Raw genomic sequence first — 72,089 nt, forward strand, 5'->3', positions numbered from 1 at the left:
TCGACCGAGCGACCCTTATTAACCCGAGGGGTTAGGGCCGACGGTGACACCGCCCCCAACCCGAAAAAAAGGCTCTCAAAACCCTCTCCCATTCCCTCTAACCCTCATTCTAACTCTTAAAAGCATTGGAGAAGGATTCTTGGTGGTCCAAGCTTTCTATCTCTCAACATAATCTCCATAAGGTAACACTTGAAATCCCTCTTTTTGGTATCCCATTCCCTCTTTTCTTTCCTCTTTCCCTTGCTTATTTTTCACAATTTCATCATCATCTTGTCTAGATAATGGCTCCTAAGAGATCAAAAGGAAAAATGATTGAAGGAGATTCATTTGACCATGATCTTTTTAGATCAAAAGAGGTAGCCCTTAGCTTTCCAAAATTTGAAACACGATATATCCATAAGGAAAAATACGTTGATCTAGATGAACTAGAGGACTTAGAACCCATTAGGTGGTTTGCACACCTAGAAGCTCTACCTCTACTACAAATAGATGAACCAATCTATCCGCGATTAGTTAGATTATTCTATGCCAACCTATATGAGGACAACGATAGCCTAAGCACTTACCTTCTAGGAACACCCATTAGAATATTTGACAGCACTATTTGTGAGCTAATTGGCATAACTGAAAAAGATAGGGGATGCTATTTTAAAGGTAAATGGGACATCAACACAATAGGAGCAACCTATACCGAAGCCGTCGAAACAGTTTTTGCAAATCCAAACCTTGACTTCCTACCTAAGAGCTGTGAACGCTTACTGCCTTTCAACTCTAAAATTCTTCATCACATTATCACAAGCATCATATTCCCCAAACAATTTTATCTTGACGAAATAAGTCAAATAGAGATAGGAACCATGTATTGGATTATGATCGGTCAGCATAATTGTTTTGGGTACTTAATTCGCCAACACATACAGGATATTATGGCTAAAGATACTATATTGCCATATGGGAGGTTAATCACTAGATCTCTTCATGCCTATGACATTTGCATTCCACCCGATGAAGAATCTATTCAATATGATCGATATAACATAATAAATAAAAACCTACTAAAAAGACTTAGGTGCACTTTTAGCAATGGCATATGGGTTAGGCAGCCTAGAAGGACGGATCCAATTCCTCCACCAATAGAACACCCCGAAACACCAATTCTTATGGGAAATGAATCTCCTCCTCCTAGTCCCTTTGGCGCAGCACCTTCAGCTCCTGTTTCCTCCTCTAAAGATCTCATTATGGCGGAACTGTCTCAGATCAAATCACAGCAAGAACAAATTCATAATCAACAAGTTGAAATTTTGAAGACACTACGACAAATGAATGAAAAAATAGATATCATGTATCAGCACTGTGGATTACCTCCTAAGGATTAAATTGATGTATCTTTTTATTCTGTTCTGTTTGCTTTTAACAACAAGGTCAAAGTTTGTCATCGATTGAACGATAACTAATCCTTCCTTTTAGATAACTACTGTTTTGATCTGCATAAATGATGATGTCTTTTGGATAAACTATTTCTGGCAAATTTGAATGATGAACTTTGTTTCCTATTAAATGCTAAACCTTTTTTCTATGATCATCAATTAGCTGGCTTGTCTCTTTTTGTTGATGACAAAGGGGGAGAAGTGATGACTAAGTGATCACTTATATGAATTACAAAAACTTGTTTGATATGAATGTCTTATATGCCTTGCAAAATCCTTGAAAATATCGCAAGATTGATTGATCATATTGAAGGCATGCCTTACATTTACATCATGAAATTCATGTTGAAAATCTTTATCTTCTATTGTAGTAAAAATTGTCTCTTATCATGATTTTCATCGAAGTTTTGTATTTACTATTGCTTAATGAGAATGACGATAAGTTCTACGGTTAGAACTTATCGGTTTATGCTTGAATTCTATGGATGGAATTCAAGTGTTTTCATCTTCTCATAATATGCCATATAGATAGGGGGAGTTATGTTTAACTCCGTCATCAATTGATTGTCATTATCAAATAGGGGGAGATTGTTGAATCTCGGATTTTGATGATGAAATCAATTGATGGGTTAATTGATCTAATCCATATTATTGAGTTAAGTGTGCAGGATTAACTACGATAACCAGAAAACACAAAGCAAGAATAACGGAGTCAAGATCGATGGAAGTTTAAGAGTCCAAAGAATCTTTTTTTTTGGTAAGTAAAAGTAAATTGATTATGTGTAAAGTTTCTACAAATAGCTTTATCTATACAAGTCATAGACAAAGCCAAGTAACTCATAGAGTGCGAATGCGATAGTTATGACTACACATGCTGTAGACTATAACTACCAGTGGGTACATTATTTGGCATCATTCCCAAGATCTTTCGCTAATAGCAAAATTAAATTTGATAAAAATATCTTTTTCTCTTCGGGTGAAGTGCTCGGTTTTGAGATCATGCTCCATACAGGATCTTGAGTCTCTAATAATCTCTTTCAAGAGCTGAGCATTGTTTGTGTGTTGACATTCAAAGATTCTATTACATCTCTCCTTCCACATCTACCAAATAGCGCATCTGAAAGTAACCTTTGCCAGTTGTGTAAGAGGCCCTTTTCTTGAGAAACATTGCATAAGGTCGCCTAGTTCTTGGTGCAAGTTTGGTTGCGGCAGTCTATTGAGTTCAAAATACTGGAGAATCTCCTTCCATATCAATTTTGTATAATCACAAGCAAAATAGAGGTGGTCAACAGTTTCTTCTTATTGCAAACAAAGGGAGCATCGGTTAACATGATAGATACCTCTTCTTTTCATATTGTCTATTGTAGGTAGTTTATTGAGAAGGGCCTGCCATGTACATAAGGAGTGTCTTTGTGATCCCGGTCGATCCCATGTCCAACTGCTTGGGACCCACTTGTTATTTCTTTGCCTAATTTGATTCCATGCGGATGTGGCACTAAATTTACCATTGTCATGAGGCCAAATAAGTATATCTGAAGAGTTGTTCCTGATTGGAATAGCTATGATAGTCGGCCAAAGTGATAACATTTCGGGAGAAATAGGATTAGGGAGACACTAGGTACCGTTAGCAATGAACTCGGAAACCTTCCAATCTTTGGGAGCCTCAAGATCTTTTCGTATTCTGTCGCCATATAATTGAAATATACTCTTCCCATTCACCCAAGGATCGTACCATATATTAGTACTAGTTCCAAAAGAGTTTGCATACGAAATGTGTTTGATTAGCCAATTCCTTACCTTTAAAATTTCTTTCCAAGCTGCAAAGTGCTATGTTCTTGTTGAAATTTCCCAGATTGATTCCTTTGAAAGATACCTAGCAGAAACCCATTGTGACCATAAGGAACATTTGTTTTGCAAAAGATCCCACAATTGTTGTACCAGGCATGCTTGATTCCATTCTCTAGTATTTCTCAAGTTTAGCCCCCCTTCATCTTTCGGTTTGCAAGTGCTATCCCAATTTACCATATGCATTGCCTTATCATTTGTGCCATTCCAGAAGAAGTTCATTAATAACCGTTCAATATCTTGGAGAAGTCTGTTAGGACTCTAGCTTGGAGAGTCCTAATTGAGAGGGACATTCATGTAAAAATGTTAGGACTCTAGCTTGGAGAGTCCTAATTGAGAGAGACATTCTGTTAGGACTCTAGCTAGGAGAGTCCTAATTGTGAGGGGCATTCATGTAGGAGGTTTTTTCTTAGAGAAGAATTAGGAGTTGTAAGGGAATTGGAGTCTTGAGTAGGAGTCCTATTAGGAGTTGGTTAGAAGTAAGAGTCTTAAGTAGGAGTCCTATTAGGAGTTAGGGTTTAGAAGCCCTATAAATAGCCATGTATTCCTTCTCTTTTCTGAAGCAATAGATGAATCTTTTCTGCAGCCTTTGAGCAGCAACTTGGAGGGAGGAACCCCTATAGAGTTCCAAGGAGGCCGATCCTCTAAAGAGATCAACCCCAAGTTTAGAAACTGCAAGGGTTCTAACACCTGGTATCAGAGCAGCATTCTTGGCATCTCGCTGCCCTTCCACAGCCATCCATCAACCCTCTACAACCATCCAAAGCAATTCCCACAATTGCTTAAAAGATCGTCACCGAATTTCGTCATCATCTCCACCACCACGGATCATCCTTTGATCTCCCCGTGAATTGCAACAGGTTCTGGTTTCCTACCTTACTGCTGCTGCAATTTAGTTATCCTTATTCGAAAATCCAAAAAAAAAAAAAAAAAAAAATCGTTCCTATATTGCTGCATAAAATTTTCGTCACAAAGTTTTCATCTCTACGACGAAAGATACATTGCAGAATTCCAACCGCATAGCACCATCTGTTTGATCTTGCTACTGTGCTTTTTCTATCTAACTTTCTACGAAATTTTTATGACATCTTTGACACTTCTTAACAGTGGATTTCCCTTTGGTTTCATCGAAAAATTCTCAATATAAACTACTGATCTTTTATGTCCAATCTGCTGCACTTGAATTGCAGAATTCAAGCCGCATAGCACCATCTGTTTGATCTTGCTACTGTGCTTTTTCTATCCAAATTTCTACGAAATTTTTATGACATCTTTGACACTTCCTAACAGTAGATTTCCCTTTGGTTTCATCGAAAAATTCTCAATATAAACTACTGATCTTTTATGTCCAATATGCTGCACTTGAAAATCTATGCTGCAGAAAATTTCAGCTGCATATCGTTGCCTTAACCCATCTATTTGCAATCTTTTTTGAATGAAATTTCTTATACACTTCATAGATCATCTTGGCTTCCATCTAAGATTGATCTATTAAGAAATTCATCTCTAAAAATGATTTTATGTTGCTGCAAATTTTCATCGTAACCCGCTGAAATTTTTCGACGATAATTCTGCAATTGCAACTTGCACCAATTTCCTTGCTGTTATACTGCCGAAATTTTCTTGATTAAATTAGATATCCTTGCTGTCATATAAACTGCGATTTTGCTATCAATTCCCTCCTCAATTCTCTCAATTTTTTGGTGGAAATTACGTCGAGAAACCGTTATTTCTTCGACGATAATTCTACTCTTACAAGACAGCACATACTTGCTGCAACTTCCACGGATTTCTGTCAAACCTTTGCTACCATCGATCATAGATCCAAAACTTTCATCCACAGCCCTAGAACTCTACCAAACCACACCCTCAAACTGCACCCAAAACAGCCACAAAATAAGCCTAAACCGCAGCCTACATCCACCAATCCACCAACACTTTCGACCATCACTTCTCTCAACCTATACATGCCTTTAACCCAACAGCAAAAGAGAGATCTTAACATCATTGATTTGGGGCCATATACTATGGTATCTAAGGAGGCAATCAATGCTAAATTCGAAGCCTTGGAGGCGCGAATGGAGGATAAGATTCGGACGCTCTTTGCCGAACTCAGGTTGGGCCGACCACTAAGCCCGAATAAATCATATCAAGGAGAGAGCTTTGCCCAATCACACCAAGCCCAAAGATATGACTTCCAAGAGAGGGGAGGCTCTATGACCGACCCCAACTATCCATGCATGAGAGTGGACTTCCCTAGATGGGAAGAAGGAGACCCGATTGGTTGGATCTCACGCGCGGAGCAATATTTTCGGTACCACAAAATCGCAAATGCATCTATGGTGAAAATTGTAGCTATACATCTTGAAGGGGATGCTATACAATGGTTTGACTGGTTTGAACATACTTATGGAGTCCTTTCATGGTGACAATTCAAAGAAGGACTGCTGATCCGCTTCAGACCAACCGATTACGAGAATATTGACGAACAACTGGCAAAGATCCGACAAACCTCCACCATTCAGGAGTACCAAACCAGGTTTGAAAGGTTATCTAATAAAAATCATGATTGGTCTCAAAAATAGCTATTAAGGATATTCATTGAGGGCTTGAAGCCGGAGATCCGAGGAGAAGTTAAAGCGCGACAACCGTACACGCTTATGACAGCTATCTCTTTCGCACGACATCAAGAGGAGCAATTGAACCATGAAGCTCGGAGGAGTAGGGTCGCTCCTCAACCAGTAATATTGAAGCCCTCACCCCCCCTACTATCGACCAAGTCCCTGCACCAAAGAGGTTAACAGGAGAAGAGCTTCGGGAGCGATATGCGAAGGGGTTATGTTGGCATTGTGACGAGCCGTGGAGCCGTGAGCATCGCTGTAGTAAAGGAGGACTTCTTATGATTGAACCGATAGAAGAAGAGGTCATTGAACATTCAGAAGAGAGCCTTGAACATGAAGAAAAAGATGCAGAAGAAGAGCCACAACCGACTGACGTTACAGTACACGCACTAGCCAGCTACTCAAACCCGCAAACGATAAAAGTTGGAGGCCTTCTCAAACAACAACCGATCACTATTCTCATCGACATGGGCAGTACTACTAACTTCCTAAATAGTAAGCTTGTTGTTCGGATAGCATTACCTATCGAGAATCGCTGCAGGTTTGATGTTAAGGTCATCGACGAACGGATTTTGAATTGTGATCGTAGGCGCCCGCAGGAGAAACTATTGCTGAAGGACCAAGAGATAATTACAGATTTCTTCCTTCTCCCTCTTAACAATCATGAGGCCATGCTCATAATTAAATGGTTGACGACATTAGGTGATATTTTCTGGAATTTTATGAAACTAATTATGAAATTTTACAGTAAGGAGAAACAGGTGACATTGCACGGGAAACGTGGGGGCGACATAACAACGATTTGCACACAACAAATGGAGAATGTTTTACATAAAGCATGCAGCGGCTTTTTGGTACAACTTGAGCAGCAAACTAAGGGAGAGCCAACAGAATTTGAAGATCCAAATCTACTTCCTTTGCTTGCTGAATTTTCAAATATATTTGACGAACCGCGCAACCTACCTCTTACCTGTCGGCATGATCATTGTATAATGATTCTTCCAGGCAAATCTTCAGCAAATGCTCAGCCATATCAGTATCCACATCTCCAGAAGGATGAAATAGAAAGGATTATAAAAGAGATGCTCGAAACAGGAGTTATTCGGCCAAGTTGCAACCTCTACTCTTCGCCGGTGCTACTTGTACGCAAGAAGGACGGAACAAGGCGAATATGTGTTGATTACCGAGCTCTCAATGACATAATCATCAAGGACAAATACTTTATTCCAATAGTAGATGAATTGCTAGATGAAAGGGAGCATAAATCTTTACAAAGCTGGACCTTTGATCCGGGTATCATCAAATACGAGCATGCGAAGAAGACATACGGAAAACCACCTTTTCAACACACAACAACCACGAATTTTTGCTTTCTTCAACAAAAGGTGGAATATCTTGGGCATATCATATCAGAGGAAGGTGTGGCAGTGGACCCCTTCATGCAAAACTAGCCGACCTCGAGAAACATAAAATTGCTACATGGCTTTAAACTACAAACTACAAACCCTGCATACAGTTTCAAAATACAAGGCAGAATATACGATTTCAGTTACAAGGCACCAAACTCAAGATGAGCACAGCGTATCATCCACAAACTGACGGCCAAACAGAGGTGGTAAATAGGTGCTTAGAGACGTACCTCTGGTGTTTCGCTAGCGACCGACCAAAAGAGTGGGCAAAATGACTTCCTTGGGCCGAATGGTGGTATAATACTACATATCATTCATCTACAAAATGTGCCCCTTATGAAGCATTGTATGGTCGACCAGTACCTGTGATTCCAAAGTATGTAATTGGCTTGGCCAAGGTAGATCAGGTTGACCAAGAATTGATTGATAGGGACAAACTCTTACAACTGTTAAAAGATAATCTCTCTACCGCTCAAGCTAGAATGAAGCAGCAAGCCGACACACGACGAAGTGAAAGAGAATTTTCAGTGGGAGATTGGGTTTATCTTCGCCTACAACCATACAAGCAACTCTCTATCAACACTCGAGCCTCCATGAAGCTATCCCCACGTTTTTATGGGCCCTATCAGATCACAGAGCGTATTGGAGTCATGGCATACACAAACTTAAATAACCTGAAGATGCCAAAATTCACCCTGTCTTCCACGTATCATGCCTAAAGCCCAAGTTGGGAGAACACGAGTCACCCTAGATCCAACTGCCCAACACAACTGAGGATGGAGTTATTCAAGCCCAACCACAGGCCATCCTCGATCGCAGGATCGCGATGCGTCGCCGACATCCCTCTAGTGCATTGGAATAATCTACCACTTGAAGACACCACATGGGAACCATATGAGGAGCTGAAGACCCGGTTCCCTAAGTTCATGGAATCTCAGCCTTGAGGACAAGGCTGATTTGAAGAGGGCGGGTCTGTTAGGACTCTAGCTAGGAGAGTCCTAATTGAGAGGGACATTCTATTAGGACTCTAGCTAGGAGAGTCCTAATTGAGAGGGACATTCTGTTAGGACTCTAGCTAGGAGAGTCCTAATTGAAAGGGACACTCTGTTAGGACTAACTAGGAGAGTCCTAATTGAAAGGGATATTCTGTTAGGAAGTTTTTTCTTAGAGAAGAATTAGGAGTTGTAAGGGAATAGGGTTCTTGAGTATAAGTCATATTAGGAGTTGGTTAGAAGTAAGAGTCTTAAGTAGGAGTCCTATTAGGAGTTAGGGTTTAGAAGCCCTATAAATAGCCATGTATTCCTTCTCTTTTCATAAGCAATAGATGAATCTTTTCTGCAGCTTTTGAGCAGCAACTTGGAGGGAGGAACCCCTATAGAGTTCCAAGGAGGCCGATCCCCTAAAGAGATCAACCCCAAGTTTAGAATCTGCAAGGGTTCTAACACATCACCGAGGGTTCATCGGATGATCGACGGAAGTTCGCCGGAAACTCGCCAGAAGAAGCGAGTGACGCATCGAAGCAAGCTGCAGAATATGTTTTAGGAAATAATCGTAGTTAGCACTTTAATTAAGTTAGAAATGGGAGGTGATCCCATTAGCTTAATCATGGGACAATTGGGCCCCTGAAGAACTCAAATTGGGTCGAATGGTTCAGCCCATTCGGACCCAGGTTGCGGTGGGAGGTGCAACCACCCAGGCAGGGAGGTAGCACCGCCCAGGCTATTTCTCCCAACGAGACTGGGAGGTGCAACCGCTCCAGCCAAGAGGTGGCACCGCCCCGGGCTCAGTCTCCGAGCGAGACTGGGCAGTGCAACCTCTTCTGTCAAGAGGTAGCACCGCTAGAGCTCAAGTTTCGAGCTCTGCCAGGCGGTGCAACCTCTCTAGTCAGGCGGTGCAACCGCCTGAGCTCGGTCTTCGAGCTCTGGCAGAGAGGTGCAACCGCCCTTGACAGAGGTAGCACCGCCCAGAGGCTTAGTCTTCGAGCTCTGCCAGGTGGTGCAACCGCCCCAGTCAGGAGGTGCAACCGCCTGATCCCGGAATTCTGGGATTTGATCGTTTTGAGCTCCAAATTTGAACTGTGTTGGGGCCTATAAATACCCCACCTATTCAGCACTGAAAAGATACAGACCTACACCGAATTCTTGATCTTTTCTGTGATTCTAAGAGCTCAAATTTGTGTAAAGTCCAAAAGTTCTCCTCTTTCTGTTCTTCAAGTCTTGAGTTGTAAAGAGAGGAGAGAAAGATTCTGTAAGGGTTGTCTCCTGAGCCCGTCAAAAGGAGTGAAACTGTAAAAGGGCAGTTGGCCTTCGCCTATTGAAGGAAGGCCTCTAGTTGACGTCGGTAACCTCGTCGGTGGAGGAAGCCAAAAGTGGAGTAGGTCAAGACTGACCGAACCACTCTAAATCTCTGGTTTGCTTTTATTTTGAGCACTTTATCATTACTGCAAACCTCCTACATAGCTACTGCTCTCTGCACTTTTACGAACAAGTTTCTAAGTTCTGATCTTTCCGAATCTGCATTCAGACGTAAATCGGTGTTTTCGTACGATCTTTACATTGCAGTTTACATTTACGTTTTGATTCTATTTATAACTGCAAACTGTCTTCTGCTCTTTTACGAACGAGTTTCTTTGCAGTTTACGTTTACGTTTTGATTCCGCTTAGACGCAAACTGCGCTTAGACGCAATATGAGCTTAGACGCAAACTGCGCTTAGATGCAAACTGCGCTTAGATGCAATCTGCATTTAGACGCAAACTGCGTAAACTGCGCTTAGACGCAAACTGTGTTTAGACGTAAACTGCACTTAATCATAAGTAATCTTAGAATCGGCTTTTGCATCAAAATAGTTTTTATCGAACGAACGCAGCTTTCGTTTTTAATCGCTGAAAGATTTCCGCTGCACTAATTCACCCCCCCCCCCCTCTTAGTGCACTAATTCTCCCAAGAGAGATGGCTTACGCCGGAAACCAAGAGGGCCATTCCATTACACGTCCACCCATGTTTAATGGGATGGACTACACCTATTGGAAGACCCGAATGAGGATCTTTCTTATTTCTATGGACGTTGAACTCTGGAATCTTGTCGAGAATGGTTTTTCAAAGTCTTCTCTTCCAATGATCGATTGGAACGATTCGGAGAAGAAGGCTTTCGCTCTTAATGCAAAGGCTGTGAATGCCTTATTTTGCGCACTTGATAAAAACGAGTTTAATCGTGTTTCGATTTGTGAAACTGCATTTAATATTTGGCACACACTCGAAGTGACTAATGAAGGCACAAGTAGAGTGAAAGAGTCAAAAATCAATCTTTTGTTACACTCTTTCGAACTTTTTCGGATGAAACCGAGTGAGACTATTGGCGACATGTTTACCCGTTTCACGGATGTTGTCAACGGTCTAAAAGGACTCAGAAAAAGTTTTTCGGATTTTGAGCTCATAAATAAGATTCTAAGATCCCTTCCTAAGAGTTGAGATCCTAAAGTCACTGCTATTCAAGAGGCAAAAGATCTAAACAACTTCCCTCTTGAAGAACTAATTGGGTCATTAATGACCTACGAGATGACTTGCAAAGTTCATGAAGAGCAAGAAGACATCCTTCCAAAGAATAGGAAGGATATGACACTTAGAACTTTGGAAGATCACTTGAAAGAAAACTCAAGTGATGAGGACTGTGATGATGACTTGGCACTTCTAACAAGAAAATTTAAAAAATTCATTGAAAGAAACAAGTTTAAGAATGACACTAAAAGTAAACTTGAACCCAAGAAAGACCAAGTTATTTGCTGTGAGTGCAAAAAGCCGAGACACTACAAGAGTGATTGTCCCCAAGCCAAAAAGAGAATAACAAAAAAGAAGGTGCTCAAAGCAACATGGGATGATTCGAGCGCGTTTGAAGAAGAGGAGTCCAACACCGAGCAAGTTGCTCATTACGCCTTAATGGCCATCGGAGAAGAGGTAACGAATTTATTAGATGCTGATTTATCTTTCGATGAATTATTAAATGCCTTCCATGACTTATTTGATAAATGCAAGATTATCAATAGAAAATACAAATTGCTGAAAAAGGAGCATGATAGTCTTACTTGTGATTTTGATAAGTTAAAAATTGAATATCATGATAGTTTAAATTAATGTATCAAATGTCATGATCTAGAAACTCTCCAAAAATAAAACTTGCTACTTAAGGACACCTTGAAGAAATTCGAGGTTGGTAGCAAGTCATTGAACATGATCCTTGCAAACAAGGGTCACGTTCCAAAAAGAAGTGGAATTGGATTTGTGAGAAGTCCTCACCTAAATCCAACCACCTTTATAAAAGGCCCCATATTACATGTTCAACACCAAGCAAAATGTAAATTTTATTGCAAAATTGGACACAAGACACATTATTGTCCATTCAAGAAAATTGGTCCAAACAAATTGATTTGGGTTCCTAAAGGAACCATGATAAACTCTATGCAACATGATAAACAATGTAGATCTATCTTTGAGGCACCCAAAAGCAAATGGGTACCTAAAAATCATCCTTTCTTGTAGAAACCCACACCATCGCAAGCTAGGAGCAAGAGATAGTACCTTGATAGTGGATGCTCAAGGCATATAACCGGAGATCCATCTCAATTCTCTAAGCTCACTAGCATAGACGAAGGCTATGTCACCTTCGGAGACAACAACAAGGGTAAAATCACAAATGCAACCTAGATACAATCCTGTTTAACTTTTCAAGAATTAGAAACGTATGATTCCCAAATTCACATATCCCTGGATTTTCGAACCCATCAATTTCATCCTTTCATAACCTTCTAATTTAACTCGTATCATGAAATGACTAACTCTGTCATGAACTTGCAAGACTTATCAACTTGAAGAAACTATCACAAACATGTGTACGACATTGAGAATGTGCATATTAAAAATCTACCTTGATCGTGCCAAAGTCCCTGTCTTAAAATGAAAATTCTTACGTAATTACGTAAGTAAAGTTGATTACTGGGAATGAAAACTCTCCTCAAGACAGAAAAATTCTCAGATCAGAACAAGTGTTTACCAGGCGGTGGCACCGCCCCAGCTGGAGGTAGCACCTCCAGCTGTCACGTGTTGCAAGCGGTTGCACCGCTCCAGCCAGAGGTGCAACCGCCCGCAACTCTGCCCCTTTATAACTCAAGCTAGGGCCGGCGGTGAAACTGACCCCAACTCATTTCCTTCCCTCCTCTACTCTCCTAAGCCTCCTCCATCCCCATTTCCCCCATCTTAGCATCCCAAATACTCTTCATTTCGAAGCAAAGCATCAACATTCCTTCCCTCTCTTGAAGATCCCTCTCTTGAAGATCTCATTAAGGTACTCTCTAAGAAGCCCTTAAACTCTGTTTCTTGATTCATTTACTTTTGCTCATCACTATTATTCTAAACAGCAATAGTTATGGGATCTAGAAGATCCTCAAGAGACAAAGGAAAGAGGAGATTAGTAGAAGACTTTGATTCCACCCTTTTCGATTTAAAATACCATGCTGAAAAATTTAAGTGAGCTAAGAGACTTAGAGACAATCCAGTGGTTTGCAAACTTAGATCTACTCCCTATCTTACAAATTAATGAACCCATCTATCCAAGACTAGTAAGATTGTTTTACAACAACATACTAGTAGATGAAGAAGAAAGGATGTCCACCTATCTCTTAGGACAACATATTTCAATTACGGATAGATTCATTTGCGACATGATAGGCATTCCCATGAAAAGTAGAGGACTTTACTTTAGAGGATCATGGGATGATGAAAATGTTGGAACAACATACGTTGAAGTCCTACAAACAATTTTTGCCAATCCAAACTTAGAATTTGTTCCTAAAAGTTGTGAACATTTACTGCCTCTAAACACTAAGGTACTTCATCACATCCTAACTAGCATCATTCTTCCTAAACAATATCATCATGATGAAGTAAGCCAATTAGAATTAGGAACTATGTATATGATCATGAAAGGAAATGACATCTGTCTTGGTTATCTTATCCAACAAAACATGTTGAACTATCTAAGAAAGACATGATGCTCCCATATGGTGGTATAATAACTAGAATAATGAAAGCCTATGATATTCTAATACCACCGGAAGAAGAAGTAATTCAGCATAATTAATAAATATCTACTTCACCGATTAAGATGTTTTTATAGAAACGGCAACTGGGTTAGAATGCCAAGAAGAACTGATCCCCCTCAACCTGAACCAGAACCGGAAACACCAGTCTTTAGGGGTACCCAATCTCCTCCGATCTGTCCCTTTAAGGAAACACATCCGTTTGAGCAAACTCACACATCATCTGTCGAAGATATTGGGATTCGGATGGACCGATTTGAACAAAGACAAGAACGGCTTGAACTTCGACAAGATCAAATCCTAACTGAGCTGCAGCAAATTCATCGACAATTTGACTCTTTATTTAGGCACTTTAACCTTCCACCTCATGAATGAGCTTGTATGAACACAATCATCCGTTGTTGTTATAAACTCCTCATGGACTTTGTCTTTGATATGGCATGTTGAAAACTCCTTATGTTACTCATCATGAAGGACTTTGTCTTTGATATGGTTACCTGATATGTTGTAAACTCCATATGATACTATTTACCTTGATCTGTAAGCATATGCAAAGTTACAAACATCTCTTGTTGTTTATCTCAGATTTTACATTGAAATTAAATGTTTTGAAAACCTTATGCCTTGATAAATATAAAGTGACATACCAATGTAGTTGATAAGTCAGCAATATGACATTGATATGAAACATCAACTAGCTGATATCTTTACAAAACCTCTAAGTGAAGAACAATTTGATTTCATAAGAAGAGAATTAGGAATGTTGATGCGTCCGAATACTTAAACTAGTTAAAATTATTTTTCGGACGTTATTGATTACTATTACATGCCTTGGTATCACTTGATCAAATAACATGTTGGAAATTATGTGACAAATGTTTTTGAAAATCAGTAGCTTACTCATATCCGAATGCATGTAAGAAGTTCATCTTATTTTCAGTTTGAATGCTAAAAATAGGATTTTCCTGTACACTCTTATGAAAACTTTTTGAAAAATGAGTTTCCTCCTTCAAGCAACGAACTATAACATAACAAGGAGAAGAGATATTCAAAGTATTATATGTGTCATGCCTTCCTTTATGTGCTTGATAACCTGTTGGAATCACATCTACCATGCTTTTTGATAATGCTACCATGCTTTTTGTTGATGACAAAGGGGGAGAAAAATATGAATTGATATGGTTGCTATTACTAATGTTATGATTAGGCCATACCTGCTATCACTGATAATGATATGGTTGCTATTACTGATGTTGATATGGTTGCTATCACTGATGCTATGATTAGGCCATACTTGCATCACCAAGAAATATATGATTGCCATATGCCTTGTAAGATATCAAACAAAAATTTGCATCGTACGAACTGATATCTTACCATGTGATGCAATGCTAAACTTGCTAAAATATTTGAAATGTGTACATCATGTAATGATATCAAAATCTTGCTTCACAGCTTTACATGTCGATATCTTATAATATGATGAATTGCTACAATAACCATCATTCAAACTTGTTAAATTTGAAAATGTATGTCAAGCCTTGACATCATCTTCAAAGAGATACATTATGATAGGAATCATGATGGGAATATGTCTCTTGAATTTATAAAGTTTTTAAATTCAAGAAGTATGGCATATAGACAGGGGGAGTTAAGGTTAACTCCATTATCAATTGATTGTCATCATCAAAAAGGGGGAGATTGTTGAATCTCGGATTTTGATGATGAAGTCAATTGTCATTTGTTGTCTAATGTATGTGTCGAGATAAGTGTGCAGGATTAACTACGATGAAAGTAAGACATGCAGCAGGAGTTGCGCCGGAGTTGCGCCGGAGTTATGACAATGATCACGTTGGGAGTTCGAGAGCTCGACGGAAGTTCGGACAGTCGTCGGAGGTTCTGCGGGAACAAATCCGAGAAGTCCAGAAGCTTGCCAAAGGAGCTCGTCGGAACTTGCCAAGTGGATCATCGCAGTCCAGGAGTTTGCCGGAAGTCCGTAGGAGCATCACCGAGGGTTCATCGGAAGATCGACGGAAGTTCGCCGGAAACTCGCCGGAAGAAGCGAGTGACGCACCGAAACAAGCTGCAGAATATGTCTTTGGAAATAATCGTAGTTAGCACTTTGATTAAGTTAGAAATGGGAGGTGATCCCATTAGCTTAATCCTGGGGCAATTGGGCCCCTAAAGAACTCAAATTGGGTCGAATGGTTCAACCCATTCGGACCCAGGTTGCTTGGGGAGGTGCAACCGCCCAGGCAGGGAGGTAGCACCGCCCAGGCTATGTCTCCCAGCGAGACTGGGAGGTGCAACCGCTCTAGCCAAGAGGTGGCACCACCCCGGGCTCAGTCTCCGAGCGAGACAGGGCGGTGCAACCTCTTCTGTCAAGAGGTAGCACCGCCAGAGCTCAAGTTTCGAGCTCTGCCAAGCGGTGCAACCTCTCTAGTCAAGCGGTGCAACCGCCTGTGTCACGCCCCTTAAAATATCGACAATATTTAAAATTTTCATCATAACTAACCCAGGATCCAAACACACATTTGAGGTCACTAAGAAAACATTTAGATCAAAATTTCACCTCTATAGACTACAAATTCATAACCCTGTGCAATTCATAAACATACCACACATTACTCGTTAATTCATACAATCTGAACCCAACTCATCAAAATGACAACCACAACATAAATTCACAAGTGGGGAAGTCTATGCAGTCACCAAACCAACGATTACCATAAGATCATATCATTACATGAATTGAACTTAACATTCAAAAATCCTATACATGAGGGATCCTTTATCTTACACAAAATCCACAGGTTTAGATTCATCGTCACATTTCATAAGATGCAGAGTATCTTATACAACAAATACACATATGCTAACAACGATCTGCCCAAAATCTTCCAAACTTTCCACCGCCTCAGCCCAATCTTAACATTTAAGCAAGCAATACGCTATCCTGAAAAATTTATCAACAAACGGGGTGAGCATAAAGAGCTCAGCAAGTGGCTAACATATCCATATCAAAATAGTACAATTTTCAAAGAGATACAGTTTCAAAATACAAGGCAGAATATACGATTTCGTAGACATAATATCATTAGGAGCAGAAACACAAATTGTCCTTTCAATCTTACATATTTGGTTCCTGACAGATGGGGCATAGAGTGATTGGAGCATATCAGAAACAAAAGAAACATATCGGAGCTTATCAATGGCATATAAAATGTTCCGAAGCATATCAATGACTTATGGAACATTTCGAAGCAAAAACATCAGTGAATGAAGCATTTCAGAGCATATCAAAAACAAATATCATACAGAAGCTCAAACGTCGTCCTTGACGTTGCAATCATATCATTCTTATCCAGAGCATGAACAGAAACAACTCACCAAAACTCTGGATGTCATATCAAACATATAGAAGGTGTAGTGGGATCTTAGTTAGAATGTGATTCATCCATTTCTGAATGACCACCTGACAAAAGTCTCCCACGTCTGGGAGCTCCATCCACCCACGTCTAGGTGAAGTCAAAGGGGGCCGGCAGAGCATCGCAGGCTCTAAGCACATACCCTTTACCATTTCTGGCAAAGGTCCAGAATATCCCACAAAGCGAGACCCCACAGAGCAGGCAATAAGCGCATACCCTTTACCATTTCTGGCAAAGGTCCCGACAATCCCACACACCAGAGTACAAGAGGGCAGTTTTAACAATAGGTAGCATATATCGGAAGCACACGCGGAACAACAAAACGTGCATATGCCTTTTCGAGACAATAAGAAACAAAGAACAAATCTCTCACAAATGTATTCAGACTTGGAATGAAATGAAAACAAGAGTGTACATGGATTCCAAGCAATCATATTTAGCTCAATTCCAATAAGAAGGTTAGACGAATTCAAATATCCAAAGGAATGGAACAGAATACGCAAAATCGACCAAAGCTCGATTTCGGACAGAATTCCAGTGGCACATCAAACAAATATTTCAGAATATCAATTATGCTCCAATACCCATAAGAAAGCTATGGTCGAACCATATATCAATCTATATTCTGATGAAACAAATTTCATATGAAACAGGGTTCCCAACACGGAGTTACCTTTGATTTGGTAACCCAAGGTCAAAAACACAATCACTGTTTTATAGAATTTATAGGGTCGGATTCAACAGATAATAGGGTAGGCAATTGAATTCCAAAATTTTTAAACTATATGTCAAAAGAAAGATTTTCAAGTCTAGTTTCAAATAAAATCTTGGTACAAATCAGAATTATCAACAGGGAGTTATAGGCATTTTAGTATCGACAGGTCAGAAATCTTGAACCCTGTTTTACAACGTCTATAGGCTCATTTGAAACAGATGTTTGGGTAAGTATTCGGTGTCCAAAATCTACAAAATCAGTGTCAAAAGGAAGATATAAGAGTCTAATTTCAAACAAATTAGTTCCTGCCCGAATTCACATTTTGTACTAAAACTTATAGTGGAAACAGTGTATAGGGGTCAGTTTACCAAAAAAACTTCAGAATCCATGCTTCTATGTCCAAAGAGAGACATATCAGTTTCTAAATAGAAATCCTTCAATTTATTTTGAATCAACATAAAAACAGAGACTAAAAATTCTGTAGGATGGAGTTAGAATACTTGCCTTTGAGAATTTTAACCCGAAGTTAAAAGATTAAAGCAAGAACCCTAAAAACCCCAATTTTTTTCTTCTTCTTCTTCTTCTTCTTCTTTCTTTCTTTCCCTGATCACCCACGAGCTGCCTTCTCTGCTTCCTTAAGAACGAAGGCAGAGAGGCTTAAACGGTGGAATTTGTCATTTTGTGCGTTTTGCAGTTTAGTCCTTGTTTTATCATATTCACGATTAGGTCCTTAGGGTTTACATATAGGTCCTCAGATTCTTTCTTTTTTTTTTTTTTAACAGATCTCCCAAATCTTACAAATAAGTTACCTCTGATTCATACTCTATTTCTTTTGTCAATTTAAAATAAATGCTTACATTATCACCAGAAATTTATACGAAAATTCGGAAATGAGGGGTGTTACACTCTCCCCCCCTTAAAAGAAAAATTTAGTCCTCTAAATTTATCGTACCTCTATCGATGAAAAGACTGGGATACACCTTTTTCATTTCCTCCTCTAGCTCCCAAGTTGTCTCCTCTCCAGAATGATGTCTCCAAATTACTTGAACCAGTGGGATGACCCGATTCCTTAGGACTTTTTCTTTCTTATCAACAATCTGAATAGGCTCTTCGACATAAAATAAATCTTTATCGATCTCCACCAGCTCATACTTAATGATGTGAGAAGGGTCATATATATACTTTCTAATCATCGAGACATGAAATATATCATGGACATGGCACAATGCTGGTGGCAAGGCAATCCTGTAAGCGACAGAACCAACCTTCTCAAGAACCTCAAAAGGTCCAATAAATCTTGGGCTTAATTTTCCTTTCTTCCCAAGCCTTATAATGCCTTTGGAAGGGGAGACTTTTAAGAATACAAAATCTCCGATTTCAAACTCAATATCTCGTCTTCTATTGTCGGCATAACTCTTTTGACGACTCTGAGCGGTTTTTAACCTTTTCCTTATAACTTGAATTTTCTCGATAATTTCTTGTACCTTGTCCGGTGCTAACATCTTTCTGTCACCAACTTCCTCCCAACATATAGGTGTTATGCACTTTCGCCCATATAAAGCTTCATAAGGAGCCATCAGAATACTTGAATGATAACTATTATTATACGTGAACTCAACAAGTGAAATATCCTTATCCCATTCACCTTTCCAATCCATAACATAGGCTCTAAGCAAATCCTCAAGTGTTTGAATTGTTCTTTCTGACTGACCATCAGTCTGAGGATGATATGCAGTACTAAACTTAACTTTAGTGCCCATCGACTCCTGCAATCTTCTCCAGAATCTAGAGAGAAATCTGGAGTCTCTATCAGAAATCTGTAAGTTTATCAAGCGAATAAGTCATATTAATCGGTAGGAAGTGTGCAGATTTTGTTAACCTATCAATGATAACCCAAATAGCATCATGCTTCCTCGAGGTTCTGGGTAGTCCCGAAACAAAATCCATAGTAATACATTCCCATTTCCATTCAGGAATAACTAAAGGTTGCAACAACCCTCTCTAGCCAGGCTACTCCAACAAGTACTATCCAGGATATTGTGCTGCAACAATCTTATCGTGCATCAACAAACCCTACCAATCAAGACCACATGATTCAAGGTATTTTAAAGTTTAAAAATCTGCAAGCTGTAGATGAAGTGGATAAATATAGGAATAAAGCCATAAAAGGTAAGGATATTGTGCGGGAGGAAAATACAAAACCGAAGGATAAGAAAAAGGATGGTACAGCCCATCCAAAGTCATAAGATGAATACCTTACCACCTTTTCATTTCTTTATTACTGATGAAGATAACATGTTGGAATGTTCGCGGACTTAATAAGCCGGAGAAATGTCGGGAGCTCAACAGAATAATCAAGTCTGCCGCATGTGATATTGTTATTCTAGTAGAAACGAAAATTAAACAATCGCGCATTCAAGCTCAAAAGAATTTAATATGGCCGGACGCAGAACTGTTTACCAATGACTCAAATGAAAATTTTGGTAGAATATGGGTCTTATGGCATCCTAACTCTATTAATGCTTGGTTTATTTCTGCTACTGATCAATTCATTCATCTTAAGGTAGAGGACAAAAAGAATGGCTGTCAATTCAATTTCACTGGTATATATGCTTCAAATAGTATGCAAGAAAGAAATACTCTTTGGTTTGACCTGACTAATATTGCAAATGGCTGTCTCAATGTACCTTGGATTGTTCTTGGAGACTTTAATACTGTTCGATACACAAATGAAAAAGAGGGGGGTAGACAACTTTCAGAAAGCCAGCTTCAAAGTTTTAATGATTACATTGACACTGCAGCTTTGTTTGATATGAAATCTGTGGGTAATTGGCTCTCCTGGAGTAATCAAGGTGCAGCTAACAGAAAAATAATGGCTCGACTTGATAGGTGTTTGATTAATCATGAATGGTTAACAGTTTACCCAGATTCACTTCTTGAGTATGGTGCTCCTTTGTTTTCTGACCATTCTTTAATGTATATACACGCAGACAAAGCGACACCAAGAGGCAAGAAACCGTTTAGATTCTTTAACATGTGGAGTACTCATCCTCAATTTCTTGATGTTATCAGATCTGCTTGAAATGTTAACGTGCATGGATCCCCCCCTTACATCTTATGTCAAAAGCTCAAAGCCTGTAAAGGAGCACTAAAGGAGTGGAATAGAAATACCATTGGCAATATTACCACCACAGTTCAATTTTGCAGGAAGGAACTAATGTCATTGCAACATGAGCTGCAACTTCAGCCAAATGATGAGAATATTATCTACAAAGAGACAGAAGCTAGAAATAACTTCATGCAAGCCTTAAAACAGGAGGAAAGCTTTGCAAAGCAGAAATCTCGACAGCATTGGCTTACACTAGGAGATTCCAATACTAAATTTTTCTATACTTCAATTGCTACTCGAAGGGCTGTTAACCGTATCAGCAAATGCAGAGACAAAGATGATAATCTTATTGAGAATTTAGATGAGGTTAAAGCACACACAGAGCAATTTTTTTATTCCTTACTCTATCAAGCTGAGAAAACTAATAACATTCATGTGGAGCCGACTAGAAAACTTGATTCGGAAGCTATTTCAATCCTCAATGCCCCAATTATAGACGACGAAATTGTATGTGTTGTCTTTAAGTCACCAAAGCACAAAAGCCCAGGTCCAGATGGATTTCCAGCTGAATTTTACCAAACTGCTTGGTCTATTATTGGAAATGATGTGATCAAGGCTTGCCAACATTTTTTCTCTTCAGGTCAAATTCTTAGAGAGATGAATTGTACTTTTATTTCTTTAATCCCGAAGAATGCAATGACAGATTCACTAGAGAACTATCGACCCATATCATTATGCAACTTTATTTACAAGATCATCTCCAAAGTATTGGCAAATAGAATGCAAAAGGTAATACACAAGATCATTAGCCCAAATCAAGCTGCTTTCATCAAAGGGAGAAGTATACATCATAACATTTTGCTTGCTAATGACTTGGTCAAAGATTTGCATTCAAAAGCAAGAGGGACAAAAATATGTTTTAAAGCTGATTTACGGAAAGCCTTTGATTCAGTTAATAGGAAATTTATCTATAAGATGCTCCTCGATATGAACTTCCCACAGCAATGGGTTAATTGGATTCAATCTTGCCTAGAAACTCCAAAGTTTTTGATACTCTTTAATGGCTCACCTATTGATTTTTTTGGGAGCACGAATGGCATCCGACAAGGTGATCCACTCTCTCCGTATCTCTTTACTATTGCGATGGAAGGACTTAGCTGTATGTTGGAACATGCAGTCTTAAATGGCAGCATTAAGGTACCCAATGCTGGCTCTATTCATATATCACATATAACATTTGCAGATGATTTACTTATCTTTCTCCTAAATGATACAACTTCAGTAAAGAACCTGGCTACTATTATGAATGACTTTGGTATGGTTTTTGGACTTCAGTTAAATCATGCGAAAAGTAAAGTATATATGAGCCCTTACGTTGAGGATAAGGTCTTTAATGCACAAACTTTGGGGGTTAGTGAAGGAAGCCTGCCAGTTCCTTATTTGGGTCTCCCGCTCATATCCACAGGCATTCACAAAACCCACTGTCAGCCTATCCTGCAAAAAATAAAGAATAGAATTTCTTCTTGAAAAAATAGGCTTCTATCAAAAGCAGGACGACTCGAACTCATCCGTTCTGTATTGCACTCCTACTCTATATATTGGTGTAATGCATTTCTTTTGCCTGCTGGACTTCTCCAAGATATTGAACGGTTATTAATGAACTTCTTCTGGAATGGCACAAATGATAAGGCAATGCATATGGTAAATTGGGATAGCATTTGCAAACCGAAAGATGAAGGGGGGCTAAACTTGAGAAATACTAGAGATTGAAATCAAACATGCCTGGTACAAAATTGTAGGATCTTTTGCAAAACAAATGTTCCTTATGGTCACAATGGGTTTCTGCTATGTATCTTTCAAAGGAATCAATCTGGGAAATTTCAACAAGAACATACCACTCTGCAGCTTGGAAAGGAATTTTAAAGGCAAGGAATTAGCTAATCAAACACATTTCGTATGCAATCTCTTCTGGAACTAGTACTAATATGTGGTACGATCCTTGGGTGAATGGGAAGAGTATATTTCAATTATATGGCGACAGAATACGAAAAGATCTTGGGGCTCCCAAAGATTGGAAGGTTTCCGAGTTCATTGCTAACGGTACTTAGTGTCTCCCTAATCATATTTCTCCCGAAATGTTATCACTTTGGCCGACTATCATAGCTATTCCAATCAGGAACAACTCTTCAGATACACTTATTTGGCCTCATGACAATGGCAAATTTAGTGCCACATCCGCATGGAATCAAATTAGGCAAAGAAATAACAAGTGGGTCCCAAGCAGTTGGACATGGGATCGACCGGGATCACAAAGACACTCCTTATGTACATGGCAGGCCCTTCTCAATAAACTACCTACAATAGACAATATGAAAAGAAGAGGTATCTATCATGTTAACCGATGCTCCCTTTATTTGCAACAAGAAGAAACTGTTGACCACCTCTATTTTGCTTGTGATTATACAAAATGGATATGGAAGGAGATTCTCCAACGATTTGAACTCAATAGACTGCCGCAACCAAACTTGCACCAAGAACCAGGCGACCTTATGCAATGTTTCTCAAGAAAAGGGCCTCTTACACAATTGGCAAAGGTTACTTTCAGATGCGCTATTTGGTGGATATGGAAGGAGAGATGTAATAAAATCTTTGAATGTCAACACACAAACAATGCTCAGCTCTTGAAAGAGATTATTAGAGATTCAAGATCCTGTATGGAGCATGATCTCAAAACCTAGCACTTCACCCGAAGAGAAAAAGATATTTTTATCAAATTTAATTTTGCTATTAGCTAAAGATCTTGGGAATGATGCCAAATAATGTACCCACAGGTAGTTATAGTCTACAGCATGTGTAGTCATAACTATCGCATGCGCACTCTATGAGTTACTTGGCTTTGTCTATGACTTGTATAGATAAAGCTAGTTGTAGAAACTGTACACATAATCAATTTACTTTTACTTACAAAAAAAAAAAGGTTGCAACAACCCTCCAGGTCTTTGGTGTTCTACTTTGATTTGCTGATAAGTCAAACATTTTGAAACATACATTGCAATTTCTTTCTTCATGCCTTTCCACCAATAATGACTTTGAAGATCTCTATACATCTTAGTGCTCCCAGGGTGTAGGGTGTACCTTGAAGTATGACTTTCATTTAGGATTTGATTCTTGATATCTGGTTCATTTGGTACACATACTCTCTCCCCAAATCTCAATAGGCCATCCTTTGAAACTTGAAATTGTGGCTTCAATTCCTTTTCTACTTCATTCCTCAAGTAGATTAAATGTGGATCTCGTAATTGTCCTTCCTTAATTTGTTGAATAAGATCGGATTGCACTTGAATGGAGGCCATCAATATCATCGCGTCTTGCTCTTTCCTCAAAGCTTTCAAATCAAAATTTTCTTCTAATAACTTCCATTGCTTCACAACCAGACTAGCCATAAAACTTGTAGATTTCCTACTAAGTGCATCAGCTACAACATTGGCTTTGCCCGGGTGATAACGGATGGCACAATCATAATCCTTCAGAAGTTCTATCCATCTTCGCTGCCTCATGTTTAACTCTTTCTGAGTGAAAATATATTTTAAACTCTTGTGATTAGTGAAGATTTCAAACTGTCGACCATACAAATAATGTCTCCAAATCTTTAGAGCAAAAATAATTGCTGCTAATTCCAAATCATGAGTTGGATAATTCAATTCATAACCTTTAAGTTGCCTAGAAGCATAAGCAATTACTCTCCCTTCCTGCATCAAAACACATCCTAGGCCTTTTCTTGAAGCATCAGTATAAACTACAAATCCCTCACTACCACTTGGAATAGTGAGAATAGGAGCACTAGTCAATCTTCTTTTTAACTCTTGAAAACTTTGCTCACAATCATCAGCCCATACAAATTTCATATTCTTTTTAGTGAGGTTGGTGAGAGGTTGAGCGATTCGAGAAAATCCCTCCACAAATCTCCTGTAATAACCTGCCATGCCCGAAAAGCTTCGAACTTCTGTTACATTTGTTAGTACTTCCCATTCAACTACAACTTCTATTTTCCTTGGATCAACAGATATACCCTTCCCTGAAATCACATGGCCTAAGAAAGCAACTTCATTCAACCAAAATTCACATTTGCTGAACTTCGCATACTTCTTTTCTCTTACTTACCAAAAAAAAAAAAAACTTCTTTTCTCTTAGTATGGACAACACATCTCTCAAGTGTTCCTCAAGCTCCTGATTACTCTTTGAATACACCAATATGTCATCAATAAATACAATTATACAGATATCCAAGAGCGGTTGAAATATCTTATTCATTAGTTCCATAAAAGCTGCAGGGGCATTTGTCAAACCAAAAAGGCATCACCAAGAATTCATAATGACCATATCGAGTTCTGAAAGCTGTTTTTGAAATATCCTCCTCCTTGATCTTCAACTGATAGTAACCTGACCTCAGGTCAATCTTAGAGAATACTTGTGCACCCTGCAGTTGATCAAACAAATCATCAATTCTAGGTATGGGATACTTGTTTTTTATGGTCACCTGATTCAACTGTCTATAATCAATACAAAGCCTCAATGTTCCATCCTTCTTCTTCACTAATAGTACCGGAGCACCCCATGGGGATACACTGGGTCGTATGAAACCCTTATCTAATAATTATTGTATTTGCTTCTTTAATTCCTCTAGCTCGAGTGGTGCCATTCTGTAGGGAGGCTTAGATATTGGGGTTGTACTGGGGACCAGATTAATAGCAAATTCACCCTCTCTATCTAGAGGTAAACCAGGCAAGTCATCTAGGAATACATCAGGGAATTCTTTGACCACTGAAATTTCATCTAGGTGGGTTTCCTGATTTGAATGCTCCTTTACACACACCATATAACAAAAACAACCTTTCTGCATAAGACGATAAGCTTGAAGTGCTGATATCAAGCAAGGAGGCAAATCATGCTTAATGCCCTCAAAGAGAAATATAGGTTGATCTGGTATGCAGAAAGTAATTATTTTTTTGTAACAATCAATACTAGCGTAATAAGAAGATAACCAATCCATGCTAAGTATAATATCAAAACCCTGGATCTCTAGGAGAATCAAATCAGCAAGGAGTTCGTGGTCTCCAATAGAGATCAAACAAGATGGGTAGAACAAGTTTGTTGCCAATGAATCTCCAACAGTAGTTGTTACATATAACATATAATCCAGGGGTTTAGGTAGAATATCCAAGTGACAAGCAAAGTATTGTGAAACCAACGATAAGTTGGAGCCGGGATCAAACAAAACTTTTGCATTTCTTTTAGAAACATGAAAAATACCTTCCACCACTGATTTAGAAGCTTTAGAATCTTGTTCAGTGATAGCGTACACTCTAGCATGGGCTGAGGGTCTAAGAGACAGTGGCTCTTTCTTCCTTTTCAGTGGGCAATCTCTTAATTGATGATCTAGCTTTCCACAACCAAAACATGCTCCAGTCACCCGAAAACACTGACTTGTTTCATGATTTAATCCACATTTTGCACATGATTGAGTCCTCCGCAATGGTTTCCATTTCTCAAATCCAGATGTCTTAAACCTCTTGTTACTAGCTTCATATTCATTTTCTCTCCTACTTTTGCTAGTAAATTTGTCCTTTTTGTTCTTGCCAATGATTTCTTGAATTTCCTCCACGTCTCGTTCAATTTTCAAAGCTCTTTCTATCGTATCTGCATATGTTTGTAGTTTTAAAGCTGATATTCGGCTTCTTATTGCTGGTCGTAATCCCCTTTCAAACCATCTTGCTTTTCTAGATTCATCATCAGTCATATGTGTGGCAAACCTGGAGAGCTCAGTGAATTTAGATTCATACTTTGTAACCGTCATACTTCCCTGGATAAGATTCAAGAACTTCAATTCTTTTTGCTCTCTCATACAATCTGGAAAATATTTATCATTAAACTTTTCTTGGAATAACTTCCATGTCATTGGCTCATGTTTGATTTCAGACATCCTCTTAATCATTCTCCACCAGTGTTCAGCTTCTCCTTCCAGCATAAAGGTGGCAAGAAAAACCTTTCGATCATCAGGGTAATTTAAGGCATCAAATATTTTCTCTATATGCATCATCCATCGTTCTGCCACCATTGGATCAGACTCACCACTAAAACTGGGAGGACTAAGCTTCTTAAACTGTTCAATTCCCAACCCCGTCTGGTTTGATGTTCCTGTTCCATCATTTCTTCCTTGTAGGACAGGTTGTTGTTGTTGTTGCATCACTTGTGCCATAGTCTCCAAAGTCCGCATGATACCACTCAATTGATCAGTAGTAGATGCAACAGGAGAACCAGATGATCTCGTCATCCTTGCTTCCTAAAACATCAAAAGAACATTTTCTTTGATCAATCTCTAAATGATAGTCAATAAACCTCAAAAAAAATAATATTCTTAGTGATTCTCAAATCAGGCTCTGATACCACCTCTGTCACGCCCCTCAAAATATCGACAATATTTAAAATTTTCATCATAACTAACCCAGAATCCAAACACACATTTGAGGTCACTAAGAAAACATTCAGATCAAAATTTCACCTCTATAGACTACAAATTCATAACCCTATGTAATTCATAAACATACCACACATCACTCGATAATTCATACAATCTAAACCCAACTCATCAAAATGATAACCACAACATAAATTCACAAGTGGGGAAGTCTATGCAGTCACCAAACCAACGATTACTATAAGATCATATCATTACATGAATTTGACTTAACATTCAAAAATCCTATACATGAGGGATCCTTTATCTTACACAAAATCCACAGGTTTAGATTCATCGTCATATTTCATAAGATGCAGAGTATCTTATACAACAAATACACATATGCTAACAACGATCTGCCCAAAATCTTCCAAACTTTCCACCGCCTCAGCCCAATCTTAACATTTAAGCAAGCAATACGCTATCCTGAAAAATTTATCAACAAACGGGGTAAGCATAAAGAGCTCAGCAAGTGACTAACATATCCATATCAAAATAGTACAATTTCCAAAGAGATACAGTTTCAAAATACAAGGCAGAATATACGATTTCGTAGACATAATATCATTAGGAGCAGAAACACAATTGTCCTTTCAATCTTACATATTTGGTTCCTGACAGATGGGGCATAGAGTGATTGGAGCATATCAGAAACAAAAGAAACATATCGGAGCTTATCAATGGCATATAAAATGTTCCGAAGCATATCAACGACATATGGAACATTTCGAAGCAAAAACATCAGTGAATGAAGCATTTCAGAGCATATCAAAAACAAATATCGTACAGAAGCTCAAACGTCATCCTTGACGTTGCAATCATATCATTCTTATCCAGAGCATGAACAGAAACAACTCACCAAAACTCTGGATGTCATATCAAACATATAGAAGGTGTAGTGGGATCTCAGTCAAAATGTGATTCATCCATTTCTGAATGACCACCTGACAAAAGTCTCCCACGTCTGGGAGCTCCATCCACCCACGTCTAGGTGAAGTCAGAGGGGGCCGGCAGAGCATCGTAGGCTCTAAGCACATACCCTTTTCCATTTCTGGCAAAGGTCCAGAATATCCCACAGAGCGGGACCCCACAGAGCGGGCAATAAGCGCATACCCTTTACCATTTCTGGCAAAGGTCCGACAATCCCACACACCAGAGTACAAGAGGGCAGTTTTAATAATAGGTAGCATATATCGGAAGCACACGCGGAACAACAAAACGTGCATGTGCCTTTTCGAGACAATACGAAACAAAAAACAAATCTCTCACAAATGTATTCAGACTTGGAATGAAATGAAAACAAGAGTGTACAGGGATTTCAAGCAATCATATTTAGCTCAATTCCAATAAGAAGGTTAGACGAATTCAAATATCCAAAGGAATGGAACAGAATACGCGAAATCGACCAAAGCTCGATTTCGGACAGAATTCCAGTGGCACATCAAACAAATATTTCAGAATATCAATTATGCTCCAATACCCATAAGAAAGCTATAGTCGAACCATATATCAATCTATATTCTGATTAAACAAATTTCATATGAAACAGGGTTCCCAACACGGAGTTACCTTTGATTTGGTAACCCAAGGTCAAAAACACAATCACTGTTTTGCAGAATTTATAGGGTCGGATTTAACAGATAATAGGGTAGGCAATTGAATTCAAAAATTTTCAAACTATATGTCAAAAGAAAGATTTTCAAGTCTAGTTTCAAATAAAATCAGTTTGGTACAAATCAGAATTATCAACAGGAAGTTATAGGTATTTTAGTATCAACAGGTCGGAAATCTTGAACCCTGTTTTACAGTGTCTATAGGCTCATTTGAAACAGATGTTTGGGTAAGTATTCGGTGTCCAAAATCTACAAAATCAGTGTCAAAAGGAAGATATAAGAGTCTAATTTCAAATAAAATATTTCCTGCCCGAATTCACATTTTTTACTAAAACTTATAGCGGAAATAGTATATAGGGGTCAGTTTACCGAAAAAACATCAGAATCCATGGTTCTATGTCCAAAGAGAGACATATCAGTTTCTAAATAGAAATCCTTCAATTTATTTTGAATCAACACAAAAACAGAGACTAAAAATTCTGTAGGATAGGGTTAGAACACTTGCCTTTGAGAATTTTGACATGAAGTGAAAAGATTAAAGCAAGAACCCTAAAAACCCCAATTTTTTTTTCTTCTTCTTCTTCTTCTTCTTCTTTCTTTTTTCCCTGATCACCCACGAGCTGCCTTCTCTGCTTCCTTAAGAACGAAGGCAGAGAGGCTTAAATGGTGGAATTTGTTATTTTGTGCGTTTTGCAGTTTAGTCCTTGTTTTTATGATATTCACGATTAGGTCCTTAGGGTTTACATATAGGTCCTCAGATTCTTTCTTCTTTTTTTTTTTTTGAACAGATCTCCCAAATCTTACAAATAAGTTACCTCTGATTCATACTCTATTTCTTTTGTCAATTTAAAATAAATGCTTACATTATCACTAGAAATTTATACAAAAATTCGGAAATGAGGGGTGTTACAGCCTGAGCTCGGTCTTCGAGCTCTAGCAGAGAGGTGCAACCGCCCCTGACAGAGGTAGCACCGCCCAGAGGCTCAGTCTTCGAGCTCTGCCCGGCGGTGCAACCGCCCCAGTCAGGAGGTGCAACCGCCTGATCCCGGAATTCCGGGATTTAATCATTTTGAGCTCCAAATTTGAACTAGGTTGGGGCCTATAAATACCCCACCCATTCAGCACTGAAAAGATACAGACCTACACCAAATTCTTGATCTTTTCTGTGATTCTAAGAGCTCAAATTTGTGTAAAGTCTAAAAGTTCTCCTCTTTCTGTTCTTCAAGTCTTGAGTTGTAAAGAGAGGAGAGAAAGGTTCTGTAAGGGTTGTCTCCTGAGCCCGTCAAAAGGAGTGAAACTGTAAAAGGGCAGTTGGCCTTCGCCTATTGAAGGAAGGCCTCTAGTTGACGTCGGTGATCTCGTCGATGGAGGAAGCCAAAAGTGGAGTAGGTCAAGACTGACCGAACCACTCTAAATCTCTGGTTTGCTTTTATTTTGAGCACTTTATCATTACTGCAAACCTCCTACATAGCTACTGCTCTCTGCGCTTTTACGAACAAGTTTCTAAGTTCTGATCTTTCCGAATCTGCATTCAGACGTAAATCGGTGTTTTCGTACGATCTTTACATTGTAGTTTACATTTACGTTTTGATTCTATTTATAACTGCAAACTGTCTTCTGCGCTTTTACGAATGAGTTTCTTTGCAGTTTACGTTTACGTTTTGATTCCGCTTAGACGCAAACTGCGCTTAGACGCAATCTGAGCTTAGACGCAAACTGCGCTTAGATGCAAACTGCGCTTAGACGCAATCTGCATTTAGACGTAAACTGCATTTAGATGCAAACTGCATTTAGACGCAAACTGCGTAAACTGCGCTTAGACGCAAACTGTGTTTAGACGTAAACTGCACTTAATCATAAGTAATCTTAGAATCGGCTTTTGCATCAAAATAGTTTTTATCGAACGAACGCAGCTTTCGTTTTTAATCGCTGAAAGATTTCCGCTGCACTAATTCACCCCCCCCTCTTAGTGCTCTCGATCCTAACACTTTCATGGCGACAATTCAAAGAAGGACTGCTAATCCGCTTCAGACCAACCGATTATGAGAATATTGACGGACAACTGGCAAAGATCCGACAAACCTCCACCATTCAGGAGTACCAAACTAGGTTTGAAAGGTTATCTAATCAAACTCGTGATTGATCTCAAAAATAGCTATTGAGGACCTTCATTGAGGGCTTGAAGCTGGAGATCCGAGGAGAAGTTAAAGCGCGACAACCGTATACGTTGATGGCAGCCATCTCTTTCGCACGACATCAAGAGGAGCAATTGAACTATGAAGCTCGAAGGACTAGGGTCGCTCCTCAACTAGTAATATTGAAGCCCTTAGCCCGCCCTACTATCGACCAAGTTCCTACACCAAAGAGGTTAACAAGAGAAGAACTTCGAGAGCGATATGCGAAGGGGTTATGTTGGCATTGTGACGAGCCGTGGAGCCGTGAGCATCACTGTAGTAAAGGGAAACTTCTTATGATTGAACCAATAGAAGAAAAGGTCATTGAACATCCAGAAGAGAGCCTTGAACATAAAGAAGAAGATGCAGAAGAAGAGCCACAATCGACTGAAGTTACGGTACATGCACTAGCCGGCTACTCAAACCCGCAAACGATGAAAGTTGGAGGCCTTCTCAAACAACAACCGATCACTGTTCTCATCGACACGGGCAGTTCTAGTAACTTTCTAAATAGTAAGGTTACTATCCAGATGGCCTTACCTATTGAGAATTACAGCAGGTTTGACGTTAAGGTCGTCGATGGACGGATTTTGAATTGTGATCGTAGGCACCCGCAAGAGAAACTATTGCTCAGGACCAAGAGATAATTGCATATTTCTTCCTTCTCCCTCTTGATGATCATGAGGCCATGCTCATAATTAAATAGTTGACGACATTAGGCGATATTTCTTGGAATTTTATGCAACTAATTATAAAATTTTATAGTAAGGATTCAGATACACTTATTTGGCCTCATGACAATGGCAAATTTAGTGCCACATCCGCATGGAATCAAATTAGGCAAAGAAATAACAAGTGGGTCCCAAGCAGTTGGACATGGGATCGACCGGGATCACAAAGACACTCCTTATGTACATGGCAGGCCCTTCTCAATAAACTACCTACAATAGACAATATGAAAAGAAGAGGTATCTATCATGTTAACTGATGCTCCCTTTGTTTGCAACAAGAAGAAACTGTTGACCACCTCTATTTTGCTTGTGATTATACAAAATGGATATGGAAGGAGATTCTCCAGTGATTTGAACTCAATAGACTGCCGCAACCAAACTTGCACCAAGAACTAGGCGACCTTATGCAATGTTTCTCAAGAAAATGGCCTCTTACACAACCGGCAAAGGTTACTTTCAGATGCGCTATTTGGTGGATGTGGAAGGAGAGATGTAATAGAATCTTTGAATGTCAACACACAAACAATGCTCAGCTCTTGAAAGAGATTATTAGAGACTCAAGATCCTGTATGGAGCATGATCTCAAAACCGAGCACTTCACCCGAAGAGAAAAAGATATTTTTATCAAATTTAATTTTGCTATTAACTAAAGATCTTGGGAATGATGCCAAATAATGTACCCACAGGTAGTTATAGTCTACAGCATATGTAGTCATAACTATCGCATTCGCACTCTATGAGTTACTTGGCTTTGTCTATGACTTGTATAGATAAAGCTATTTGTAGAAACTTTACACATAATCAATTTACTTTTACTTACCAAAAAAAAAAATTTTACAGTAAGGAGAAACAGGTGATACTGAATGGGAAACGTGAGGGCGACATAACGACGATTTGCACACAACAAATGAAGAAGGTTTTGCATAAAGCATGCAGCGGCCTTTTGGTACAACTTGAGCAGCAAACTAAGGGAGAGCCAATAGAATTTGAAGATCCAAACCTACTTCCTTTGCTTGCTGAATTTTCAGATATATTTGACGAACCGCACAACCTATCTCTTACTAGTCGGCATGATTATTATATAACGATTCTTTCAGGCAAACCTCCAGCAAATACTCGGCCATATTAGTATCTACATCTCCAGAAGGATAAAATAGAAAGGATTGTAAAAGAGATGCTCGAAATAGGAGTTATTCGGCCAAGTTGCAACATCTACTCTTCACCGGTGCTACTTGTACGCAAGAAGGACGGAACATGGCGAATATGCATTGATTATCGAGCTCTCAATGGCATAACCATCAAGAACAAATACCTTATTCCAATAGCAGATGAATTGCTAGATGAAAGGGAGCACAAATCTTCGCAAAGCCGGACCTTCGATCCGGGTATTATCAAATACGAGTGTATGAAGAAGTCAAACCGAAAACCGCCTTTCGAACACACAACGGCCACTACGAATTTTTACTTTCTTCAACAAAAGGTGAAATATCTTGGGCATATCATATCAGAGGAAGGTGTGATAGTGGACCCCTTCAAAATTGAAGCACTGCAAAACTGGCCTACCCCGAGGAACATAAAATTGCTACATGGCTTTTTGGGTTTAATAGGCTACTACCGTAAGTTCGTGAAAAACTATGGAAAGATCAGTGCACCACTTACTTCCTTACTGGAAAAAGATGTCTTCCAATGATCGGACAGAGCCTCCACTGCCTTCGACAAACTTAAGGCAGCCATAACGACGACGTCGGCGCTAACACTACCAGATTTCAACCAACCCTTCATTATTGAGGCCGATTTTATGATTGTACAAACTCCCACACTTGTGAATTTATGTTATGGTTATTATTTTGGTGAGTTGGGTTCAGATTTTATGAATCATCGAGCGATGTGTTGTATGTTTATGAACTGCACAGGGTTTATAAATTTATAGATTATAGAGGTGAAATTTTGATTTGAATGTTTTCTTAGTGACCTCAAATGTTAGTTTGGATCTTGGATTGATTTGTTTTGTTGAATTTTAATATCATGGATATTTTGAGGGGCGTGACAGAGGTGGTATCAGAGCATGGTTTGAGGATCACTGTAATATTTGATATGTTGATATGCTCCCTTTGTTTGCAACAAGAAGAAACTGTTGACCACCTCTATTTTGCTTGTGATTATACAAAATGGATATGGAAGGAGATTCTCCAGCGATTTGAACTCAATAGACTACCGCAACCAAACTTGCACCAAGAACTAGGCGACCTTATGCAATGTTTCTCAAGAAAAGGGCCTCTTACACAATTGGCAAAGGTTACTTTCAAATGCGCTATTTGGTGTATGTGGAAGGAGAGATGTAATAGAATCTTTAAATGTCAACACACAAACAATGCTCAGCTCTTAAAAGAGATTATTAGAGACTCAAGATCCTGTATGGAGCATTATCTCAAAACCGAGCACTTCACCCGAAGAGAAAAAGATATTTTTATCAAATTTAATTTTGCTATTAGCTAAAGATCTTGGGAATGATGCCAAATAATGTACCCACAGGTAGTTATAGTCTACAGCATGTGTAGTTATAACTATCGCATTCGCACTCTATGAGTTACTTGGCTTTGTCTATGACTTGTATAGATAAAGCTATTTGTAGAAAGTTTACACATAATCAATTTACTTTTACTTACCAAAAAAAAAAGAAATTTTCTTTGATGCGTTTTAGGAATCTGGGAAGATGAGGACATTTGGTCCTCCTATTTCAGTTGTTTCTGATTAATTAAGGTGGATGAAAGGGTTGATCGAAGATATTAAATCAGAGTGGCGCAATAAAAGCATGGTGCACCTAATTTCATTGGTGATTTGTTTGATCAACTACAGGGTGCACAAGTATTCTCTAAGATTGACCTGAGGTAAGGTTACTATCAATTGAAGATCAAGGAGGAGGATATTCCAAAAATAGTTTTCAAAACTTGATATGGTCACTATGAATTCTTGGTGATACCTTTTGGTTTGACTAATGCCCCTACAGCTTTTATGGAACTAATGAATAGGATATTTCAACCGCTCTTGGATGGCTATGTAATTGTATTTATTGATGACATATTGGTGTATTCAAGGAGTAATCAGGAGCATGAGGAACACTTGAGAAATGTATTGTCCATACTAAGAGAAAAGAAGTTGTATGCAAAGTTCAGCAAATGTGAATTGTGGTTGAATGAAGTTGCTTTCTTAGGCCATGTGATTTCAGGGAAGGGTATATTTGTTGATCCAAAGAAAATAGAAGCTGTAGTTGAATGGGAAGTACCAACAAATGTAATAGAAATTAGAAGCTTCTTGGGCATGGCAGGTTATTACAAGAGATTTATGGAGGGATTTTCTTGAATCGCTCAACCTCTCACCAAACTTACTAAAAAGAATGTGAAATTTGTATGGGGTGATGATTGTGAGCAAAGTTTTCAAGAGTTAAAAAGAAGATTAACTAGTACTCCTATTCTCACTATTCCAAGTGGTAGTGAGGGATTTGTAGTTTATACTGATGCTTCAAGAAAGGGCCTTAGATGTGTTTTGATGCAGGAAGGGAGAGTGATTGCTTATGCTTCTAGGCAACTAAAAGGTTATGAATTGAATTATCCAACTCATGATTTGGAATTGGCAGCAATTATTTTTGCTCTAAAGATTTGGAGACATTATTTGTATGGTCGACAATTTGAAATCTTTACTGATCACAAGAGTTTAAAATATATTTTCACTCAGAAAGAGTTAAACATGAGGCAACAAAGATGGATAGAACTTCTGAAGGATTATGATTGTGCCATCCATTATCACCTGGGCAAAGTCAATGTTGTAGCTGATGCACTTAGTAGAAAATCTACAAGTTTTATGGCTAGTCTAGTCGTGAAGCAATGGAAGTTATTAGAAGAAAATTTTGATTTGAAAGCTTTGTGGAAAGAGCAAGACCCGATGATATTGATGGCCTCCATTCAAGTGCAATATGATCTTATTCAACAAATTAAGGAAGGATAATTACGAGATCCACATTTAATCTACTTTGAGGAATGAAGTAGAAAAGGAATTGAAGCCAAAATTTCAAGTTTCAAAGGATGGCCTATTGAGATTTGGGAAGAGAGTATATGTATCAAACGAACCATATATCAAGAACCAAATCCTAAAGGAAAGTTAAGCCCAAGATTGGGTTGGTTCTATCGCTTACAGGATTGCCTTACCACCATCGTTGTGCCTTATCCATAATATATTTCATATTTCGATGATTAGAGAGTATATATCTGATCCTTCTCATATCACTAAGTATGAACTGATGGAGATCGATAAAGATTTATCTTATGAGGAAGAGCCCATTCAGATTGTTGATAAGAAAGAAAAAATCCTAAGGAATCGGGTCATCCCTCTGGTTCAAGTAATTTGGAAACATCATTCTGGAGAGGAAACAACCTAGGAGCTAGAGGTATGATAAATTTAGAGGACTAAATTTTTCTTTTAAGGGGGGGAGAGTGTAACATCCCTCATTTCTGAATTTTCATATAAGTTTCTAATTGTAATATAAGTATCTATTTTAAATTTAATAAAAAGTCAAAGTATGAATCTGAGAACTTATTCATAAGATTTGGAGGATTTGTTAAACAAAAAAATCTGAGGACCTAGATGTAAACCCTGAGGACCTAATCGTAAATATAATAAATACAAGGACTAAACTGCAAAATGTACAAAAATACAAATCCCACCGTTTAAGCCTCTCTGCCTTCGTTCATAAGGAACCAGAGAAGACAGCTACGTGGAAGCACAGGAGAAAGAGGGGGAAGAAGAAGAAGAAAAAAAAATTTGGGGCTTTGAGGTTTCTTGCTCAAATCTTCTCATTTAGGGTCAAAATTCTCAAAGGCAAGTATTCTAATCCCATCTTACAGAAGTATTAGTCTATGTTCCTATATTGATTCTGAAAGATTTATGCTTAGAATCTGATATTTCTCTCTTTGGACATAAAACTAAGGATTTGAAATTTTTTCGGTAAACTGACCCCTATACACTTTTTCAGCTATAATTTTTAGCACCAAATATGGATTCAGGCAAGACCTAGCTCGTTTAAAATTAGACTCTTATATCTTTCTTTTGACACTAATTTTGTAAATTTTGGACACCAAATACTTACCCAAACGTCTGTTTCAAATGAGCCTATAGATGCTGCAGAACAGGGATCAAAATTTCTGACCTTTTGATACTAAAATACCTATAAGTCCCTGTTGGAAATTCTGATTTGTACCAAGATAATTTCGTTCGAAATTAGACTTGTAGACCATTCTTTTGACATATATATTGAAAATTTTGGAATTCAAATGCCTACCCTATTATCTGTTGAATCCGACCCTATGAATTCTGCAAAACAGTGATTTTGTTTTTGACCTTGTGTTACCAAATCAATGGTACCTTGTTGGAAGCCTAGATTCGTATGAAACTTATTTCATCGGAAAATAGATTGATTTATCTTTCGATAGTACCTTTCTTAAGGGTATTGGAGCATAATTGATAATCTAAAGTATTTGTTCAATGTGCCTCTTGAATCCTGACAGAAATCGAGCTTTGATCGATTTCGCGTATTCTGTTTCGTTCATTTGGAAATAGATTCCATTCAGTCCCCTTCGCTCAATTGAGGCTTATGCTAGTGCTTGAATTCTGGTTTGCTCTTGCCTATAAATTATTTACATTCTTGAAACATTTTTGTGTAACGTTTATGCTATTTCGCATTGACACATATAGGCACATGTATATCCCATTGTTCCGTATTTGCTTTCGATATGTGCCTATTCTATTTTCATTCCTTTGGATATTGAATTCATCTAACCTTCTATTTGAATTGAGCTACATATGATTGCTTGGAATCATGGTATACTCTTGCTTTCATTTCATTCCAAATCTGAATACATTTGTGAGAGATTGTTGTTTGCATCGTATTGACTCGTAAAGGCACATGTACGTTTTGTTGTTCCGCGTGTGCTTCCGATATATGCTATTCATTGCTCATACTGCCCTTTTGTACTCTGGTGTTGTGGGATAATGTGAACCTTTGCCAGAAATGGTAAAGGGAGTTATGCATAGAGCCTGCAATGCTCTGCCGGCCCCCTCTGATTTCACCTAGACGTGGGTGGATGGAGCTCCCAGACGTGGGAGACTTCTGTCTGGTGGTAATTTAGAAATGGATGAATCACATTCTGTCTGTGGTCCCACTACACCTTCTGTATGTTTGATATGATATCTAGAGCTTTGGTTATGTGTTTCTGTACATGCTTTGGATAAGAATGATATGAATGCAACGTCAAAGACGACATTTGAGCTTCTGTTTGGTATTTGTTATTGATATGCTTCGAAATGTTCCATATGCCGTTGATATACTCCGAAACATTTCATACGCCATTGATAAGCTCCGAAATGTTTCATTCATTGTTGATATGCTCCGGAACATTTCATACGCCATTGATAAGCTTTGAAATGTTTCATTCATTGTTGATATGCTTCGAAATGTTCCATATGCCGTTGATATGCTCCAGAACATTTCATACGCAATTGATAAGCTCTGAAATGTTTCATTCATTGTTGATATGCTTCGAAATGTTCCATATGCCATTGATATGCTCCGGAACATTTCATACGCCATTGATAAGCTCCGAAATGTTTCATTCATTGTTGATATGCTTCGAAATGTTCCATACGCCGTTGATATGCTCCGAAACATTTCATACATCATTGATAAGCTCCGAAATGTTTCATTTGTTTTTTATATGCTCCGAAACATTTCATACGTCATTGATAAGCTCCGAAATGTTTTATTTGTTATTGATATGCTCCGAAACGTTTCATTCGTTGTTGATATGCTCCAATTACTCTATGCCCCATCTGTTATGAACCAAATATGTTTGATTGAAATGACAATTGTGATTCTGCACCTAATGATATTATATCTATGAATTCTTATATTCTGCCTTGTATTTTGAAACTTTATCTCTTTGGAAATTGTCCTCTTTTGATATGGATATGTTAGTCACTTGCTGAGCTTTATATGCTCACCCCGTTGTTGTATAAATTTTTCAGGATAGCTTGTCACTTGCTTAAATGTTAAGATTGGGCTAAGGCGGTGGAAAGCTAAAAGATTTTGGGCAGATCTTTATTAGTATATATGTTCTTGTTGTATAAGCACACGCTGCATCTAATGAAATGTTGACGATGAATCTAAACTTGTGGATTTTGTCAAAGTTTAAACGACCTCTCATGTTCAAGATTCTGGAATGTTAAGTTTAATTCGTGTAACGATATGAACTTATGGTAAACGTTGGTTTTATGATTGTACAAACTCCCACACTTGTGAATTTATGTTGTGGTTATTATTTTGGTGAGTTGGGTTCAGATTTTATGAATCATCGAGCGATGTGTTGTATGTTTATGAACTGCATAGGGTTTATAAATTTATAGATTATAAAGGTGAAATTTTGATCTGAATGTTTTCTTAGTGACCTCAAATGTTAGTTTGGATCCTAGATTGATTTGTTTTTTTGAATTTTAATATCATGGATATTTTGAGGGGCGTGACAAGAATCTCCTTCCATATCCATTTTGTATAATCACAAGCAAAATAGAGGTGGTCAACAGTTTCTTCTTGTTGCATACAAAGGGAGCATCGGTTAACATGATAGATACCTCTTCTTTTCATATTGTCTATTGTAGGTAGTTTATTGAGAAGGGCCTGCCATGTACATAAGGAATGTCTTTGTGATCCCAGTTGATCCCATGTCCAACTGCTTGGGACCCACTTGTTATTTCTTTGCCTAATTTGATCCCGGTCGATCCCATGTCCAACTACCTGATAGGAATAGATATAATAGTCGGCCAAAGTGATAACATTTCGGGAGAAATAGGATTAGGGAGACGCTAAGTACCGTTAGCAATGAACTTGAAAACCTTCCAATCTTTGGGAGCCCCAAGATCTTTTCATATTCTGTCGCCATATAATTGAAATATTCTTTTCCCATTCACCCAAGGATCGTACCACATATTAGTACTAGTTCCAAAAGAGATTGCATAAGAAATATGCTTCAATTGCTACTCGAAGGGCTGTTAACCGTATCAGCAAATGCAGAGACGAAGATGATAATCTTATTGAGAATTTAGATGAGGTTAAAGCACACACAGAGCAATTTTTTTATTCCTTACTCAATCAAGTTGGGAAAACTAATAACATTCATGTGGAGCCGACTAGAAAACTTGATTCAGAAGCTATTTCAATCCTCAATGCCCCAATTACAGACGACGAAATTGTATGTGTTGTCTTTAAGTCACCAAAGCACAAAAGCCCAGGTCCAGATGGATTTCCAGCTGAATTTTACCAAACTGCTTGGTCTATTATTGGAAATGATGTGATCAAGGCTTGCCAACATTTTTTTTCTCTTCAGGACATATTCTTAGAGAGATGAATTGTACTTTTATTTCTTTAATTCCGAAGAATGCAGGGGTTGATTCACTAGAGAACTATCGACCCATATCATTATGTAACTTTATTTACAAGATCATCTCCAAAGTATTGGCAAATAGAATGCAAAAGATAATACACAAGATCATTAGCCCAAATCAAGCTGCTTTCATCAAAGGGAGAAGTATACATCATAACATTTTGCGTGCTAATGACTTGGTCAAAGATTTGCATTCAAAAGCAAGAGGGGCAAAAATATGTTTTAAAGCTGATTTACGAAAAGCCTTTGATTCAGTTAATAGGAAATTTATCTATAAGATGCTCCTCGATATGAACTTCCCACAGCAATGGGTTAATTGGATTCAATCTTGCCTGGAAACTCCAAAGTTTTCGATACTCTTTAATGGCTCACCTATTGGTTTTTTTGGGAGCACGAATGGCATCCGACAAGGTGATCCACTCTCTCCGTATCTCTTTACTATTGCGATGGAAGGACTTAGCTGTATGTTGGAACATGCAGTCTTAAATGGCAGCATTAAGGTACCCAATGCTGGCTCTATTCATATATCACATATAACATTTGCAGATGATTTACTTATCTTTCTCCAAAATGATCCAACTTCAGTAAAAAACCTGGCTACTATTATGAATGACTTTGGTATGGTTTCTGGACTTCAGTTAAATCATGCGAAAAGTAAAGTATATATGAGCCCTTACGTTGAGGATAAGGTCTTTATTGCACAAACTTTGGGGGTTAGTGAGGGAAGCCTGCCAGTTCCTTATTTGGGTCTCCTGCTCATATCCACAGGCATTCACAAAACCCACTGTCAGCCTATCCTACAAAAAATAAAGAATAGAATTTCTTCTTGGAAAAATAGGCGTCTATCAAAAGTAGGACGACTCGAACTCATCCGTTCTGTAATGCACTCCTACTCTATATATTGGTGTAATGCATTTCTTCTGCCTGCTGGATGTTAGAACCCTTGCAGATTCTAAACTTGGGGTTGATCTCTTTAGGGGATCGGCCTCCTTGGAACTCTATAGGGGTTCCTCCCTCCAAGTTGCTGCTCAAAGGCTGCAGAAAAGATTCATCTATTGCTTATTAAAAGAGAAGGAATACATGGCTATTTATTGGGCTTCTAAACCCTAACTCCTAATAGGACTCCTACTTAAGACTCTTACTTCTAACCAACTCCTAATAGGACTCCTGGTCAAGACTCCTATTCCCTTACAACTCCTAATTCTTCTCTATGAAAACACCTCTTACATGAATGCCCCTCTCAATTAGGACTCTCCTAGCTAGAATCCTAACAGAATGTCCCTCTCAATTAGGACTCTCCTAGCTGGAGTCCTAACAGTTTTACATGAATGTCCCTCTCAATTAGGACTCTCCAAGCTAGAGTACTAACAGACCCTCCCTCTTCAAATCAGCCTTGTCCTCGAGGTTGATGATTCATGAATTCTGAGAATTTGATCTTCAAGTCGTCATAGTTCTCCCAAGTGGCATCTTCTATTGGTAGGTTCGCCCACTGTATTAGAACTTCATTAGTGGGTCGTCGTCGTCGAGTCACGATCCGTCAATCAATAATGGCACTTCGCTGGGTCTGGAGTTCTCTTTGGGTAGTCATATTTGGTGGGTGGCCTTAGGTTGTCTCCAAGCACCTATTTACAACTGTCTCGCCGTCGATTTGTGGGTGATATGCCATACTCCTTTTCAATTTAGTACCCAGCATATAGAATAACTTGGTCCAAAATCTACTCATGAAGATGCAAGTAGAATTTATCATAAGCACAATGCGTCCCTTATAGTATAATTCTTTTGAGTCCCAATTGTAATGAGCCACGGAGCTTGGTGCTTCCTCCAATTTTTTTATAATCTTACTAGTCTCTGAATCTTCCTGCCATTCCATCTTAATATCCTTAAGAAAGTTGCTGGTCGGAAGTGAAATGGCCGAAACTTCAGCTTGCTCGGGTAGCTGCGAAAGCGCATCTGCAAGAACATTCTCTTTCCCTTTTTTGTAAGTTATTTCATAATCAAATCTACGAAGTTTTGTTACCCATTTTTGCTACTCAGGGGATGATATCTTTCGCTCCAAAAAGTACTCGAGGCTTTTATGGTCGGTTTTAATTTGAAATCGTCGACCAATCAAGTAGGGTCTTCACCTCGTTGCTGCGCGCACAATGGCAAGCATCTCCTTATCATATGTTGACTTATTTTGATGGGAGGGAGATAATGCCTTGCTAGTGTATGTGAGTGGTTGACCATCTTGCATGAGAATGGCTCCAATTCCGACTCCAGATGCGTCGGCCTCAATAATGAAGGGTCGGTTGAAATCTGGTAGTGTTAGCACCGACGTCGTCGTCATGGCTGTCTTAAGTTTGTCGAAGGCAGCGGAGGCTCTGTCCGACCATTGGAAGACATCTTTTTTCAGTAAGGAAGTAACTGGTGTACTAATCTCTCCATAGTTTTTCACGAACTTGCAGTAGTAGCCTGTTAAACCCAGAAAGCCATGTAGCAATTTTATATTCCTCGGGGTCAGCCAGTTTTGCATTGCTCCAATTTTGAAGGGGTCTACTGCCACACCTTCCTCTGATATGATATGCCCAAATATTCCACCTTCTTTTGAAGAAAGCAAAAATTCATAGTGGTTGTTGTGTGTTCAAAAGATGGTTTTCGGTATGTCTTCTTCGCATACTCGTATTTGATGATACTCGGATCGAAGGTCCAGCTTTGTGAAGATTTTTGCTCCCTTAGCAACTCATCTACTACTAGAATAGGGTATTTATCCTTGATGGTTATGCCATTGAGAGCTCGGTAATCAACACATAATAGCCATATTCCATCCTTCTTTCGTATGAGGAGCACCGGTGAAGAGTAGGGGCTGCAACATGGCCGAATAACTCCTATTTTGAGCATCTCATTTACAATCCTTTCTATTTCATCCTTCTGGAGATGTGAATACTGATATGGCTGAGCATTTGCTGGAGATTTGCCTGGAAGAATCGTTATACAATGATCATGCAGACGGGTAAGAGGTAGGTTGCTCGGTTCGTCAAATATATCTGAAAATTCAGCAAGCAAAGGAAGTAGATTTGGATCTTCAAATTTTGTTGGCTCTCCCTTAGTTTGCTGCTCAAGTTGTACTAAAAAGCCACTGCATGCTTTATGCAAAACCTTCTCCATTTGTTGTGTGCAAATCGTCGTTACGTCGCCCTCACGTTTCCCATGCAGTATCACCTGTTTCTCCTTACCGTAAAATTTTATAAATAGTTGCATAAAATTCTAAGAAATATCACCTAATGTCATCAACCATTTAATTCTGAGTATGGCCTCATGATCATCAAGAGGGAGGAGGAAGAAATCTGCAATTATCTCTTGGTCCTGCAGCAATAGTTTCACCTGCGGGCACCTATGATCACACTTCAAAATTCGTCCGTTGGCGATCGTAATGACAAACCTACAGCAATTCTCAATAGGTAAGTTCATATGGACAGCAACCTTACTGTTTAGGAAGTTATTAGTGCTGCTCGTCTCGATGAGAACAGTGATCGGTTGTTGTTTGAGAAGGCCTCCAACTTTCATCGTTTGCGGGTTTGAGTAGCCAGCTAGTGTTTGTACCGTAACTTCGGTCGGTTGTGGCTCTTCTTTTGCATCTTTTTCTTCATGTTCAAGGCTCTCTTCTGAATGTTCAATGACCTCTTCTTCTATCGGTTCAATCATAAGAAGTCCTCCTTTACTACAGCGATGCTCACGGCTCCACGGCTCGTCACAATGCCAACATAACCCCTTATCGCTCCCAAACCTCTTCTCCTGTTAACCTCTTTGGTGCAGGGACTTGGTCGACAGTAGGGGGGGCTGAGGGCTTTAATATTACTGGTTGAGGAGCGACCCTAGTCCTCCGAGCTTCATGGTTCAATTGCTCCTCTTGATGTCGTGCGAAAGAGATGGCTGCCGTAAGCGTGTACGGTTGTCGCGCTTTAACTTCTCCTCGGATCTCCGGCTTCAAGCCCTCAATGAAGGTCCTCAATAGCTGTTTTTGAGACCAATCATGATTTTGATTAGATAACCTTTCAAACCTGGTTTGGTACTCCTGAATGGTGGAGGTTTGTCGGACCTTTGCTAGTTGTTCGTCAATATTCTCATAATCGGTTGGTCTGAAGCGGATCAGTAGTCCTTCTTTGAATTGTTGCCATGAAAGGACTCCATAAGTATGTTCAAACTGTTTAAACCACTGTATAGCATCCCCTTCAAGATGTATAGCTGTAAGTTTTACCATAGATGCATCTGCGATTTTGTGGTACCGAAAATATCGCTCCGCGCGTGAGATCCAACCAATCGGGTCTCCTTCTTCCCATCTAGGGAAGTCCACTCTCATGCATGGATAGTTGGGGTCGGTCATAGAGCCTCTCCTCCCTTGGAAGTCATCTCTTCGGGCTTGGTGTGATTGGGCAAAGCTCTCTCCTTGATATGATTTCTTCGTGCTTAGTGGTCGGCCCAATCTGAGTTCGGTAAAGAGCGTCCGACTCTTATCCTCCATTCGCGCCTCCAAGGCTTCGAATTTAGCATTGATTGCCTCCTTAGATGTCATAGTATATGGCCCCAAATCAATGATATTAAGATCTCTCTTTTGCTGTTGGGTTAAAGGCATGTATAGGTTGAGAGAAGTGATGGTCGAAAGTGTTGGTGGATTGGTGGATGTAGGCTGCGGTTTAGGCTTGTTTTGTGGCTGTTTTGGGTGCAGTTTGAGGGTGTGGTTTAGTAGAGTTTTAGGGCTGTCGATGAAAGTTTTGGATCTATGGTAGATGGTAGCAAAGGTTTGACAGAAATCCGTGGAAGTTGCAGCAAGTATGTGCTGTCTTGTAAGAGTAGAATTGTCGTCGAAGAAACAACGGTTTCTCGACATAATTTCCACCAAAAACTTGGGAGAATTGAGGAGGGAATTGATAGCAAAATCACAGTTTATATGACAGAAAGGATATCTAATTTAATCAAGAAAATTTCGGCAGTATAATAGCAAGGAAATTGGTGCAAGTTGCAATTGCAGAATTACCGTCGAAAAATTTCAGCGGGTTACGATGAAAATTTGCAGCAACATAAAATCATTTTTAGAGATGAATTTCTTAATAGATCAATCTTAGATGGAAGCCAAGATGATCTATGAAGTGTATAAGAAATTTCATTCAAAAAGGATTGCAAATAGATGGGTTAAGGCAACGATATGCAGCTGAAATTTTCTGCAGCATAGATTTTCAAGTGCAGCAGATTGGACATAAAAGATCAGTAGTTTATATTGAGAATTTTTCGATGAAACTAAAGGGAAATCTACTGTTAGGAAGTGTCAAAGATGTCATAAAAATTTCGTAGAAATTTGGATAGAAAAAGCACAGTAGCAAGATCAAACAGATGGTGCTATGCGGCTTGAATTCTGCAATTCAAGTGCAGCAGATTGGACATAAAAGATCAGTAGTTTATATTGAGAATTTTTTGATGAAACCAAAGGGAAATCCACTGTTAAGAAGTGTCAAAGATGTCATAAAAATTTCGTAGAAATTTGGATAGAAATAGCACAGTAGCAAGATAAAAAAGATGGTGCTATGCGGCTGGAATTCTGCAATGTATCTTTCGTCGTAGAGATGATAAATTTGTGACAAAAAGTTTATGCAGCAATATAGGAACAATTTTTTTTTTTTTTTTGATTTCAAATAAGGATAACTAAATTGCAGCAGCAGTAAGGTAGGAAACCAGAACCTGTTGCAATTCACGGGGAGATCAAAGGATGATCCGTGGTGGTGGAGATGATGACGAAATTCGGTGACGATCTTTTAAGCAATTGTGGGAATTGCTTTGGATGGTTGTAGAGGGTTGATGGATAGCTGTGGAAGGGCAGCGAGACGCCAAGAACGCTGCTCTGATACCAGGTGTTAGAACCCTTGCAGATTCTAAACTTGGGGTTGATCTCTCTAGGGGATCGGCCTCCTTGGAACTATATAGGGGTTCCTCCCTTTAAGTTGCTGCTCAAAGGCTACAGAAAAGATTCATCTATTGCTTATGAAAAGAGAAGGAATACATGGCTATTTATAGGGCTTCTAAATCCTAACTCATAATAGGACTCCTACTTAAGACTCTTACTTCTTACCAACTCCTAATAGGACTCCTAGTCAAGACTCCTATTCTTTTACAACTCCTAATTCTTCTCTAAGAAAACACCTCTTACATGAATGCCCCTCTCAATTAGGACTCTCCTAGCTAGAATCCTAACAGAATGTCTCTCTCAATTAGGACTCTCCTAGCTAGAGTCCTAACAGTTTTACATGAATGTCCCTCTCAATTAGGACTCTCCAAGCTAGAGTCCTAACATTGGACTTCTCCAAGATATTGAACGGTTATTAATGAACTTCTTCTGGAATGGCACAAATGATAAGGCAATGCATATGGTAAATTGGGATAGCATTTGCAAACCGAAAGATGAAGGGGGGCTAAACTTGAGAAATACTAGAGATTGAAATCAAGCATGCCTGGTACAATAATTGTGGGATCTTTTGCAAAACAAATGTTCCTTATGGTCACAATAGGTTTCTGCTAGGTATCTTTCAAAGGAATCAATCTGGGAAAATTGATCCTTGGGTGAATGGGAAGAGTATATTTCAATTATATGGCGACAGAATACGAAAAGATCTTGGGGCTCTCAAAGATTGGAAGGTTTCCGAGTTCATTGCTAACGGTACTTGGTGTCTCCCTAATCCTATTTCTCCCGAACTGTTATCACTTTGGCCGACTATCATAGCTATTCCAATCAGGAACAACTCTTCAGATATACTTATTTGGCCTCATGACAATGGCAAATTTAGTGCCAAATCCGCATGGAATCAAATTAGGCAAAGAAATAACAAGTGGGTCCCAAGCAGTTGGACATGGAATCGACCGGGATCACAAAGACACTCCTTATGTACATGGCAGGCCCTTCTTAATAAACTACCTACAATAGACAATATGAAAAGAAGAGGTATCTATCATGTTAACCGATGCTCCCTTTGTTTGAACAAGAAGAAACTGTTGACCACCTCTATTTTGCTTGTGATTATACAAAATGGATATGGAAGGAGATTCTCCAGCGTTTTGAACTCAATAGACTGCCGCAACCAAACTTGCACCAAGAACTAGACGACCTTATGCAATGTTTCTCATGAAAAGGGCCTCTTACACAACTGGCAAAGGTTACTTTCAGATGCGCTATTTGGTGGATATGGAAGGAGAGATGTAATAGAATCTTTGAATGTCAACACACAAACAATGTTCAGCTCTTGAAAGAGATTATTAGAGACTCAAGATCCTGTATGGAGCATGATCTCAAAACCGAGCACTTCACCTGAAGAGAAAAAGATATTTTTTTCAAATTTAATTTTGCTATTAGCTAAAGATCTTGGGAATGATGCAAAATAATGTACTCACAGGTAGTTATAGTCTACAGCATGTGTAGTCATAACTATCGCATTCGCACTCTATGAGTTACTTGGCTTTGTCTATGACTTATATAGATAAAGCTATTTGTAGAAACTTTACACATAATCAATTTACTTTTACTTACCAAAAAAAAAAGAAGTGATTGCATAAGAAATGTGTTTGATTAGCCAATTCCTTGCCTTTAAAATTCCTTTCCAAGCTGCAGAGTGGTATGTTCTTGTTGAAATTTCGCAGATTGATTCCTTTGAAAGATACCTAGTAGAAACCCAATGTGACTATAAGGAACATTTGTTTTGCAAAAGATCCCACAATTGCAGTACCAGACATGCTTGATTCCAATTTCTAGTATTTCTCAAGTTTAGCCCCCCTTCATCTTTTGGTTTGCAAATGCTATCCCAATTTACCATATGCATTGCCTTATCATTTGTGCCATTCCAGAAGAAGTTCATTAATAACTGTTTAATATCTTGGAGAAGTCCAACAGGTAGAAGAAATGCATTACACCAATATATAGAATATGATTGCAATACCGAACGGATGAGTTCGAGTCATCCTGCTTTTGATAGAAACCTATTTTTCCAAGAAGAAATTCTATTCTTTATTTTTTGCAAGATAGGCTGACAGTGGGTTTTGTGAATGCCTGTGGATATGAGCGGGAGACCCAAATAAGGAACTAGCAAGCTTCCCTCACTAACCCCCAAAGTTTGTGCAATAAAGATCTTATCCTCAACGTAAGGGCTCATATATACTTTAATTTTCGCATGATTTAACTGAAGTCCAGAAACCATACCAAAGTCATTCATAATAGTAGCCAGGTTCTTTACTGAAGTTGGTTCATTTTGGAGAAAGATAAGTAAATCATCTGCAAATGTTATATGTGATATATGAATAGAACCAGCAATGGGTACCTTAATGCTGCCATTTAAGACTGCGCGTTCCAACATATAGCTAAGTCCTTCCATCACAATAGTAAAGATATACGGAGAGAGTGGATCACCTTGTCGGATGCCATTCGTGCTCCCAAAAAAACCAATAGGTGAGCCATTAAAGAGTATCGAAAACTTTGGAGTTTCTAGGCAAGATTGAATCCAATTAACCCATTGCTGTAGGAAGTTCATATCGAGGAGCATCTTATAGATAAATTTCCTATTAACTGAATCAAAGGCTTTCCGTAAATCAGCTTTAAAACATATTTTTGTCCCTCTTGCTTTTGAGTGCAAATCTTTGACCAAGTCATTAGGAAGCAAAATATTATGATGTATACTTCTCCCTTTGATGAAAGCAGCTTGATTTGGGCTAATGATCTTGTGTATTACCTTTTGTATTCTATTTGCCAATACTTTGGAGATGATCTTGTAAATAAAGTTGCATAATGATATGGGTCGATAGTTCTCTAGTGAGTCAGCCCCTGCATTCTTCGGAATTAAAGAAATAAAAGTGTAATTCATCTCTCTAAGAATATGACCTGAAGAGAAAAAATGTTGGCAAGCCTTGATCACATCATTTCCAATAATAGACCAAGCAGTTTGGTAAAATTCAGTTGGAAATCCATCTGGACCTGGGCTTTTGTGCTTTGGTGACTTAAAGACAACACATACAATTTCGTCATCTGTAATTGGGGCATTGAGGATTGAAATAGCTTTTGAATCAAGTTTTCTAGTCGGCTCCACATGAATGTTATTAGGTTTCCCAGCTTGATTGAGTAAGGAATAAAAAAATTGCTTTGTGTGTGCTTTAACCTCATCTAAATTCTTAATAAGATTATCATCTTTGTCTCTGCATTTGCTGATACGGTTAACAGCCTTTCGAGTAGCAATTGAAGCATAGAAAAATTTAGTATTGGAATCCCCTAGTGTAAGCCAATGCTGTCGAGACTTCTGCTTTGCAAAACTTTCCTCCTGTTTTAAGGCTTGCATGAATTTATTTCTAGCTTTTGTCTCTTTGTAGATAATATTCTCATCATTTGGCTGAAGTTGCAGCTCATGTTGCAATGACATTAGTTCCTTTCTGCAAAATTGAACTCTGGTGGTAATATTGCCAAAGATATTTGTATTCCACTCCTTTAGTGCTGCTTTACAGGCTTTGAGCTTTTGACATAAGATGTAAGGGGGCGATCCATGCACATTAACATTCCAAGCAGATCTGATAACATCAAGAAATTGAGGATGAGTACTCCACATGTTAAAGAATCTAAACAGTTTCTTGCCTCTTGGTGTCGCTTTGTCAGTGTGTATATACATTAAAGAATGGTCAGAAAACAAAGGAGCACCATACTCAAGAAGTGAATCTGGGTAAACTGTTAACCATTCATGATTAATCAAACACCTATCAAGTCGAGCCATTATTTTTCTGTTAGCAGCACCTTGATTACTCCAGGAGAGCCAATTACCCACAGATTTCATATCAAATAATGCTGCAGTGTCAATGTAATCATTAAAACTTTGAAGCTGGCTTTCTGAAAGTTGTCTACCCCCCTCTTTTTCATTTGTGTATCGAACAGTATTAAAGTCTCCAAGAACAATCCAAGGTATATTGAGACAGTCATTTACAATATTAGTCAGGTCAGACCAAAGAGTATTTCTTTCTTGCATACTGTTTGAAGCATATATACCAGTGAAATTGAATTGACAGCCATTCTTTTTGTCCTCTACCTTAAGATGAATGAATTGATCAGTAGTAGAAATAAACCAAGCATTAATAGAGTTAGGATGCCATAAGACCCATATTCTACCAAAAGTTTCATTTGAGTCATTGGTAAACAGTTCTGCGTCCGGCCATATTAAATTCTTTTGAGCTTGAACGCGCGATTGTTTAATTTTCGTTTCCACTAGAATAACAATATCACATACGGCAGACTTGATTATTCTGTTGAGCTCCCGATATTTCTCCGGCTTATTAAGTCCGCGAACATTCCAGCATGTTATTCCATTTTGAGAATCTATAAATAGTGATGTAAACCTTTCTTTTGAGAATCAATTAATCAATGAAATGTTATTCCATTTTGTGGACAAACCCTAGGAGGTCGATCCCTTCGAAGTGATCAAGGAAGGTCGATCCCCTCGAAGTGATCAAGGAGGGCCGATCCCCTCGAAGCGATCAAGGAGGCCAATCCCCTCGAAGTGATCATTAATATTCCCTTTTCTCCCCTTTCTTCCACGATAAGACTTTAGGGTCTTATCATTTGGTATCAGAGTGACGATAAGACTTTAGGGTCTTATCATTTGGTATCAAAGCGACGATAAGACTTTAGGGTCTTATCATTTGGTATCAAAGCATCCCCTTTTCTTCCATTTCTTTTACGATAAGATCTTAGGGTCTTATCATTTGGTATCAGAGCGGCGATCCTTGGCGTTCTCGCTACAGTATTGTCGTAGCTATCTTCAAATAAAAATAAAAAAATTTAATAACGCCCGTAGTCACTCCCCTACTTCCTAAGCCGCAGCCTTCCCCTGCTTCCGGCCAGCCCACCCGCCGCTGCTGCTATCCGGCCAAAGACCACCATCACCCCGCTTCCTAGCCAGAGGCCAACGCCGCCCGTCGCCTCCCACACGAGCCACCATGCCTCCTCCACCGTCGTGTTAGGACTCTAGCTTGGAGAGTCCTAATTGAGAGGGACATTCATGTAAAACTGTTAAGACTCTAGCTAGGAGAGTCCTAATTGAGAGGGACATTCTGTTAGGACTCTAGCTATGAGAGTCCTAATTGAGAGGGGCATTCATGTAGGAGGTATTTTCTTAGAGAAGAATTAAGAGTTGTAAGGGAATAGGAGTCTTGAGTATGAGTCATATTAGGAGTTGGTTAGAAGTAAGAGTCTTAAGTAGGAGTCCTATTAGGAGTTAGGGTTTAGAAGCCCTATAAATAGCCATGTATTCCTTCTCCTTTCATAAGCAATAGATGAATCTTTTATGCAGCCTTTGAGCAGCAACTTGGAGGGAGGAACCCCTATAGAGTTCCAAGGAGGCCGATCCCCTAAAGAGATCAACCCCAAGTTTAGAATCTGCAAGGGTTCTATCACCTGGTATTAGAGCAGCGTTCCTGGCATCTCGCTGCCTTCCAAAGCCATCCATCAACCCTCCACAACCATCCAAAGCAATTCCCACAATTGCTGAAAAGATCGTCAACGAATTCCGCCATCATCTCCACCACAGCGGATCATCCTTTGATCTCCCCGTGAATTGCAACAGGTTCTGGTTTCCTACCTTACTACTGCTGCAATTTAGTTATACTTATTAGAAAAAAAAAAAAAAATCGTTCTTATATTGCTGCATAAACTTTTCGTCACAAAGTTTTCATCTCTACGACGAAAGATACATTGCAGAATTCCAGCCGCATAACACCATCTGTTTGATCTTGCTACTATGCTTTTTCTATCCAAATTTCTACGAAATTTTTATGACATCTTTGACACTTCCTGACAGTGGATTACCCTTTGGTTTCATCAAAAAATTCTTAGTATAAACTACTGATCTTTTATGTCCAATCTGCTGCACTTGAATTGCAGAATTCAAGCCGCATAGCACCATCTGTTTGATCTTGGTACTGTGCTTTTTCTATCCAAATTTCTACGAAATTTTTATGAAATCTTTGACACTTCCTAACAGTAGATTTCCCTTTGGTTTCATCGAAAAATTCTCAATATAAACTACTGATCTTTTTTGTCCAATCTGCTGCACTTGAAAATCTATGCTGCATAAAATTTCAGCTGCATATCGTTGCCTTAACCCATCTATTTGTAATCTTTTTTGAATAAAATTTCTTATAGACTTCATATATCATCTTGGCTTCCATCTAAGATTGATCTATTAAGAAATTCATCTCTAAAAACGATTTTATGTTGCTGCAAATTTTTATCGTATCCCGTTGAAATTTTTCGACGATAATTCTGCAATTACAACTTGCACCAATTTCTTTGCTGTTATACTGCCAAAATTTTCTTGATTAAATTAGATATCCTTGCTGTCATATAAACTGTGATTTTTCTATCAATTCCCTCCTCAATTCTCTCAAGTTTTTGGTGGAAATTACGTCGAGAAACCGTTGTTTCTTCGACGACAATTCTACTCTTACAAGACAGCACATACTTGCTGCAACTTCCACGGATTTCTATCAAACCTTTGCTACCATCTACCATAGATCCAAAACTTTCATCCACAGCCCTAAAACTCTACCAAACCACACCCTCAAACTGCACCCAAAACAGCCACAAAACAAGCCTAAACCGCAGCCTACATCCACCAATCCACTAACACTTTCGACCATCACTTCTCTCAACCTATACATGCCTTTAACCCAACAGCAAAAGAGAGATCTTAACATCATTGATTTGGGGCCATATACTATGGCATCTAAGGAGGCAATCAATGCTACATTCGAAGCCTTGGAGGCGCGAATGGAGGATAAGATTCGGACGCTCTTTACCGAACTCAGATTGGGCCGACCACTAAGCCCGAAGAAATCATATCAAGGAGAGAGCTTTGCCCAATCACACCAAGCCCAAAGAGATGACTTCCAAGGGAGGGTAGGCTCTATGACCAACCCCAACTATCCATGCATGAGAGTGGACTTCCCTAGATGGGAAGAAGGAGACCCGATTGGTTGGATCTCGCGCGCGGAGCGATATTTTCGGTACCACAAATCCGCGGATGTATCTATGGTGAAAATTATAGCTATACATCTTGAAGGGGATGCTATACAGTGGTTTGATTGGTTTGAACATACTTATGGAGTCCTTTCATGGCGTCAATTCAAAGAAGGACTGCTGATTCGCTTTAGACTAACCGATTACGAGAATATTGACGAACAACTAGCAAAGATCCAACAAACATCCACCATTCAGGAGTACCAAACCAGGTTTGAAAGGTTATCTAATCAAACTCGTGATTGGTCTCAAAAACAGCTATTGAGGACCTTCATTGAGGGCTTGAAGCCGGAGATCCGAGGAGAAGTTAAAGCGCGACAACCGTATACGCTTATGGCAGCCATCTCTTTCGCACGACATCAAGAGGAGCAATTAAACCATGAAGCTCGGAGGACTAGGGTCACTCCTCAACCAGTAATATTGAAGCCCTCAGCCCCCCCTACTCTCGACCAAGTCCCTGCACCAAAGAGGATAACAGGAGAAGAGCTTCGGGAGCGATATGCGAAGGGGTTATGTTGCCATTATGATGAGCCGTGGAGCCGTGAGCATCACTGTAATAAAGGAGGACTTCTTATGATTGAATCGATAGAAGAAGAGGTTATTGAACATCCAAAAGAGAGCCTTGAACATGAAGAAGAAGATGCGGAAGAAGAGCCACAACCGACTGACGTTACAGTACACGCACTAGCCAGCTACTCAAACCCGCAAACGATAAAAGTTGGAGGCCTTCTCAAACAACAACCGATCACTGTTCTCATCGACACGGGCAGTACTACTAACTTCCTATATAGTAAGCTTGTTGTTCAGATAGCACTACCTATCGAGAATTGCTGCAGGTTTGATGTTAAGGTCATCAACGGACGGATATTGAATTGTGATCGTAGGCGCCCGCAGGAGAAACTATTGCTGAAGGGCCAAGAGATAATTGCAGATTTCTTCCTTCTCCCTCTTAACAATCATGAGGCCATGCTCAGAATTAAATGGTTGACGACATTAGGTGATATTTTCTGGAATTTTATGAAACTAATTATGAAATTTTACAGTAAGGAGAAACAGGTGACATTGCACGGGAAACGTGGGGGCGACATAACAATGATTTGCACACAACAAATGGAGAATGTTTTGCATAAAGCATGCAGTGGCTTTTTGGTACAACTTGAGCAGCAAACTAAGGGAGAGCCAATAGAATTTGAAGATCCAAATCTACTTCCTTTGCTTGCTGAATTTTCAAATATATTTGACGAACCGTGCAACCTACCTCTTACCTGTCGGCATGATCATTGTATAACGATTCTTCCAGGCAAATCTTCAGTAAATACTTAGCCATATCAGTATCTACATCTCCAGAAGGATGAAATAGAAAGGATTATAAAAGAGATGCTCGAAACAGGAGTTATTCGGTCGAGTTGCAACCTTTACTCTTCACCGGTGCTACTTGTACACAAGAAGGACGGAACATGGTGAATATGCGTTGATTACCGAGCTCTCAATGGCATAACCATCAAGGATAAATACCCTATTCCAGTACTAGATGAATTGCTATATGAAAGGGAGCACAAATCTTCATAAAGATGGACCTTTGATCCGGGTATTATCAAATACGAGTGTACAAAGAAGTCATACCGAAAACCGCCTTTCGAACACACAACGGCCACTAGAAATTTTTACTTTCTTCAACAAAAGTTGGGATATCTTGGGCATATCGTATCAGAGGAAGGTGTGACGGTGGACCCCTTCAAAATTGGAGCAATGCAAAACTGGCTGACCCCGAGAAAAATAAAATTGCTATATGGCTTTCTAGGTTTAATAGGCTACTACCGCAAGTTCGTGAAAAACTATGGAAAGATCAGTGCGCCACTTACTTCCTTACTGAAAAAAGATGTCCTCCAATGGTTAGACAGAGCCTCCACAGCCTTCGACAAACTTAAAGCGGCCATGACGACAACGCCGGTGCTAACACTACCAGATTTCAACCGACCCTTCATTATTGAGGCCGACACATCTGGAGTCAGAATTAGAGTCATTTTCATGCAAGATGGTCGACCACTCGCATACACTAGCAAGGTATTATCTCTCTCCTATCAAAATAAGTCAATATATGATAAGGAGATGCTCGCCATTGTGCGCGCAGCAACGCGGTGGAGACCCTACTTGATTGGTTGACGATTTCAAATTAAAACCAACCAAAAAAGCCTTAAGTGCTTTTTGGAGCGAAAGATATCATCCCCTGAGCAGCAAAAATGGGTAACAAAACTTCTTAGATTTGATTATGAAAAAACTTACAAAAAGGAGAAAGAGAATGTTCTTGTAGATGCACTTTCGCAGCTACCCGAGCAAGCTGAAGTTTCGGCCGTTTCACTTCCGACCTGTGACTTCCTTGAGGATATTAAGATAGAATGACAGGAAGATTCAGAGACTAGTAAGATTAAAAAAAAAAAAAATTGGAGGAAGCACCAAGCTCCGTGGCTCATTACAATCGGGACTCAAAAGAATTATGCCATAAGGGACACATTGTGCTTGTGACAAATTATACTTGCATCTTCAAGAGCAGATTTTGGACAAAGTTTTTCCATATGCAGGGTACTAAATTGAAAAGGAGTACGACATATCACTCACAAACCAACAGCCAGACGGAAGTTTTAAATAGGTGCTTGGAGACAGCTGTTAGGACTCTAGCTTGGAGAGTCCTAACTGAGAGGGACATTCATGTAAAACTATTAGGACTCTAGCTAGGAGAGTCCTAATTGAGAGGGACATTCTGTTAGGACTATAGCTTGGAGAGTCCTAATTGAGAGGGGCATTCATGTAGGAGGTTTTTTCTTAGAGAAGAATTAGGAGTTGTAAGGGAATAGGAGTCTTGAGTAGGAGTCCTATTAGGAGTTGGTTAGAAGTAAGAGTCTTAAGTAGGAGTCCTATTAGGAGTTAGGGTTTAGAAGCCCTATAAATAGCCATGTATTTGTTCTCTTGTCATAAAGAATAGATGAATCTTTTCTGCAGCCGTTGAGCAGCAACTTGGAGGGAGGAACCCCTATAGAGTTCCAAGGAGGCCGATCCACTAAAGAGATCAACCCCAAGTTTAGAATCTGTAAGGGTTCTAACACCTGGTATCAGAGCAGCGTTCTTGGCGTCTCGCTGCCCTTCCACAGCCATCCATCAACCCTCCACAACCATCCAAAGCAATTCCCACAATTGCTTAAAAGATCGTCACCGAATTCCGCCATAATCTCCACCACCACGGATCATCCTTTGATCTCCCCGTGAATTGCAACAGGTTCTGGTTTCCTACCTTACTGCTGCTGCAATTTAGTTATCCTTATTCGAAAATCAAAAAAAAAATAAAAAAATCGTTCCTATATTGCTGCATAAACTTTTCATCTCTACGACGAAAGATACATTGCAGAATTCCAACCGCATAGCACCATCTGTTTGATCTTGCTACTGTGCTTTTTCTATCCAAATTTCTACGAAATTTTTATGACATATTTGACACTTCTTAACAGTGGATTTCCCTTTGGTTTCATCGAAAAATTCTTAATATAAACTACGGATCTTTTATGTCCAATCTGCTGCACTTGAAAATCTATGCTGCAGAAAATTTCAGCTGCATATCGTTGCCTTAACCCATCTATTTGCAATCTTTTTTGAATGAAATTTCTTATACACTTCATAGATCATCTTGGCTTCCATCTAAGATTGATCTATTATGAAATTCATCTCTAAAAACGATTTCATGTTGCTGCAAATTTTCATCGTAGTCCGCTGAAATTTTTCGACGATAATTCTGCAATTGCAACTTGCACCAATTTCCTTGCAGTTATACTGCCGAAATTTTCTTGATTAAATTAGATATCCTTGCTATCATATAAACTGTGATTTTGCTATCAATTCCCTCCTCAATTCTCTCAAGTTTTTGGTGAAAATTACGTCGAGAAACCGTTGTTTCTTCGACGACAATTCTACTCTTACAAGACAGCACATACTTGCTGAAACTTCCACAGATTTCTGTCACACCTTTGCTACCATCTACCACAGATCCAAAACTTTCATCCACAGCCCTAAAACTCTACCAAACTACACCCTCAAACTGCACGCAAAACAGCCACAAAATAAGCCTAAACCGCAGCCTACATCCACCAATCCACCAACACTTTTCGACCATCACTTCTCTCAACCTATACATGCCTTTAACCCAATAGCAAAAGAGAGATCTTAACATCATTGATTTGGGGCCATATACTATGGCATCTAAGGAGGCAATCAATGCTAAATTCGAAGCCTTGGAGGCGCGAATGGAGGATAAGATTCGGACACTCTTTGCCGAACTCAAATTGGGCCGATCACTAAGCCCGAAGAAATCATATCAAGGAGAGAGCTTTGCCCAATCACACCAAGCCCAAAGAGATGACTTCCAAGGGAGGGTAGGCTCTATGACCAACCCCAACTATCCATGCATGAGAGTGGAGTTCCCTAGATGGGAAGAAGGAGACCCGATTGGTTAGATCTCGCGCGCGGAGCGATATTTTCGGTACCACAAAACCGCGGATGTATCTATGGTGAAAATTGCAGCTATACATCTTGAAGGGGATGCTATACAGTGGTTTGACTGGTTTGAACATACTTATGGAGTCCTTTCATGGCGACAATTCAAAGAAGGACTACTGATTCGCTTCAGACCAACCGATTACGAGAATATTAACGAATAACTAGCAAAGATCCAACAAACCTCCACCATTCAGGAGTACCAAACCAGGTTTGAAAGGTTATCTAATCAAACTCATGATTGGTCTCAAAAACAGCTATTGAGGACCTTCATTGAGGGCTTGAAGCCGGAGATCCGAGGAGAAGTTAAAGCGCGACAATCGTATACTCTTATGGCAGCCATCTCTTTCGCACGACATCAAGAGGAGCAATTGAACCATGAAGCTCGGAGGACTAGGGTCACTTCTCAACCAGTAATATTGAAGCCCTCAGCCCCCCTTACTATCGACCAAGTCCCTATACCAAAGAGGTTAACAAGAGAAGAGCATCGGGAGCGATATGCGAAGGGGTTATGTTGGCATTGTGACGAGCCGTGGAGCCGTGAGCATCGCTGTAGTAAAGGGAGACTTCTTATGATTGATGAAAGTTGGAGCTTTGAACATGAAGAAAAAGATGCAGAAGAAAAGCCACAACCGACTGAAGTTACGGTACATGCACTAGCCGGCTACTCAAACCCGCAAACGATAAAAGTTGGAGGCCTTCTCAAACAACAACCGATCACTGTTCTCATCGACACGGGCAGTTCTAATAACTTTCTAAATAGTAAGGTTACTATCCAGATGGCCTTACCTATTGAGAATTGCAGCAGGTTTGACGTTAAGGTCGTCGACGGACGGATTTTGAATTGTGATCGTAGGCGCCCGTAGGAGAAACTATTGCTGCAGGACCAAGAGATAATTGCATATTTCTTCTTTCTCCCTCTTAACAATCATGAGGCCATGCTCAGAATTAAATGGTTGACGACATTAGGTGATATTTCTTGGAATTTTATGAAACTAATTATGAAATTTTACAGTAAGGAGAAACAGGTGACATTGCACGGGAAACGTGGGGGCGACATAACAACGATTTGCACACAACAAATGGAGAATGTTTTGCATAAAGCATGCAGCGGCTTTTTGGTACAACTTGAGCAGCAAACTAAGGGAGAGCCAACAGAATTTGAAGATCCAAATCTACTTCCTTTGCTTGCTGAATTTTCAAATATATTTGACGAACCACGCAACCTACCTCTTACCCGTCGGCATGATCATTGTATAATGATTCTTCCAGGCAAATCTTCAGCAAATGCTCAGCCATATCAGTATCCACATCTCCAGAAGGATGAAATAGAAAGGATTATAAAAGAGATGCTCGAAACAGGAGTTATTCGGCCATGTTGCAACCTCTACTCTTCGCCGGTGCTACTTGTACCCAAGAAGGACGGAACAAGGCGAATATGTGTTGATTACCGAGCTCTCAATGGCATAATCATCAAGGACAAATACTTTATTCCAATAGTAGATGAATTGCTAGATGAAAGGGAGCACAAATCTTTACAAAGCTGGACTTTTGATCCGGGTATCATCAAATACGAGCATGCGAAGAAGACATATGGAAAACCACCTTTTGAACAGAGCCTCCGCTGCCTTCGACAAACTTAAGGCAGCCATGACGACGACGCCGGTGCTAACACTACCAGATTTCAACCGACCCTTCATTATTGAGGCTGACACATCTGGAGTCAGAATTGGAGCCATTCTCATGCAAGATGGTCGACCACTCGCATACACTAGCAAGGCATTATCTCCCTCCCATCAAAATAAGTCAACATATGATAAGGAGATGCTCGCCATTGTGCGCGCAGCAACGAGGTGGAGACCCTACTTAATTGGTCGACGATTTCAAAAGAAAACCGACCATAAATGCCTCAAGTACTTTTTGGAGCGAAAGATACCATCCCCTGAGCAGCAAAAATGGTTAACAAAACTTCTTCGATTTAATTTTGAAATAACTTACAAAAAGGGGAAAGAGAATGTTCTTGCAGATGTGCTTTCGCAGCTACCCGAGCAAGTTGAAGTTTCGATCGTTTCAGTTCCGACCAGCGACTTCCTTGAGGATATTAAGATGGAATGGCAGGAAGATTCAGATACTAGTAAGATTATAAAAAAATGGGAGGAAGCACCAAGCCCCATGGCTCATTACAATTGGGACTCAAAAGAATTACACTATAAGGGACGCATTGTGCTTGTGACAAATTCTACTTGCATCTTCAAAAGCAGATTTTGGACAAAGTTATTCCATATGCTGGGTACTAAATTGAAAAGGAGTATGACATATCACCCACAAACCAACAGCCAGACGGAAGTTTTAAATAGGTGCTTGGAGACAGCCCAAAGCCACCCACCAAATATGACTACCCAAAGAGTACTCCAGACCCAACCAAGTGCTATTATTGATCGACGGATTGTGACTCAATGATGACGACCCACTATTATCAGAAGATGCCACTTGGGAGAACTATGACGACTTGAAGATCAAATTTCCAGAATTCATGAATCGTCAACCTCGAGGACAAGGCTGATTTGAAGAGGACGGGTCTGTTAGGACTCTAGCTTGGAGAGCCCTAACTGAGAGGGACATTCATGTAAAACTATTAGGACTCTAGCTAGGAGAGTCCTAAATGAGAGGGACATTCTGTTAGGACTATAGCTAGGAGAGTCCTAATTGAGAGGGGCATTCATGTAGGAGGTTTTTTCTTAGAGAAGAATTAGGAGTTGTAAGGGAATAGGAGTTTTGAGTAGGAGTCCTATTATGAGTTGGTTAGAAGTAAGAGTCTTAAGTAGGAGTCCTATTAGGAGTTAGGGTTTAGAAGCCCTATAAATAGCCATGTATTCCTTCCCTTTTCATAAGGAATAGATGAATCTTTTCTGCAGCCTTTGAGCAGCAACTTGGAGGGAGGAACCCCTATAGAGTTCCAAGGAGGCCGATCCCCTAAAGAGATCAACCCCAAGTTTAGAATCTGCAAGGGTTCTAACAACAGCCCAAAGCCACCCACCAAATATGACTACCCAAAGAGAACTCCAGACCCAGCCAAGTGCCATTATTGATCGACGGATCGTGACTCGACGACGACGACCCACTAATGAAGTGCTAATACAGTGGGCGAACCTACCAATAGAAGATGCCACTTGGGAGAACTATGACGACTTGAATATCAAATTCTCAGAATTCACGAATCATCAGCCTCGAGGACAAGGCTGATTTGAAGAGGGCGAGTCTGTTAGGACTCTAGCTTGGAGAGTCCTAATTGAGAGGGACATTCATGTAAAACTGTTAGGACTCTAGCTAGGAGAGTCCTAATTGAGAGGGACATTCTGTTAGGACTCTAGCTAGGAGAGTCCTAATTGAGAGGGGCATTCATGTAGGAGGTGTTTTCTTATAGAAGAATTACGAGTTGTAAGGGAATAGGAGTCTTGAGTATGAGTCATATTAGGAGTTGGTTAGAAGTAAGAGTCTTAAGTAGGAGTCCTATTAGGAGTTAGGGTTTAGAAGCCCTATAAATAGCCATGTATTCCTTGTCTTTTCATAAGCAATAGATGAATCTTTTATGCAACCTTTGAGCAGCAACTTGGAGGGAGGAATCCCTATAGAGTTCCAAGGAGGCTGATCCCCTAAAGAGATCAACCCCAAGTTTAGAATCTGCAAGGGTTCTAACACGTCGCCCACCTCCCCTTGCTTCACAGTGCAGCCGCTTGACCTCTCCTCCTCGGTGATCATTGGTGACGCTGCTCCCAGCCACGCCACCACCGCTGCCCGCCTCCCCTTGGGTCGCAGCCGCAGCCGCCGGTTGTCGCCCTCCTCGCGGTGATCAAAACACGGCAACTCACGGATTGCCCTTATTCCCAGCCGCGTCACCACCACTTTTCCCAACTGCCTTGATGCCGCTCGATCACCGCTGCCCGCCCCCCAACCGTAACCCTAGCTGCCTCCGCTTGGGTCGTAGCCGTGGACGCCGATTCCTCTCCTCCACCGGCATCAACAAAGAGCATCCTCTGCAGCCGCTGCCGCCGGACCCTCCGCTGCCTCTCGACCTTGACAAACGTCGTCGCAGCCACCTAGCCTTCAACCTACATGCAGCCTCCTAGCCCTCAACCAGCAACCTCCCCTCCTCGTCGCGCCGTAACCGCCACAACCATATCTTCTCCCATTCGAAGCCCATCTGGTCGAAAGGGGCCCCTGCTTCCCCTGCTTTCGGTGAGCCCCACTATCAACGCTGCTTTCCGATCGGTGACCACCATCGTCACTACTCCCCGGCCAGCAGTTTTCCCTCCTTGCTACTCCACCCTTCTCGAGCGAGAAGGACCGCGACCATTGCTTCCCAGCCAGTGGACCAACCCCCTCGTCACTTCTACCGTTGGCGACGCTGCCCCTGTTAGAACTCTTGCAGATTCTAAACTTGGGGTTAATCTCTTTAGGGGATCGGCCTCCTTGGAACTCTATAGGGGTTCCTCCCTCCAAGTTGCTGCTCAAAGGCTGCAGAAAAGATTCATCTATTGCTTATGAAAAGAGAAGGAATACATGGCTATTTATAGGGCTTCTAAACCCTAACTCCTAATAGGACTCCTACTTAAGACTCTTACTTCTAACCAACTCCTAATAGGATGTTAGTACTCTAGCTTGGAGAGTCCTAATTGAGAGGGACATCCATGTAAAACTGTTAGGACTCTAGCTAGGAGAGTCCTAATTGAGAGGGACATTCTGCTAGGACTCTAGCTATGAGAGTCCTAATTGAGAGGGGCATTCATGTAGGAGGTGTTTTCTTAGAGAAGAATTAAGAGTTGTAAGGGAATAGGAGTCTTGACTAGGAGTCCTATTAGGAGTTGGTTAGAAGTAGGAGTCTTAAGTAGGAGTCCTATTCGGAGTTAGGGTTTAGAAGCCCTATAAATAGCCATGTATTCCTTCTCTTTTGATAAGCAACAGATGAATCTTTTCTGCAGCCTTTGAGCAGCAACTTGGAGGGAGGAACCCCTATAGAGTTCCAAGGAGGCCGATCCCCTAAAGAGATCAACCCCAAGTTTAGAATCTGCAAGGATTCTAACACCTGGTATCAGAGCAGTGTTCTTGGCGTCTCGTGGCCCTTCCACAGCCATCCATCAACCCTCTACAACCATCCAAAGCAATTCCCACAATTGCTTAAAAGATCGTCACCGAATTCCGTCATCATCTCCACCACCACGGATCATCCTTTGATCTCCCCGTGAATTGCAACAGGTTCTGGTTTCCTACCTTACTACTGCAGCAATTTAGTTATCCTTATTCGAAAATCCAAAAAAAAAAAAAATTCGTTCCTATATTGCTGCATAAACTTTTCGTCACAAAGTTTTCATCTCTACGACGAAAAATACATTGCAGAATTCCAACCGCATAGCACCATCTGTTTGATCTTGCTACTGTGCTTTTTCTATCCAAATTTCTACGAAATTTTTATAACATCTTTGACACTTCTTAACAGTGGATTTCCCTTTGGTTTCATCGAAAAATTCTCAATATAAACTACTGATCTTTTATGTCCAATCTGGTGCACTTGAATTGCAGAATTCAAGCCGCATAGCACCATCTGTTTGATCTTGCTACTGTGCTTTTTCTATCCAAATTTCTACGAAATTTTTATGACATCTTTGACACTTCCTAACAGTAGATTTCCCTTTGGTTTCATCGAAAAATTCTCAATATAAACTACTGATCTTTTATGTCCAATCTGCTGCACTTGAAAATCTATGCTACAGAAAATTTCAGCTGCATATCGTTGCCTTAACCCATCTATTTGCAATCTTTTTTGAATGAAATTTCTTATACACTTCATAGATCATCTTGGCTTCCATCTAAGATTGATCTATTAAGAAATACATCTCTAAAAATGATTTTATGTTGCTGCAAATTTTCATCGTAGCCCGCTGAAATTTTTCGACGATAATTCAGCAATTGCAACTTGCACCAATTTCCTTGCTGTTATACTGTCGAAATTTTCTTGATTAAATTAGATATCCTTGCTGTCATATAAACTGTGATTTTGCTATCAATTCCCTCCTCAATTATCTCAAGTTTTTGGTGGAAATTACGTCGAGAAACCGTTATTTCTTCGACGACAATTCTACTCTTACAAGACAGCACATACTTGCTGCAACTTCCACGGATTTCTGTCAAACCTTTGCTACCATCTATCATAGATCCAAAACTTTCATCCACAGCCCTAAAACTCTACCAAATCACACCCTCAAACTGCACCCAAAACAGCCACAAAATAAGCCTAAACCGCAGCCTACATCCACCAATCCACTAACACTTTCGACCATCACTTCTCTCAACCTATACATGCCTTTAACCCAACAGCAAAAGAGAGATCTTAACATCATTGATTTGGGGCCATATACTATGTTATCTAAGGAGGCATCCAATGCTAAATTCGAAGCCTTGGAGGCGCGAATGGAGGATAAGATTCGGACGCTCTTTGCCAAACTCAGATTGGGCCGACCACTAAGCCCGAAGAAATCATATCAAGGAGAGAGCTTTGCCCAATCACACCAAGCCCGAAGAGATGACTTCTAGGGGAGGGTAGGCTCTATGACCAACCCCAATTATCCATGCATGAGAGTGGACTTCCCTAGATGGGAAGAAGGAGACCCGATTAGTTGGATCTCGCGCGCGGAGCGATATTTTCGGTACCACAAAACCGCGGATGTATCTATGGTGAAAATTGCAGCTATACATCTTGAAGGGGATGCTATACAGTGGTTTGATTGGTTTGAACATACTTATGGAGTCCTTTCATGGCGACAATTCAAAGAAGGACTACTGATTCGCTTCAGACTAACCGATTACGAGAATATTGACGAACAACTAGCAAAGATCCAACAAACCTCCACCATTCAGGAGTACCAAACCAGGTTTGAAAGGTTATCTGATCAAACTCATGATTTGTCTCAAAAACAGCTATTGAGAACCTTCATTGAGGGCTTGAAGCCGGAGATCCGAGGAGAAGTTAAAGTGCGACAACCGTATACGCTTATGGCAGCCATCTCTTTCGCACAACATCAAGAGGAGCAATTGAACCATGAAGCTCGGAGGACTAGGGTCTCTCCTCAACCAGTAATATTGAAGCCCTTAGCCTCCCCTACTGTCAACCAAGTCCCTACACCAAATAGGTTAACAAGAGAAGAGCTTCGGGAGCGATATGCGAAGGGGTTATGTTGGCATTGTGACGAGCCGTGGAGCCGTGAGCATCGCTGTCGTAAAGGGGGACTTCTTATGATTAAACCGATAGAAGAAGAGGTCATTGAACATCCAAAAGAGAGCCTTGAACATGAAGAAGAAGATGCAGACGAAGAGCCACAACCGACCGAAGTTACGGTACATACACTAGCTGACTACTCAAACCCGCAAACGATGAAAATTGGAGGCCTTCTCAAACAACAACCAATCACTGTTCTCATCGACACGGGCAGTACTACTAACTTCCTAAATAGTAAGCTTGCTGTTCGGATATCATTACCTATCGAGAATCGCTGCAGGTTTGATGTTAAGGTCATCGACGGACGGATTTTGAATTGTGATCATAGGCGCTTGCAGGAGAAACTATTGCTGCAGGACCAAGAGATAATTGCAGATTTCTTCCTTCTCCCTCTTAACAATCATGAGGCCATACTCAGAATTAAATGGTTGACGACATTAGGTGATATTTCTTGGAATTTTATGAAACTAATTATGAAATTTTACAGTAAGGAGAAACAGGTGACATTGCACGGGAAACGTGGGGGCGACATAACAACGATTTGCACACAACAAATGGAGAATGTTTTGCATAAAGCATGCAGCGGCTTTTTGGTACAACTTGAGCAGCAAACTAAGGGAGAGCCAATAGAATTTGAAGATCCAAATCTACTTCCTTTGCTTGCTGAATTTTCAAATATATTTGACGAACCGCGCAACCTACCTCTTACCCGTCGGCATGATCATTGTATAATGATTCTTTCAGGCAAATCTTCAGCAAATGCTCAGCCATATCAGTATCCACATCTCCAGAAGGATGAGATAGAAAGGATTATAAAAGAGGTGCTCGAAACAGAAGTTATTCGGCCATGTTGCAACCTCTACTCTTCGCCGGTGCTACTTGTACCCAAGAAGGACGGAACAAGGCGAATATGTGTTGATTACCGAGCTCTCAATGGCATAATCATCAAGGACAAATACTTTATTCCAATAGTAGATGAATTGCTAGATGAAAGGGAGCACAAATCTTTACAAAGCTGGACTTTTGATCCGGGTATCATCAAATACGAGCATGCGAAGAAGACATATGGAAAACCACCTTTTGAACACACAACAACCACGAATTTTTGCTTTCTTCAACAAAAGGTGGAATATCTTGGGCATATCATATCAGAGGAAGGTGTGGCAGTGGACCCCTTCAAAATTGGAGCAATGCAAAACTGGCCGACCTCGAGAAACATAAAATTGCTACATGGCTTTCTGGGTTTAACAGGCTACTACCGCAAGTTCGTGAAAAACTATGGAAAGATCAGTGCACCACTTACTTCCTTACTAGAAAAAGATGTCTTCCAATGGTTGGACAGAGCCTCTGCTGCCTTCGACAAACTTAAGGCAGCCATGACGACGACGCCGGTGCTAACACTACCAGATTTCAACCGACCCTTCATTATTGAGGCCGACACATCTGGAGTCAGCATTGGAGCCATTCTCATGCAAGATGGTCAACCACTCACATACACTAGCAAGACATTATCTCCCTCCCATCAAAATAAGTCAACATATGATAAGGAGATGCTTGCCATTGTGCGCGCAGCAACGAGGTGGAGACCCTACTTGATTGGTCGACGATTTCAAATTAAAACCGACCATAAAAGCCTCGAGTACTTTTTGGAGCGAAAGATATCATCCCCTGAGCAGCAAAAATTGGTAACAAAACTTCTTAGATTTGATTATGAAATAACTTACAAAAAGGGGAAAGAGAATGTTCTTGCAGATGCGCTTTCGCAGCTACCCGAGCAAGCTGAAGTTTCGGCCATTTCACTTCCGACCAGCAACTTTCTTAAGGATATTAAGATGGAATGGCAGGAAGATTCAGAGACTAGTAAGATTATAAAAAAATTGGAGGAAGCACCAAGCTCCGTGGCTCATTACAATTGGGACTCAAAAGAATTACACTATAAGGGACGCATTGTGCTTATGATAAATTCTACTTGCATCTTCACGAGTAGATTTTGGACCAAGTTATTCTATATGCAGGGTAGTAAATTGAAAAGGAGTATGGTATATCACCCACGAATCGATGGCGAGACAGTTGTAAATAGGTGCTTGGAGACAGCCCAAAGCCACCCACCAAATATGACTACCCAAAGAGAACTCCAGACCCAGCGAAGTGCTATTATTGATCAACGGATCGTGACTCGACGACGACGACCCACTAATGAAGTTCTAATACAGTGGGCGAACCTACCAATAGAAGATGCCACTTGGGAGAACTATAATGACTTGAAGATCAAATTCCTAGAATTCATGAATCATCAGCCTCGAGGACAAGGCTGATTTGAAGAGGTCTGTTAGGACTCTAGCTTGGAGAGTCCTAATTGAGAGGGACATCCATTTAAAACTGTTAGGACTCTAGCTAGGAGAGTCCTAATTGAGAGGGACATTCTGCTAGGACTCTAGCTAGGAGAGTCCTAATTGAGAGGGGCATTCATGTAGGAGGTGTTTTCTTAGCGAAGAATTAAGAGTTGTAAGGGAATAGGAGTCTTGACTAGGAGTCCTATTAGGAGTTGGTTAGAAGTAGGAGTCTTAAGTAGGAGTCCTATTAGGAGTTAGGGTTTAGAAGCCCTATAAATAGCCATGTATTCCTTCTCTTTTGATAAGCAATAGATGAATCTTTTCGGCAGCCTTTGAGCAGCAACTTGGAGGGAGGAACCCCTATAGAGTTCCAAGGAGGCCGATCCCCTAAAGAGATCAACCCCAAGTTTAGAATCTGCAAGGATTCTAACATAGGACTCCTAGTCAAGACTCCTATTCCCTTACAACTCCTAATTCTTCTCTAAGAAAACACCTCCTACATGAATGCCTCTCTCAATTAGGACTCTCCTAGCTAGAGTCCTAACAGTTTTACATGAATGTCCCTCTCAATTAGGACTCTCCTAGCTAGAGTCCTAAGAGACCCGCCGCCCTCTTCAAATCAGCCTTGTCCTCGAGGTTGACGATTCATGAATTCTGGAAATTTGATCTTCAAGTCGTCATAGTTCTCCCAAGTGGCATCTTCTGATAATAGTGGGTCGTCATCATTGAGTCACAATCCGTCGATCAATAATAGCACTTGGTTGGGTCTGGAGTACTCTTTGGGTAGTCATATTTGGTGGGTGGCTTTGGGCTGTCTCCAAGCACCTATTTAAAACTTCCGTCTGGCTGTTGGCTTGTGGGTGATATGTCGTACTCCTTTTCAATTTAGTATCCTGCATATGGAATAACTTTGTCCAAAATCTGCTCTTGAAGATGCAAGTAGAATTTGTCACAAGCACAATGCGTCCCTTATAGCATTGGAGTCCCGATTGTAATGAGCCACGGAGCTTGGTGCTTCCTCTAATTTTTTTTTTTATCTTACTAGTCTCCGAATCTTCCTGTCATTCCATCTTAATATCCTCAAGGAAGTAGTTGGTTGGAAGTAAAACGACCGAAAATTCATCTTGCTCAAGTAGCTGCGAAAGCGCATCTGCAACAACATTCTCTTTCCACCTTTTGTAAGTTATTTCATAATCAAATCCAAGAAGTTTTGTTACCTATTTTTGCTGCTCAGGTGATAATATCTTTCGCTCCAAAAAGTACATGAGGCTTTTATGGTCGGTTTTAATTTGAAATCATCGACCAATCAAGTAGGGTCTCCACCTCGTTGCTGCGCGCACAATGGCGAGCATCTCCTTATCATATGTTGACTTATTTTGATGGGAGGGAGATAATGCCTTGCTAGTGTATGCGAGTGGTCGACCATCTTGCATGAGAATGACTCCAATTCTGACTCCAGATGCGTCAGCCTCAATAACGAAGGGTAGGTTGAAATCTGGTAGTGTTAGCGCCAGCGTCGTCGTTATGGCTGCCTTAAGTTTGTCGAAGGTAGTGGAGGCTCTGTCCAACCATTGGAAGACATCTTTTTCCAGTAAGGAAGTAAGTGGTGCACTGATCTTTCCACAGTTTTTCACGAACTTACGGTAGTAGCCTGTTAAACCCAAAAAGCCATGTAGCAATTTTATGTTCCTCGGGGTAGGCCAGTTTTGCATTGCTTCAATTTTGAAGGTGTCCACCGTAACACCTTCCTCTGATATGATATGCCCAAGATATTTCACCTTTTGTTGAAGAAAGTAAAAATTCGTAGTGGCCGTTGTGTGTTCGAAAGGCGGTTTTCGGTATGACTTCTTCAAACACTCGTATTTGATAATACCCGGATCGAAGGTCTGGCTTTGTGAAGATTTGTGCTCCCTTTCATCTAGAAATTCATCTGCTATTGGAATAAGGTATTTGTTCTTGATGGTTATGCCATTGAGAGCTCGATAATCAATGCATATTCGCCATATTCCGTCCTTCTTGCGTACAAGTAGCACCGGTGAAGAGTAGAGGTTGCAACTTGGCCGAATAACTCTTGTTTCAAGCATCTCTTTTATAATCTTTTCTATTTTATCCTTCTGGAGATGTAGATACTGATATGGCCGAGTATTTGCTGGAGGTTTGCCTGAAAGAATCGTTATATAATGATCATACGACTGGTAAGAGATAGGTTGTGCGGTTCGTCAAATATATTTGAAAATTCAGCAAGCAAAGGAAGTAGGTTTGGATCTTCAAATTCTATTGGCTCTCCCTTAGTTTGCTGCTCAAGTTGTACCAAAAGGCCCCTGCATGTTTTATGCAAAACCTTCTTCATTTGTTGTGTGCAAATCGTCGTTATGTCGCCCTCACGTTTCCCGTTCAGTATCACCTGTTTCTTCTTACTGTAAAATTTCATAATTAGTTGCATAAAATTCTAAGAAATATCACCTAATGTCGTCAACCATTTAATTATGAGCATGGCCTCATGATCATTAAGAGGGAGAAGGAAGAAATCTGCAATTATCTCTTGGTCCTGCAGCAATAGTTTCTCCTACGGGCGCCTACGATCACAATTCAAAATCCGTCCGTCGACGACCTTAACGTCAAACCTGCTACAATTCTCAATAGGTAAGGCCATCTGGATAGTAACCTTACTATTTAGAAAGTTATTAGAACCTCCCGTGTCGATGAGAACAGTGATCTGCTGTTGTTTGAGAAGGCCTCCAACTTTTATCGTTTGCGGGTTTGAGTAGCCGGCTAGTGTATGTACCATAATTTCAGTCGGTTATGGCTCTTCTTCTGCATCTTCTTCTTCATGTTCAAGACTCTCTTCTGGATGTTCAATGACTTCTTCTTCTATTGGTTCAATCATAAGAAGTCTCCCTTTACTACAGCGATGCTCACGGCTCCACGGCTCGTCACAATGTCAACATAACCCCTTCGCATATCGCTCCCGAAGCTCTTCTCTTGTTAACCTCTTTGGTATAGGAACTTGGTCAAAAGTAGGGGGGGCTCAGGGCTTCAATATTACTGGTTGAGGAGTGACCCTAGTCCTCCGAGCTTCATGGTTCAATTGCTCCTCTTGATGTCGTGCGAAAGAGATGGCTGCCATAAGCGTATACGGTTGTCGCGCTTTAACTTCTCCTCGGATCTCCGGCTTCAAGCCCTCAATGAAGGTCCTTAATAGCTATTTTTGAGACCAATCATGAGTTTGATTAGATAACCTTTCAAACCTAGTTTGGTACTCCTGAATGGTGGAAGTTTGTCAGATCTTTGCTAGTTGTCCATCAATATTCTCGTAATTGATTGGTTTGAAGTGGATCAGCAGTCCTTCTTTAAATTGTTGCCATGAAAGTACTCCATAAGTATGTTCAAACCAGTCAAACCACTATATAGCATCCCCTTCAAGATGTATAGCTGCAATTTTCACCATAGATACATCCGCGGTTTTATGGTACCGAAAATATCGCTCCGCGCGCGAGATCCAACCAATCGGGTCTCCTTCTTCCCATCTAGGGAAGTCCACTCTCATGCATGGATAGTTGGGGTTGGTCATAGAGCCTACCCTCCCTTGGAAGTCATCTCTTCGGGCTTGGTGTGATTGGGCAAAGCTCTCTCCTTGATATGATTTCTTCGGGCTTAGTGGTCGGCCCAATCTGAGTTCGATAAAGAGCGTCCGAATCTTATCCTCCATTCGTGCCTCCAAGGCTTCGAATTTAGCATTGATTGCCTCCTTAGATGCCATAGTATATGGCCCCAAATTAATGATGTTAAGATCCCTCTTTTGCTGTTGGGTTAAAGGCATGTATAGGTTGAGAGAAGTGATGGTCGAAAGTGTTGGTGGATTGGTGGATGTAGGCTGCGGTTTAGGCTTGTTTTGTGGCTGTTTTGGGTGCAGTTTGAGGGTGTGGTTTGGTAGAGTTTTAGGGCTGTGGATGAAAGTTTTGGATCTGTGGTAGATGGTAGCAAATGTTTGACAGAAATCCATGGAAGTTGCAGCAAGTATGTGCTGTCTTGTAAGAGTATAATTGTCGTCGAAGAAACAACAGTTTCTCGACGTAATTTCCACCAAAAACTTGAGAGAATTGAGGAGGGAATTGATAGCAAAATCACAGTTTATATGACAGCAACGATATCTAATTTAATCAAGAAAATTTCGGCAGTATAACAGCAAGGAAATTGGTGCAAGTTGCAATTGCAGAATTATCGTCGAAAAATTTCAGCGGGTTACGATGAAAATTTGCAGCAACATAAAATCATTTTTAGAGATGAATTTCTTAATAGATCAATCTTAGATGGAAGCCAAGATGATATATGAAGTGTATAAGAAATTTCATTCAAAAAAGATTGCAAATAGATGGGTTAAGGCAACGATATGCAGCTGAAATTTTCTGCAGCATAGATTTTCAAGTGCAGCAGATTGGACATAAAAGATCAGTAGTTTATATTGAGAATTTTTTGATAAAACCAAAGGGAAATCTACTGTTAGGAAGTGTCAAAGATGTCATAAAAATTTCGTAGAAATTTGGTTAGAAAAAGCACAGTAGCAAGATCAAACAGATGGTGTTATGCGGCTTGAATTCTGCAATTCAAGTGCAGCAGATTGGACATAAAAGATCAGTAGTTTATATTGAGAATTTTTTGATGAAACCAAAGGGAAATCTACTGTTAGGAAGTGACAAAGATGTCATAAAAATTTCGTAGAAA

Source organism: Musa acuminata, chromosome BXJ1-11, assembly GCF_036884655.1.
Source record: "Musa acuminata AAA Group cultivar baxijiao chromosome BXJ1-11, Cavendish_Baxijiao_AAA, whole genome shotgun sequence".
NCBI lineage: Eukaryota > Viridiplantae > Streptophyta > Magnoliopsida > Zingiberales > Musaceae > Musa > Musa acuminata.